At 45.5% G+C, this 72,089-nt stretch overlaps 3 protein-coding genes across 3 annotated transcripts; all 3 read left to right on the top strand.

The window, feature by feature from the left end:
• The first annotated feature begins 18,039 nt into the window (after positions 1–18,039).
• LOC132210411 (mucin-2-like) lies at positions 18,040–32,048 on the top strand. The gene is made up of 3 exons (XM_059649989.1): positions 18,040–18,118; positions 31,098–31,931; positions 31,969–32,048. The coding sequence occupies exons 1-3, from the start codon at positions 18,070–18,072 to the stop codon at positions 32,046–32,048; spliced, it is 963 nt and encodes a 320-aa protein (XP_059505972.1). The 5' UTR covers positions 18,040–18,069.
• Positions 32,049–32,091: 43 nt separating this feature from the next.
• LOC125457006 (mucin-2-like) lies at positions 32,092–41,026 on the top strand. The gene is made up of 7 exons (XM_059649988.1): positions 32,092–32,934; positions 34,039–34,572; positions 35,596–36,111; positions 36,613–37,209; positions 37,873–39,629; positions 40,322–40,767; positions 41,009–41,026. Exons 1-7 carry the CDS (start codon positions 32,177–32,179, stop codon positions 41,024–41,026), a joined length of 4,626 nt encoding a protein of 1,541 aa, XP_059505971.1. The 5' UTR covers positions 32,092–32,176.
• A 184-nt stretch (positions 41,027–41,210) lies between these two features.
• Positions 41,211–71,443, top strand: umodl1 (uromodulin-like 1). The gene is made up of 12 exons (XM_048540149.2): positions 41,211–41,284; positions 43,538–43,801; positions 46,418–46,530; positions 51,080–51,299; positions 52,747–52,884; positions 52,977–53,114; positions 54,848–54,985; positions 55,490–55,627; positions 57,130–57,201; positions 59,862–59,974; positions 66,617–66,812; positions 69,195–71,443. The coding sequence occupies exons 2-12, from the start codon at positions 43,681–43,683 to the stop codon at positions 69,431–69,433; spliced, it is 1,626 nt and encodes a 541-aa protein (XP_048396106.1). The 5' UTR covers positions 41,211–41,284; positions 43,538–43,680; the 3' UTR covers positions 69,434–71,443.
• The last annotated feature ends 646 nt before the right edge of the window (positions 71,444–72,089 follow it).

Below are 72,089 nucleotides of genomic sequence, written 5' to 3'. Positions count from 1 at the left end.
TAGGCCGAAGGGCCTGTTTCCACACTGTAGGGATTCAATTCTTCTTCATCGATGTAACTATAGGCCAGTTAGAGTAACATCCATCATTGGAAAAATGTGAGACAAATAATGTAACAGCAGAACACTTATAAATGCATAAAACGATCAAGAAGATTCAGCATGGCATCATGAAGAGAAAATTATGTCTGAGCAATTTATCACAGTTCTTTCTGGGGTACAGCCTTAGAGTAAAGCCAAGACCTTTTAGAACGGAGATAAGGAGAAACTTCTTCAGCCAGAGGATGGTGACTGTATAAAATTCACTGCCACAGAAGGCTGTGGAGGCCAGGTCATTGAGTATGTTTAAGATGGAGATAGACAGGTTCTTGATTATCAAGGGGATCAAAGGTTACATGGACAAAGCGGGAGAATGGGATTGAGGAACTTATCAGCCATGATTGAATGGCGGTGCAGACTCGATGGGCCGAATGGCCTAATTTTTGCTCCTATGTCTTATGGCCTAATACTAAACAGGATTAGGCATTTTGAAATTTATCTTTCCAGTTCTCCAACTCATCTCTATGCTGCAGGCTCCATGTGGGATGGTCGAGAGAAAAATGAAATGCGTGTTTCTTCTATGCAGATTGTGCCAACTGTACAGAAATTATGGAATGATAACAATTTTCATATCATCATCATTGGATTTCCAAATGGTAGCGTTGTTGTAAACCTGCTAGCTCCCCTGAGCAAGAGCACAACTGTTTTTCTAGTTTCTGTGCAAAATGCAATCAAAACAGTTGATGAATAATTTTGTTCATCGCTGGTGCTGTTTCATTTCATCAAATTGCAGATTTTAGTGTAGTGCTAAAACCAGGTGAGGTGACAGTGATAGGATTTATGTTCTTTTCAGTATATTGTTGCTCCTCTCTCTGGTTAAAAGGTAGCTAAATGATTTCTAATGTGGCAGTAAGGAGCCAAGGTTTCCTTGAGTGAACAAAAGAGTAATTTTATTATTTGCTGAGATAAATAATTAAGATGCAAAATCAAGCCTAGACATAGCTACAAATTCAAGAAAGTGCTCAGTTACAAAAAGGAAGATAAAAGAAATATACCATGTATAGTTCTTAGAGTACCCCTGAGACATAAGGTTTTAACTTGAGACTACAGTTAATTACATGTTGTCCTGCATCATCAACAGCAAGGGATATCACAGTTATCTTTTGAGTTCTTAGTATTCTGATTTTTTGCTTTGTAATTCACATTGTCACCAGGTGCAGCACCTTCTTGGCAGTGAGAGAATTATTTCTAGCTGGGCCAATTCTGCAGTCAAAAATCCACCCTTTTTTTTGCGATAGCAGCAGTTTGAAACTTAAGATCATTGTCTTTAAATTTGACAATTACAAGGTGATGTTTTCTGCTGCAACATGTGAGAATTCTCATACAGGTGTGAAAAAAGCATGTTTTTGCATCTATGTAGAATTGACAATGAACTTGCTAGCTATTTTCAATTCCTTTGGATAAACTGTGAATTTCAGCTTGTTTCTCTGTGCTGTAACCTAAATTGAAACTTGACCATTTTAAATTCACATTCCTGGTCCCTCTTTAAAACCATTTCAGTCAATGAGCATCCGAGTTATCACAAATATCCAAAATATCAGTTGATAGAGTTCCAAAAAGGAAATCCTATGCTTGGTATCATCATGATAATGCATTCTTCAATCTTTCAAACAATAAGATCAGACTTCCAGCTTTCGTTAAAAAAATGTTCATTGACAGTACGTAATCATTGTAAGGTGAGAGAGCAACATACTCGTGGTATAATTTGCAACCATCTAATGTCCCTACCTCTAAGTTAGGAGACCCGGATTCAATCTCACCTGCTCCAGAGGTATGTAAATTTGTGCAGCTTTTGAAACATGAATTTACAAGATTTGGAGTCTCCAAAATGCTTGAAAACTAGGTGTCTGTTTGTATAGTTTACCAAACGCTTCATACATTTCTCAATGCTTAGTGTCAGAAGGCATTTCTACAAGTGAGGAGATGACCAGAGTTTTGCTTGATTCTGGGCCCAAGTATTTTTGGGGACCAGTGTCAATATAGTGTGGAGCTAGAGGAACATAGCAGGTCAGGCAACATCAGAAGAGCAGGAGACTCAACGTTTTAGGTTAGGACAAATCATTAGGACTGGGGAGGGGGAAGGGAGCTAGGAAGTAAATAGAGGGAGGAAGGGTGAGGTTGGGGGAAGATAGGTGGGTCCTGGGAACAGGAGTTGACCACAAATTTTATTTTGGATGGTTTTCCACTTGCCTCATGCACCATCAATCATAAAATTAAAAAAAATCACAGGGATTTGAAAATTTCCTCTTGCCTGCGGATTAACAATTTCATAATTATAGCTGCTGTCAGAGTCAAGCCATACTATTAACTTGTTTTACTTTCATAGTGTACTGGAAATATTGAAATTGTGTGCATCGGGGTTGACTTTAATATTCTCGACCTGACAAGAGTTGGTGATAGTAAATCAGCTACTGGGAATAAGTCCATGAGGGTATAAAATGGGTGATTCATCCATGATTGCCAATTATTTAATTAGACATTAAAATTATCTCTAGGGCTTTTTCTCATGATTAAGCTCAGCTAACATGCAGCAGATCACAAAACCTTCTGTTTAGCGCAAGTAATCTATGCATATTGTTGAAACTGAAACAAAACACTGCGTGTGATAATCGAACTATAATGAGAAGCATCCTTTATGTAGAAAGGTGTTTGCGCATCTTTATTAGTCAATGGGTTTAGCAGATAGATCATGATGTTCCATTTCCTGTGTTGGATTTCTTTACACTGTCACATGTTGAGCAGTGGAAAAATTCTGGATAAGGGTTAAAAACCGAAAGAACTGCAGAAGCTGTAAATGCAAGACAAAACCAGAAATTGGTCAAAAAAGGAATGGTGACCAGACCCAAAATGTTAATTCTGATTTCTCTCTAAAAATACTGCCAGCCCTGCTGAGCTTTTCTAGCAATTTCTGTTTTAATTTCTGGATATGAGTTAGTTTTCTGTACAAATCATGACAACATTCTGCTTGATAAATGTATGTTAATTATTACATACTGTGTACAGCACAGTTCAGGCCCTTCGGCCCACGATGTTGTGCCGTGGAATAATCCTAATCCAAAAATAAAATAACCCAACCTACATTCCCCTCAATTCACTGCTGTCCATGTGCATGTCCAGCAGTCGCTTAAATGTCACTAATGACTCCACTTCCACGACTACCACTGGCAAACTATTCCATGCGCTCACAACTCTCTGGGTGAAGAACCGCCCTCTGACATCTCCTCTATACCTTCCGCCTAACACCTTAAAACTATGACCCCTCGTGGCAGTCAATCCTGCCCTGGGGAAAAGTCTCTGGCTTTCGACTCTATCCATGCCTCTCATTACCTTGTACACCTCGATCAGGTCACCTCTCTTCCTCCTTCTCTCCAGAGAGAACAGTCCGAGCTCAGTTAACCTCTCCTCATATAAGACAAGCCCTGCAGTCCAGGCAGCATCCTGGTAAACCCCCTTTGCACCATCTCCAAAGCCTCCACATCTTTCCTATAATAGGGTGACCAGAACTGGACATAATATTCCAAGTGTGGTCTCAACAGGGTTTTGTAGAGCTGCAGCATAACCTTGCGGCTCTTAAACTCAATCCCCCTGTTAATGAAAGCCAAAACACCATATGCTTTCTTAACAACCTTATCCACCTGGTTGGCAACTTTGAGGGAGCCATGCACTTGAACACCAAGATCCCGCTGTCCCTCCACACTGTCGAGAATCCTGCCTTTAATCCTATATTCAGCATTTAAGTTTGACCTTCCAAAATGCATCACTTCGCATTTATCCAGGTTGAACTCCATCTGCCATTTCTCAGCCCAGCTCTGCATTCTGTCAATGTCTCGCTGAAGCCTGCAATAGCCCTCGATACTATTAACGGCACCTCCAACCTTTGTGTCATCAGCAATCATACTAACCCAGCCCTCAACCTCCTCATCCAAGTCATTTATAAAAACTACAAAGAGCAGAGGCCCAAGAACAGAGCCCTGCGGGACACCACTCAGCACTGACCTCTAGGCAGAATATTTACCATCTACAACCACTCTCTGCCTCCTGTCAGCCAACCAATTCTGAATCCAGACAGCCAAATCACCCTGTATCCCATATCTCCTGACTTTATGAATGATGTTTTATGTTAAGCTTTGCGGAATTGATATTCAGTCTATTTATTATTTTCCATATACACGAGGAGCTTCTGTGAGATGGTGCTAAATAATGCACACTAGAAGTTTGTGAGAGGCAGCAACTCACAGGACAAGAACCAGATTTTGGTAATCGGTGCGCCAACTGTTACAACTCACTGGGGTAGCATATTGGAAATCAAGCCCCACTGTAGCTCGAGTCATTACAGAAATTACAGATTATTTTTAAAAGTATGCATAATTCCACAATTTATCTGACTATTAGATTCTTTTAGACAACTTTTAGGTTGACAAAAAACGATCACCAAAGTTTCTGTACTTAATTAGTATTGTTATCTACCACAAGTAAATAGACAGTAAATACAGGTAGTTAATTATGAACAGCTACCACATAACTCTTCTAGTTAAAACTCTAATCCCCATGTGCCCTACCCCTTACACACAGATTCATAGAGACAAAAGAAAAGCAAAATGTTTTCCACTGGGCAATAAAATTTTCCAGGGAGGCCATGGCCTAGTGTTATTGTCACTGGACTCTTAATCCAGAGACCCAGATAACATCCTGGGGATAACATGGTGTGAAGCCAGATGAACACAGCAGGCCAAGCAGCATCAGAGGAGTAGGAAAGTTTGACATTTCGGGTCGAGACCCTTCTTCAGAATACATCAGAATGCATTCACATAACATCCTGAGGACCTGGGTTTGAATCCTGCCATGGCAGATGGTGGAATTTGAATTCAATAAAATACCTGGAATTAAGAATCTAATGATGACCATGAACCCATTGTCGTAAAACCCATCTGGTTCACTAATGACCTTTAGGAAAGGAAACTACTGTCCTTACCCAGTCTGGGTTAGATGTGACTCCAGTCCCACAGCAATGTGGTTGACTCTGAACTGCTGTCTGTGTAATTAGGGTTGGGCAATGAATGTTGCCAAGCCAGCGATGTCCTCATCCTGTTAAGAAATAAAGGATCTCCAGGATAGTGGACAGAAGCTGAATGTCTTTGACTGCTCAAGTAGGAGGGAACACTCCTGCGTGGGGATTGTTACACAATGTACATTCATCCATTGTCATGGGGTCTGCATGGTCTCACGAATGTACTATGTGTCAGGGCATGTTTGCTGCAGCGAATGAAGCAGAAAACCATTGGCAGAGTTACACAAGTACCTACTGTGTACACGGTGGGTGGTGTTCCCCTGTGTGACAGTAATGTCCATGTCTTGCAGAGGTTGCCATGACAGGGTTGCGTGGTGTCGTGGCTGATGTTGTCCTGAAGACTGGATAGTTTACTGCAAATGATGGTCTGTTTGAGGTCTGGTGGTTGTTTGAAGGCGAGAAGTGGAGGCATAGGGCTAGCCCTGGCAAGATGTTCGTCATCATTGCTGATATGTTGAAGCATACAAAGAACATGGCATAGTTTCTGCACTCTGGGGAAGTACTGGATAATGAAGGGTACTCTATCTGTCATGTCGCGTGTCTGTCTTCTGAGGTCATTGCAGTTTTTCACTGTCGCATGTTAGAACTGTTGATCAACGAGTTGAGCATTGTATCCCATTCTTATGAGGGCATCCTTCAGGTGCTTGTCAAGTTCCTCCTCATCTGAGCAGATCCTGTGTATGTGCAGGGCTTATCTGTAGGGTATCCCGTCTTTATTACGTTTAGGGTGCAAACTAGGTAAGTGCAACATTGAGAGACCATAGACAATAGACAATAGACAATAGGTGCTAGAGTAGGCCATTGGAGGAGGCTACCTGTGGGCTTGCTGTAGAGTGAGCTATTTGGGTGTCCATCCTTGATGGAGATGTATGTGTGCGTGTCCACGAATGAGACTGATTCTGAAGAGTAGGCCACGGTATGTCTGATGGTGGGATGGAACTTATTGATATTGTCATCGAGTCATTTCAGTGATTCCTTGCCATAAGTCCAAGAGAAGAAAATGTCTTTGGTATATCTGGTGTATAGCACTTGTTGAACACCCTACACAGCAAAAATGTTTTGCTTGAACTTGTGTAAGAAAATGTTGGCATATTGGGGAGCAAATCTGGTCCCCATGGCTGTTTGGTGCGTCTGGATGAAGAGTTGTCAAAGGTGATGATGTAGTGGTTGGGGATGAAGCAGATGAGTTGTAGGATGGCTTCTGGAAATTGGCAATGGGTGGGATTGAGTACTGAGGCCATTGCTGCAATGCTGTTATCGTGGGGGATGCTGGTGTATAGTGCTGAAACATCCATGGTGACAAGGAATGTTCCTGGTTTGACTGTCCATGGGTGCTGTGTTTCTGTAAGAAATCTGTAGGATCACAGCAGAAGCTGGGGGCTCCCTCTAGGTTTCAAGATGCCCTCAACGCAGCCAGAGAGGTTCTTACACAGGGTCCCATTGCTTGACACAATGGGATGACCGGGTGTGTTGTCTTTGTGTATCTTCGGAAGACATTGGGAGTCTCCTAAGCGAGAGATATGTGGGATGAGAGTGCATAGGAAGGTCTGGATCAAAGACCTTGATCACTCTGTTAAGTTGATGGGTATGTTCTTTCATTGGATCATCAGGTAGCTGTCTGTAGGGTTCTTGGCTGTTCAGTTGTTGGTATGCTTCTTTGCAGTAGTCTGTTCTATTCTATATGATGATGCTCCTCCTTGTTGGTTTGATGATGATGTTGTGGTTGGCCTTGAAAGTATGGATGGCATCGCGCTGTGCCTGGTTGACATTCTGCACTATCTTGTGAGTATGGCCAATGATCTGGCATTACCCCATCGCCTGATAGTCTGAGCACGTGTCAAGCCCAGGACCGCAGCCTTCAGAAGGGACCTTTCTTCTTTAGTCACTGCGCTGTGGATCTCTCTGTTGACTGTTTCGGTTTGTTGGTTGTCTCATTGGGCTCGCTGCTGACATCTTGTGGTTTGTGGAAGAATTTCCGGAGCCTCTTTTGCCTGAGGAATTGCCCTGTGTCTGCCGCCAGACCTGCAGGATAAAAACTAATAGAACCACAGATGCTGTAAATCATCAGTTCTGAGGAAAGGTCTCTGGACCTGAAATGTTAACTCTGATATTTTCTTCGCAGATGCTGTCAGACCTGCTGAACTTTTCCAGCAACTTCTGTTTTTGTGTGAGACCTATGGGGTCCATTTTGGTAGTGGGGCAGAAATTGAGCCCTTGGTTGAGAATTTCCATTTAACCTGGTTGAAGGGTGTAGTCAGGCAAGTTGATGGTGGATTTCCCTGTGGTAGTACCGGTTTCAGTCGTGGTTACTGTTGGTGGTGATGCTAAGTTTCTCCAGTTTCTAGTTCTTGGTGCCCATACAGGTGGTGTAGTGCCATTGCCTTGTCACCTTGGCAGTGTCTTATATCTGGTCAGCTGTGTCCTGAGCGCAAGCTGAGAATATGGATTCTATCCTGATTTCAAGGTTGCAGTGTTTGCTATAGAGTTGGTGTAGCGGATGGTTGAGGGGTGTGCGAGAGGTGTGACGGCAGAACCTCTCAGTGTAGTCTGTGTTATGCATTGTCTCGAGTGGGTTTGTCATCTGTAGTCCTTTAGGGATCTTCTCTGCTTTCTTGCATCTGTGCAGTATTGTGATGTCAGCGTTGATATGCATGATCAACTTGGAGATCGTCTCGACTTGAAGCCAGTGTTTAGTAGTGTCGATTGTAGCCATGTTGTGGAAGACTGGATTAGACAAAGTCAGAAATCACACTCTGCCAGGTTGTAGTCCAAAAAGTTTATTTAAAATCACAAGCTTTCGAAACAATGCTCCTTAGACTTAGAGATGTACAGTAGGCAAACAGACCCATTAGTCCAAATTGTCCATGCCAACCAGGCATTTGACATTAACCTGGTCTTATTTACAGCATTTGGCCTAGGATGATCAGCCATGATCATGTTGAATGGTAAAGCAATTTTGAAGGGCCGAATGACCCACTCCTGTTCATATTTCTATGTTTCTGAGTCTGATATGACTCTCCTTCAGACCTTCTTCACAGCATTTTGTGTGTTGTTTTAAAAACCTCCCTAAACTTCCTCTGCTTGAATTAGAACAATCATGACTCCTCTACCAAAAATCAAGATGAAGCTGAGGGATCATGGAGGATACTTTCCAAAGTACTGCCTGCGGCTGCAACTGTGATCCTCATGGAAATTACAGAAAATTTACAACACTGAAGGAGGCCATTTGGCCCACCGTGTCCATGATGCCTGGAGCAGATGAGGCTCTCAATGATGGGGAAATGAAGGTGAAGTGAGGTAAGGAATAAAGGAGGCCCTGCCATACCCCGTCTTCCAGGCAGAGACAGCCTCCAGGAATCTGTTGGGATTTGCCTGCAGTGCAGAGGCCATCCAAAACGGGTAAAATCAGCCTTAATGTGAGTATCAGAGATAATGGGAACTGCAGATGCTGGAGATTCCAAGATAATAAAATGTGAGGCTGGATGAACACAGCAGGCCAAGCAGCATCTCAGGAGCACAAAAGCTGACGTTTCGGGCCTAGACCCTTCATCAGAGAGGGGGATGGGGGGAGGGAACTGGAATAAATAGGGAGAGAGGGGGAGGCGGACCGAAGATGGAGAGCAAAGAAGATAGGTGGAGAGGGTGTAGGTGGGGAGGTAGGGAGGGGATAGGTCAGTACAAGAGAGTTGCAATGGGAGAGAGATTCCCTGAGGTTGGTCCGGAGGGAGGAGGGTAACTTCTTCAGGTTAGGCATCCCTGGCAGAGGCTTCGCAGTGAGGTTAAAATAGTATCAGAGATAATGGGAACTGCAGATGCTGGAGATTCCAAGATAATAAATGTGAGGCTGGATGAACACAGCAGGCCAAGCAGCATCTCAGGAGCACAAAAGCTGACGTTTCGGGCCTAGACCCTTCATCAGAGAGGGGGATGGGGGGAGGGAACTGGAATAAATAGGGAGAGAGGGGGAGGCGGACCGAAGATGGAGAGCAAAGAAGATAGGTGGAGAGGGTGTAGGTGGGGAGGTAGGGAGGGGATAGGTCAGTACAAGAGAGTTGCAATGGGAGAGAGATTCCCTGAGGTTGGTCCGGAGGGAGGAGGGTAACTTCTTCAGGTTAGGCATCCCTGGCAGAGGCTTCGCAGTGAGGTTAAAATAGTATCAGAGATAATGGGAACTGCAGATGCTGGAGATTCCAAGATAATAAAATGTGAGGCTGGATGAACACAGCAGGCCAAGCAGCATCTCAGGAGCACAAAAGCTGACGTTTCGGGCCTAGACCCTTCATCAGAGAGGGGGATGGGGGGAGGGAACTGGAATAAATAGGGAGAGAGGGGGAGGCGGACCGAAGATGGAGAGCAAAGAAGATAGGTGGAGAGGGTGTAGGTGGGGAGGTAGGGAGGGGATAGGTCAGTACAAGAGAGTTGCAATGGGAGAGAGATTCCCTGAGGTTGGTCCGGAGGGAGGAGGGTAACTTCTTCAGGTTAGGCATCCCTGGCAGAGGCTTCGCAGTGAGGTTAAAATAGTATCAGAGATAATGGGAACTGCAGGTGCTGGAGATTTCCATTTCCACTCCCCCTCCCATTCTCTTGATGACATGTCCATCATGGGCCTCCTGCACTGCCACAATGATGCCACCCGAAGGTTGCAGGAACAGCAACTCATATTCCGCCTGGGAACCCTGCAGCCATATGGTATCAATGTGGACTTCACCAGTTTCAAAATCTCCCCTTCCCCCACTGCATCCCTAAACCAGCCCAGTTCATCCCCTCCCCCCACTGCACCACACAACCAGCCCAGCTCTTCCCCCCCACCCACTGCATCCCAAAACCAGTCCAACCTGTCTCTGCCTCCCTAACCGGTTCTTCCTCTCACCCATCCCTTCCTCCCACCCCCAGCCGCACCCCCAGCTACCTACTAACCTCATCCCACCTCCTTGACCTGTCCGTCTTCCCTGGAATCTCTTCGGCCTTGAAACTGCTCGACCATGTCCTGAAGCAAACCAGGTACCACAGCCACATCACCTTTCTCAGCACCTGCCTACGGAACCAGATCATCCCCAAGGGACTACAGTCCACATTTCAGCCTTCCCAATTTGGCCCCAACCGTGGCCACCTCTACACCCAGAATATTCAGACCCTTCAGAAGCGGTTCTCCCTGCGAGTCCTGAAACAGACACTCGCAGCCATGCGCCGGCACCTCCAGGCACTGCAATCCAGCCTGCCCCAGCTCAGAGCCTCCCTCTCCCAGACCTGCAAAGGACCCCTGCTGTTTTTCATCCTCCGCAGGATCCACAGACTGAACACCCAGTTCCACTCAGCTTTACTGGACACCAAAAATCATAAGTACAACCAACTCACTGGCCCCTGCCACCCACAAGAGGATTCCTGCGCCTCCCAAATCCCGACTCTGTCCCTGCCCCTCCCCCACCATGCACCCGCCGCCATTGACCATGAGGACACGGCCGGAGACCCCACCGATGACGTCACATCGGCCTCCGCCGGCCACAGAACTTCCGGAACCGCTGCTGCAGTCACCACCTCCACGTCCAGGTACTACAGCCCACACACCACCCTCACCTCAGCTGCTGCCGCCCACCCCGATCCTCCCACCGCCGACGGAACCCCGCCCACGGCCGACGCCGACGGAACCCCGCCCACGGCCGACGCCGACGGAACCCCGCCCACGGCCGACGCCGACGGAACCCCGCCCACGGCCGACGCCGACGGAACCCCGCCCACGGCCGACGGAACCCCGCCCACGGCCGACGACATCATCGCTCCGCCCACAACCTCCACAGCCTGCAACCCCAGAGGAGACAGCCACCCTGAGCCCTGCCGAATCTTCACCATCCCCCCAGACCTCCCACTGACTGAGGACGAACGGTCAGTCCTGAGCAAGGGGCTCACCTTTGTCCCCCTACAACCACACATCAACGAATACCAGTCACGGTCGGACACAGAGCAGTTTTTCCGCCGTCTTCGCCTGCATGCCTACTTCTTCCACCGGGAACCCAACCCTCCTTCCACTGACCCCTTCACCCGCTTCCAACACAAGTCCTCCTCCTGGACACCACCCCCAGGCCTCCTACCCTCCCTCGACCTCTTCATCTCCAACTGCCGTCGAGACATTAACCGCCTCAACCTCTCCACCCCTCTCACCCACTCCAACCTCTCCCCCGCAGAACGGGCAGCCCTCCGCTCCCTCCGCTCCAACCCCAACCTCACCATCAAACCTGCAGACAAGGGTGGCGCAGTGGTAGTATGGCGCACTGACCTCTACATCGCCGAGGCCAGACGCCAACTCTCCGACACCACCTCCTACCGCCTCCTCGATCATGACCCCACACCCGAGCACCAAACCATCATCTCCAACACCATTCATGACCTCATCACCTCAGGGGACCTCCCACCCACAGCCTCCAACCTCATTGTTCCCCAACCCCGCACAGCCCGTTTCTATCTCCTTCCCAAAATCCACAAACCTGCCTGCCCTGGTCGACCCATCGTCTCAGCCTGCTCCTGCCCCACCGAACTCATCTCCACCTATCTGGACTCCATTTTCTCCCCTTTGGTCCAGGAACTCCCCACCTATGTCCGTGACACCACCCACGCCCTCCACCTCCTCCAGGACTTCCAATTCCCTGGCCCCCAACACCTCATATTCACCATGGACGTCCAGTCCCTGTACACCTGCATTCCGCATGGAGATGGCCTCAAGGCCCTCCGCTTCTTCCTGTCCCGCAGGCCCGACCAGGCCCCCTCCACCGACACTCTCATCCGCCTAGCGGAACTCGTCCTCACACTCAACAACTTCTCTTTTGACTCCTCCCACTTCCTACAGACTAAGGGGGTGGCCATGGGCACCCGCATGGGCCCCAGCTATGCCTGCCTCTTTGTAGGTTACGTGGAACAGTCCATCTTCCGCACCTACACAGGCCCCAAACCCCACCTCTTCCTCCGGTACATTGATGACTGTATCGGCGCCGCCTCTTGCTCCCCAGAGGAGCTCGAACAGTTCATCCACTTCACCAACACCTTCCACCCCAACCTTCAGTTCACCTGGGCCATCTCCAGCACATCCCTCACCTTCCTGGACCTCTCAGTCTCCATCTCAGGCAACCAGCTTGTAACTGATGTCCATTTCAAGCCCACCGACTCCCACAGCTACCTAGAATACACCTCCTCCCACCCACCCTCCTGCAAAAACTCCATCCCCTATTCCCAATTCCTCCGCCTCCGCCGCATCTGCTCCCACGATAAGACATTCCACTCCCGCACATCCCAGATGTCCAAGTTCTTTAAGGACCGCAACTTCCCCCCCACGGTGATTGAGAACGCCCTTGACCGCGTCTCCCGCATTTCCCGCGACACATCCCTCACACCCCGCCCCCGCCACAACCGCCCCAAGAGGATCCCCCTCGTTCTCACACACCACCCTACCAACCTCCGGATACAACGCATTATCCTCCGACACTTCCGCCATTTACAATCCGACCCCACCACCCAAGACATTTTTCCATCCCCACCCCTGTCTGCTTTCCGGAGAGACCACTCTCTCCGTGACTCCCTTGTTCGCTCCACACTGCCCTCCAACCCCACCACACCCGGCACCTTCCCCTGCAACCGCAGGAAATGCTACACTTGTCCCCACACCTCCTCCCTCACCCCCATCCCAGGCCCCAAGATGACATTCCACATTAAGCAGAGGTTCACCTGCACATCTGCCAATGTGGTATACTGCATCCACTGTACCCGGTGCGGCTTTCTCTACATTGGGGAAACCAAGCGGAGGCTTGGGGACCGCTTTGCAGAACACCTCCGCTCAGTTCGCAACAAACAACTGCACCTCCCAGTCGCAAACCATTTCCACTCCCCCTCCCATTCTCTTGATGACATGTCCATCATGGGCCTCCTGCACTGCCACAATGATGCCACCCGAAGGTTGCAGGAACAGCAACTCATATTCCGCCTGGGAACCCTGCAGCCATATGGTATCAATGTGGACTTCACCAGTTTCAAAATCTCCCCTTCCCCCACTGCATCCCTAAACCAGCCCAGTTCATCCCCTCCCCCCACTGCACCACACAACCAGCCCAGCTCTTCCCCCCCACCCACTGCATCCCAAAACCAGTCCAACCTGTCTCTGCCTCCCTAACCGGTTCTTCCTCTCACCCATCCCTTCCTCCCACCCCCAGCCGCACCCCCAGCTACCTACTAACCTCATCCCACCTCCTTGACCTGTCCGTCTTCCCTGGACTGACCTATCCCCTCCCTACCTCCCCACCTACACCCTCTCCACCTATCTTCTTTGCTCTCCATCTTCGGTCCGCCTCCCCCTCTCTCCCTATTTATTCCAGTTCCCTCCCCCCATCCCCCTCTCTGATGAAGGGTCTAGGCCCGAAACGTCAGCTTTTGTGCTCCTGAGATGCTGCTTGGCCTGTTGTGTTCATCCAGCCTCACATTTTATTATCTTAATGTGAGTATGTTGTCTCGCGACTAGACTGCTTCCATTTCTTGCCAGGATCTTTGGGCAAAGAATGGCTGGAAGTGGCAACACGTCAGGGTGACTGACCCAATGTGCCATCTACACCACCAGCCTTGCCTGGAACAAGAAATGCCTCTGTATAGCCATTCGTTGATAGCTGAAGTAAAGAGGTTATACAAACACTAAAACACTAGAGGGCAGATCAAGTAAATTTTAACATGCCTGCTGTGTTCATCCAGCTTCACACTTTATTGTTTTAACATGCTGTTAGAAATTCCACACCTTGAACAGTGAAACGCTCTTTCAGTACCATACAGAAGTGTAGCATGAGATAGTGCTCCAGTTCCTGGAGTGGAATTTCAACAAATAACTTCCTAACTTACAGGTGCTTTTACTATTAACCTCTCACCTTTATCTTATGGCTCCCACTGAAGTGAGTCCTTGTTTCCTCGACCTTCCACATTTGCATCCTACCTTTCAATCATTCATTTCCATCTACATTTCCTGCACTCTTGTCACTCTGCTCATGGACTATGCCCCCCCCCAAACCCCTAATGCATAAACCCTCTCCTACTGCCCCAGCATATGCCCCAATGAGGGTATTAGACCCAGTATTGCTGGGCTCCAATCTGTCCAGCTTGTGCAGGTCTTATCTTCCCGAAAATTAGTCCCAATGCCTCAAGATTCTAAATCCTTTCCTTCTATAACAGCTGTGCGGCCATGCATTTATCTAGTAAAGGGGTTATGTACGTACCTATTCCTGAGATAGCTAACATGGAGATCCTCCTTTGTAACTTATTTCCTAATACCCAATATCCTGCTTGCAGGACCCTATCCTCTTTTCACAAAGGAGATTGGTGTGGACATGCATCGCGACTTCTGACTGTTCTCATTCCCCATTCCAAATGTCCTGCAACCTCTCAGCGACATCCGTGACCCTGACACATGACACCCTGGTGTTGCATCTGCATCCACAGGATCGTCGAATAAAAGCAGAATATTTTGGTTGCTGGTAGTCTGAAGAGAATGCTGGAGACGCTCAGCAGGTCTGGACAAGAAATGTGGAGGCTGAAACAGAGTTAATATTTCGAGTCCAGTGCAAAGCTTCTTCAGAATATCTGCCTTTTTTTTTATGATAAAAATCACCTGTCACTATTGCTCTCACATTCCTTTTCTCTCTCTCTCTCTCACTCCTCTCTCTCCCTCTGTGCCGCTGAGCTACTCTTGGTACAGCTGACTTGACTTTTGCTGCATTTAAATAGGATAGAATAGTCATTTATTGTCACTAGTATTCTGTACAAAAAGAAATATTGTGATAAGTGTTTAAGTTGCCATACCATGACATCTATATTAATAACAGAAGGTATAGACAAGGAAGTAAATTTTAAATATTAAGACAAAGTTCATCTTTGTTCAGTTAATGGCTCCTGGCATCAGTTAAAGACAATATCACTGCAAGGCCATCATGCTGAGTCTGAAGAATCCACAAAATCCTGAAGCCGGCCCGAAAACACCCCTCATCATTCATCCCGGGAAGGAAGATGTCTCAAAACTCGTTGTAAAAGCTGCCCAAAAGGAATCCTGGGCTGCCAAATGCCAGGCCGAAACTTCCTCAACGCTGAAGTCACCACTGACTCATCGCGGCAGAATCCAGGGCCGTCACATCCGCAATGGTCAGGAGAAACTGCAGCATCCACCCAAAATGTCTCTATTTCACCTCTGCCGATGTCACAGCCGAAACCAGGTTCCTGCGTTCGCCCCTCTGCCAGCCGCCTCATTGCCACCATCACCCGGAATCCCTCTCCAGGCTCGCTGTAACTCCATCCCTAACCAGCCACCGCCATACTCCGGACCCCGACAATGCCACCTGCCTACCACCTTCTGCCAGAAACAAACAAGAAAAGAAGAAAAAAAATGAAGAAGAAAAAATAGAAAAGAACAAAAAAGAAAGGTGGATGGAGTAGACAAGCCTTGGGCACAGGAGCACAGACACCGCCTTGCTATTTTTGCTTCAGCTTCACTGTGGCTTCAAGAGCAGGTCAAAGGTAGAATGTTCTGCAGTGAGTAACTGACCTTCACAAAACCTATCCACCATCTACAAGTCAGGGATGTGATGAAATTCTCCCCACTTGACTGAATGAAGACAGTTTCATGTCCTTTAGAGAAAGAAATTGCCATCCTTACCTGGCCTGGCCTGCATGTGACTCCAGACCCACAGCAATGTGGTTGACCCTGAACTGACCTCTGGGCAATCAGGGAGGAATAATAAATACCCCTTAGCCAGTGATGTCCTTATTCTGTTCCTGAATAGAGGGTCAACATCATCCAGGAAAAGGCTGCCCGCTTGATTGGAGCTATATCAACAAACATGCAGACCCTCTACCATTACCGCTCTGTGTGTGCAAACTACAAGATTCATTGCATAAACTTGCCAAGGCTCCTTAGACAGCACCTTCCCAGTCCATGACCACTCCCATCGAGAAGGACACAGGCAATTGATACACCATCACTTATAAGGTCCCCTCCAAGACACTCACCAAGTTAAATTGGAAACATATCATCATTCCTTCGCTGTCATTGAGTCAAAGTCCTGTAATTTCCTCCCCAGCATACTTGCATTGAATGGACCTCAGTGGTTCAAGAGGGCAGCTGACCACCAGCTTTTTCAGGGCAGTTAGGGTTGGGCAATAAATGCTGGGCCAGCCACTGATGCCTACTTCCCATTAAAGCGATAATGAAAAAAAGCTCCTGAAAAGACTCTATGACATGAGAATGCTTTCCAGAGCCTTGAAATAAATAGCCATAGAGAGTATTTACCTCGATCAATATGCCGCAGCCAAAATGTCACTGCATTTCTTTTCTTGCTACTGACTTGTTGCAATTACCTTTTAAGGAGATCACATTAACTTACGATCTGGAACCTCAGGATGACCAAAATCCAATCAGGTTGCATGGGCAGATGGTAAAATGTTTATAGAGGGAGGAATTCCATGCCATTTCACTTACTTGCCTGCACCCTCTTCCCCCAAAATTCCTATGTGTAAATGCAACTATTATCTGTCTTGCCCAAAAATGTCCATATGTATACATCGTGTCTTATTTAATAAACTTGTCCATAATTTAGTGTTGATGACAGTTAACAAGTCTTCAGTTAGAGCATAACTCTGAAATTTTCTGACAAGTAATAATTAATAATAATAATTACTAAAGCTATATATTGAATTATATTCTCTATGCTAGTGCTACAATATAGGAGACGGAACCTACAATTGGTATCAGTGACATCATCAGCCTGCATTGATGGGGCTGTGGGACCAATCTCAACTCATGCTGAGCAGAAACTAAGGGCTTCCCCAACGGTAGGTTGGTTTCAATGGATGAGGCAGTTACATTGATCCTTACCGTGGAGGCTACTTAAGACAAGTGTTGCTAAGAGCAAGGGAATACATTGTGGTTACATTATCAGTTTTCTTTGATGAATGTTTTCCAAAAAAGGACTTAAAAACCTCCTGAATAACCATAAACGCATCAGTTTTATTGTGTCATTGCCTGTTATTGTTCATCTGTTTGCATTTTGTCTGTAAACTTTGTGCAGTTCTGGGGATCTTATTTAAGGAAGGATGTTAAAGCCCTGAAGAGAGTGCAAAGGAGATTTACCAGAATGATACCAGGAGCGGGGGCTTTTAAATACAAGGCAAAGTTAGAGAGCTTGGGCGAATTCTCCCTGGATTAGAGCAGATTAAGAGGTAACCTTATCGAGGTGTTCAAAATCATGAACAATTTTGACAGGGTCAAGAAGGTTATTCTGTTTTGACTAATTGGTAAGTCAGTAACTAGGGGTCATAATTTCAAGATTGCCAGCAACAAAGCTAGGAATGAAATGAGGAGAAGTGTACTCAGAGAGTTATTAGGATTTGGAATGCCCTCACTGCCTGGCACAGTGATGGAGGCAAATTCCATAGTAGGTCTCAAAAGAGAGCTGGATATATGTTTGAAAGTGGCAAATGTAAAAGGCTATGGAGATAGGGCTGGAGAATGGGAGTAGCTGGGCCACGCTTTCTGGAACCTGTACGGACACAATTGATTATATGCACTGTGCTGTAGTCTGTACTGTAAAATTCTAAATGGGACAAAAGTGTGCAAAATCAGACCTGCCGATACAAGGAAAATACAGGGCTCAAGCGAGTATTTAAATTATTCCAGTGTCACATGCCTCCGAGGTGCTCACCACTCCCTTAACCTTTCTTGTTTACAATGAAACAGATTCTCTTTCTTGCATCACCATGGATCATTGCAATTCTTTACCCTTTTACGTAGAAATGAATATCTGTACAACATCTCTGACAAATTTAAAAAGGACTTTGAGCCCAAAGCAGTCACTTCGGGTGTAGAAGTCAATTAGAGACTAGATTGCACCATAAACATGGAGCCAGGAAAAGTATTCTATGTAATTTTACTAGCAACAATTTTAGGTAAGTCTGCCAAATAATATTTCATCTTGTCATTCTTATATGGAGCTCTAAATTAGCAATTATATCCTATTCATATTTATTCTGGTAATATTCAGGAACGAGATGTCAGCCCGTAAAGCAACAAGGAGATCGTAAATGAAACACTTTATGGAGATGAATAAAATGAGAGGAAAGGGAGCTGGCAGCAGTCATGGGAAACCTTTCCTGAGTTTAATAATCTGCCAACAGGTTTTTAGAAAACAAAATTGTTAGAATGTGAAGAAGTGCTAGAAAACCTCCAATTATTAAAATACCTTTTATTTTAAAGTTGCCTGTGAATAGGAAAATCCTGGCATTAAAAATATCCTGGAATGATGGAGAAAATCAAATGCAACTTTAAGTGAGTTATAGAAGTGATGACTCTTTTCACAAGAAATGAACAGATTCAGCTATCACCTGTTTAACATTTACAGGGTTAGGAAGGATTGTGATCAAATGGATTATGGTTCTGGAGCAGGGTTACGGGACCCAGGGGAATAGTAAGCTGAAAGATGGCAATTGAAAGTATAATTTTAAGATTATTCATGAAAAGTTATAGGAGAGGGTAGAAAAGAATTCTTAGCCAAATGTTTATGTTTTTTGCAACAGATTCTGGTGGAAGCAGAGCCCATTATTTATTTTAGAAAAATATTCATTGAATGCAGTACTTGTAAAGAGAAATAGTGAACAGTAGACAAAGCAGAGCATGTTTAGATAGAAGGTTCAAGTGGAGAAATTCACTGGTACATTTTGAGGGGCTTGCTAGTGCAGCATGACATTTTATTATTCTGTTTGTCAACATTGGAAAGGAATTTAAAGAAAAACAAACCAAGAGGAAAGTGGAGTAAACTGGAAGTTGAAAAAGTAAAAGAGGAAGGTAACAGGCAAGAACAGAAATAATTATATACAATGAAAATTAGAAATGTTGTTTATTGGTAAGACCCTTTAAATGCAGTGTTATTTGTAATATAAACGTTGATATACAATTTATACTTGGCTAGTTGGTTCTACTGCTTTTAATGGCTTTTGGTTGTTAAGGAACCTTACTACAGTTAAAATAAAGATAACTGCGTATAGCTGACATTATAAAACGGTTTCAAAACTTTGCACTGCTTTTATATTTTCTTTTCTTTATAAGTTTTCTCATAATTTCTCTCTTGTTCATAAGAAACAGCTCTGACATTGCAAAATCAGTTCTGAGGGACTCTTGTGTCTAGCAATGATACATTGGAAGAGTGATTGAGTAATCACATAGAGGAAATAAATTTATGATATGAACTTAATCTGAAAAATGCATTGTTTTTATAACAGAGATAATGGGAACTGCAGATGCTGGAGAATCCAAGATAACAAAGTGTGGAGCTGGATGAACACAGCAGGCCAAGCAGCATCTTAGGAGCACAAAAGCTGCCGTTTCGGGCCTAGACCCTTCATCAGAGAGGGGGATGGGACAGGGTTCTGGAATAAATAGGGAGAGAGGGGAGGCGGACCAAAGATGGAGAGAAAAGAAGATAGGTGGAGAGGAGAGTATAGGTGGGGAGGTAGGGAGGGGATAGGTCAGTCCAGGGAAGACTGACAGGTCAAGGAGGTGGGATGAGGTTAGTAGGTAGGAAATGGAGGTGCGGCTTCGGGTGGGAGGAAGGGATGGGTGAGAGGAAGAACAGGTTAGGGAGGCAGAGACAGGCTGGGCTGGTTTTGGGATGCAGTGGGGGGAGGGGAAGAACTGGGCTGGTTGTGTGATGCAGTGGGGGGGAGGGGACGAACTGGGCTTGTTTTGGGATGCGGTGGGGGAAGGGGAGATTTTGAAGCTGGTGAAGTCCACATTGATACCATTGGGCTGCAGGGTTCCCAAGCGGAATATGAGTTGCTGTTCCTGCAACCTTCGGGTGGCATCATTGTGGCACTGCAGGAGGCCGATGATGGACATGTCATCTAAAGAATGGGAGGGGGAGTTGAAATGGTTCACGACTGGGAGGTGCAGTTGTTTACTGTGAACCGAGCGGGGGTGTACTGCAAAGCAGTCCCCAAGCCTTCGCTTGGTTTCCCCAATGTAGAGGAAGCCACACCGGGTACAGTGGGATGCAGTATACCACATTGGCAGATGTGCAGGTGAACCTCTGCTTAATATGGAAAGTCATCTTGGGGCCTGGGATAGGGGTGAGGGAGGAGGTGTGGGGGCAAGTGTAGCATTTCCTGCGGTTACAGGGGAAGGTGCTGGGTGTGGTGGGGTTGGAGGGCAGTGTGGAGCGAACAAGGGAGTCATGGAGAGAGTGGTCTCTCCGGAAAGCAGACAAGGGCGGAGATGGAAAAATGTCTTGGGTGGTGGGGTCGGATTGTAGATGGCGGAAGTGTCGGAGGATGATGTGTTGTATCCGGAGGTTGGTGGGCTGGTGTGTGAGAACGAGTGGGATCCTTTTTGGGCGGTTGTGGCGTTGGCGGGGTGTGAGGGATGTGTTGCTTGAAATGCGGGAGACGCGGTCAAGGACGTTCTCGTCCACTGTGAAGGGACAGTTGCGGCCCTTGAAGAACTTGGACATCTGGGATGTGCGGGAGTGGAATGCCTCATCGTGGGAGCAGATGCAGTGGAGGCGGAGGAATTGGGAATAGGGGATGGAATTTTTGCAGGAGGGTGGGTGGGAGGAGGTGTATTATAGGTAGCTGTGGGAGCCGGTGGGCTTGAAATGGACATCAGTTACAAGCTGGTTGCCTGAGATGGAGACTGAGAGGTCCAGGAAGGTGAGGGATGTGCTGAAGATGGCCCAGGTGAACTGAAGGTTGGGGTGGAAGGTGTTGGTGAAGTGGATGAACTGTTCGAGCTCCTCTGGAGAGCAAGAGACCACGCCGATACAGTCATCAATGTAACGGAGGAAGAGGTGGGGTTTGGGGCCTGTGTAGGTACGGAAGAGGGACTGTTCCACGTAACCTACAAAGAGGCAGGCATAGCTGGGGCCCATGCGGGTGCCCATGGCCACCCCCTTAGTCTGTAGGAAGTGGGAGGAATCGAAAGAGAATTTGTTGAGGATGAGGACGAGTTCGGCTAGGCGGATGAGGGTGTTGGTGGAGGGGGACTGGTTGGGCCTGCGGGACAGGAAGAAGCGGAGGGCCTTGAGGCCATCTGCATGCGGAATGCAGGTGTATAGGGACTGGACGCTCTCTGATGAAGGGTCTAGGCCCGAAATGTCAAGCTTTTGTGCTCCTGAGATGCTGCCTGGCCTGCTGTGTTCATCCAGCCTCACACTTTATTATCTTGTTTTTATAACACATTACTGAAGGGTACGATATTGTAATTAACTTGGTTTTGTTTCGACTTTTATTACTTGACAAGTTGTTTTTATTTCTTATGAATTGACTTATCCTATTTGTCGTGGCTTTTCCTAAAGTTCATAAAGCAATTAGCTGGCAATAAAGAATGAAAATAGTGTTTTTTTTGCAACTTGAATAACAGTGAATGAAGAAAGGCAAATTCTATCTATTAACTTGCTAAGTGTCTTTCTTTTTACGTCTCCCTCCCTCCATCTCTCTCTCTCTCTCAGTGGTCTGTTGGTAGATTCATTCGAGTTTCAAAAACTGAAAGGTGATTGCACTGAAAAACAAAAAAATAGTCTTGAGGTATTTGCCTTGTAAATGTTGGGACTGGGGAATCTCAAATTAAGAAGTGACAGGTGCAGAACAAAGGGTTGACAGTTAAGGATTGCGATGAGGAGGAATTTCGTTATTCAAAGCATTGCTAACCTGTAGAATTGTTTATCGCTGAAAATTGTGGATGCTCATGTCTAAGGTTATTCAATTTAGAAGATGTCAGATTTTTGGATAAGAAAGGAACGTAGATGTATACGATTAGTGTGGCAAACTGGAACTGAGGTAACTGACATTACTGAACTGTGGAATAGCCCTAAGGGGGTTCAATGACCTGCGCTTGATCACATTTCTTCTACTGCTAGGTTCTCTGTTTAGTTTGCTAATCTGTGTTCTTTAGTGACTGAATCTTTCACCAATAGAAACAGGCTAACCTCATCAATCTATTCCTGATTCAACATGTATTCTATCATTTCCTGATCAGTGACAGTTAAAGGACAGTTATATCTTTCCTTATGGCTTGAAGGGAAAACTGCAGCGCATGGTGTTCCCAAGCATTTGCTGTCCTTGCTCTCTGAGGTGTTTGAGGTTGTGAGTTTGCGAGGTTTACGGAAAGAATCGTCCTGAGTTGCTGCTATCCGTCTTCTGGATTGTATTCACTGCTGACATAATGAATCTGTGATGGAAACAGTGAACGTTTAAGAATGTGAATGGCGGTGTTTATTAAGTGGTTTGGATGATATCATGTTTCTTGAGTATTTGTTGAAGCTGCACCCATCCAGGCAATTGGAGAGTATACCATCATACTGATCTGTGGCTTGTAGATGGTGGACAAATTTTGGGAAATCAGGCTGTGAGTTACTCACCAAAGAATTCTAAGCAGTCTGACATAAGCTTGTAGCCAGAGAAGTTATGTGGTGGGGAGAGAGATAATGGGAACTGCAGATGCTGGAGATTCTGAGATAACAAGATGTGGAACTGGATGAACACAGCAGGCCAAGCAGCATCTTAGGAGCACAAAAGCTGATGTTTTGGGCCTAAACCCTTCAAAGTTATGTGATGGGTCCAGTTATGTTTGTCATCAATGGTAAGCCCAGGATGTAGATGACTGGCGATTCAGCAATGCTAATAGTTGAACCTCAAGGGAATGTGATTAGATTTTCTCTCATTGGAAATAATCTTTGGTACTTCTATAGAGCAACGCTGCTGCTATTTAACAACCCAAGAGTGACTGTTGTCCAGGGTCTTGCTGTGTAGGGAAATGGACAGTTTCAACATCTGGCAAGTCTCGAAAGATGCTGAACCTTTTTGTGATCTTCAGCAAACATGCCCACCTCTGAGCTTACGATGGAAGGAAGATCATTGCTGACCTTGTTGAAGATTATTTGAGCTGAGGACATTCCCCTGAGGAACTCCTGCAGAAACGTTTGGAGTCTCCAGACCACAGCCATTTTTCTTTGTGCCAGGTATGATTCCAGCCAGCGGAGACCTTTTCCTCTTACTCTTAGGACGTTCAGTTTTGCTGGGGATCCTTGATGATACAGTCAAAGCACCCTTGTTGTCAAGGATTGGCACTGATGCTGTCATTTCAGTTTTGTTTTGTTCATGTCTGAATCAAGACTGTAATGAGTTCAGGAGCTGCGTGGCCCCAGCAGAACACAAAATGTACATCAGTGATCAGATTCTTGCTGTGTGAGTGCCACTTATGAGCACTGTCATTGACATCTTCCATAATTCTGTTGTTCAACGGTAGTCTGATGAGCTGGTAATTGACAAAGTTGGATTTGTCTTGTTTGTTTTGTGTGCAAGCCAAACCTAAGCAATTTTCCACATTATTTTGTCGATGCCAGGGTGGTAGAACAGACTCGTTATGCTTGTGGTTGGTCCTGTAGCATTAGTGTTCAGTACCACTGGTGAGATGTTAACAGGGGCTATAGCTTTTGTAGTACTGTATCTTCAAATGTGCCTTGATATCACAGGCTGTGAATTGAATTGGCTAAAGGCTGGCATTTATGATGCTGGTAGTCTCAGGAGCAGGTGAGATGTATTTTCCACTCGGCACTTCTGGCTGAAAGTGTTTGTAAATGCCTCCATCTTGTTCTTGCACCAACGTGCTGGGCTCACCCTGCCCCCCCCCCCCCCCCCACCGGCACCCCGTAACCCTCACGCCTGCCATCATTAAAGAGAGAGATGTTTTGTGGTGCTTCCTCTTTAGTCATTACTTTTCCACTATGATTCACAAATATCTGTGATAACATTACGGAGCTTTGATTCAGTCTATTGGCTTTGAGGTCATTTATCCCTGTCTATCTCATGCTGCTTCCTCTGATCAGTGTGCTCTAGTTCAGTACTGTAGCCATGAGTTTGTTAACTGTGGATCAATACAACTTTGCTGATAGCCTAAGGTGCCTCATCAAATCTCAGCTTTGAGCTACTAAATCTGTTCTGAGTATATTCTGTTTATCTCAATGGTCATGCTACAAAGTCTGTACAATTGTCATTCCTGCCAGTGCAGTTTTTTTTTATTCACTAATGGGATGAGGGCATCGCTGGCTAGGCAGCATTTATTGCCCATCCATCGTTCATAGTCAACCTCATTGTTATGGGTCTGGAGTCGCATGCAGTCTAGACCAGGTAAGGATGGCAGTTCCCTTCCCTAAAGGACATTAATGAACCTGACAGGTTTTTCCGACAATTGACAGTGGGTTCATGGTTATCATTAGATCCTTAATTCCAGAATTATTTTTATTGTCCTTGAATTCCACCATGAACCATGGCAGGATTTGAACCCAGGTCCCCAGAACGTTATCTGTGTCTCTGGATTAACAGTCCAGTGATACTACCACGAGACCATTGCCTCCCCTGACAGATACAATCATGACTTGTAAATTGGAGAAGATGAGGTGACGTAAATTTTAACTCCTGTTGGTCCTCTCGTTGCCTTGTTCACGTCCTCGAGAACTTGCATATTTTCTTCAATCCAGGTGCTACTGAGCCACTCTGGGCTTTACAGTGCCCTATCCAGAGTACCTTCTGGACACTTGAATAAAAAGGTGTAGAGCTGGATGAACACAGCAGGCCAAGCAGCATCAGAGGAGCAAAAAGGCTGACATTTTTTCTGAAGAAGAGTCTAGGCCCAAAACGTTAGCTTTCCTGATCCTCTGATGCTGCTGTGTTCATCCGGCTCTGCATCTTGTTATCTCAGATTCTCCAGCATTAGCAGTTCCTGCTACCTTCTGGACCCTTGTTGTCCTCTGTGGCTTTTCCTAGTGGTGTTCAATCTGAAGGAGCACTGCTTTCTCATTGGAGGGAGGGCTGATAGTACTAATTCTTGCCCTGATGCTGTGAGACTTGCTTGGCTCTAAAGTCACTACTGAGGACACCCCTGGCCAGTTGAACAAAAAACTGAAAAAAAACTGCAGACACTAGAAATCAGAAACAAGTTTCTGGAAACTCTCAGGTAGTTCTGAAGAAGGGGACTTGAAAGGTTAACTCTGATTTCCAGTAGGTTTGAAAGTATCTGTGGAGAGAAATCAGGGTTAATGTTCTGAGTCCAATGACATCTTGTTTAATGGTCTATCTCTAGAGGAGGTGTGGCAGGAATTTGGGCCTTCTGGCTCAGAGGTAAAGTCACCATAATTACCCCAAAAGAACCCTTGCTTTTGTATTACATATAAAGCCAAGAATCCCATTTGCCTTGTTTTACAAGCTTATTCTGACATTGTGAAAATTTTGTGCACACACCTTACAGTTTCTCTTTCATTCTCTGCATGCCCTTTAATCTTGTATCATTTAGTGTCATAGAGTCATACAGCATGGAAACAGACCCTTCGGCCCAACTCATCCATGCAGATCTAGAATTCCTACAGTGTAGAAACAGGTCATTCGGCCCAACAAGTCCACGCCACCCCTCTGAAGAGCATCCCACCCAGACCCATTCACCTATATTTCCCAGGTCTAACCCACCTAACCTGAACTTTCCTGGGCACTACGGGCAATTTAGCAAGGCCAGTCCACCTACCCTGCACATCTTTGGTCTGTGGGAGGAAATATGGGGACAATGTGCAAACTCCACACAGATAGTTACCTGAGGCTGGAATCAAATCCAGGTCCCTGGTGCTGTGAGGCAGCAGTGCTGACCACTGAAACACCGTGCTGCCCCGGTCTGATCAGTTTTCCAAAATTGAGCTAGACCTATTTGCCCACCTTTGGCTCAAATCCCTCTACAACTTTTCACCCTCTACCTGTCCAAATGTCTTTTAAATGTTGTAATTATACCTGCCTCCACTACTTTCTCCGGCAGCTCATTCCATATGCACACTACCCTCTGTGTGTAAAAGTTGTGCCTCAGGTCCCTTATAAATCTTTCCCCTCTCACCTTAAACCCACATCGTCTAGGGTCGGACTCTTCTACCCTAGAGAAAAGACCTCGGCTAGTCACCTCATCTCTGCCTCTCATGATTTTATAAACCACTATAAATTTGCCCTTCAGTCTCTGAGGCTCAATAGAAGAAAGCTCCAGCCTATCCAGCCTCTCTTTTTAACTCAAACTCTCCAATCTCAGTAACAACCTTGTAAATCCTTTTTTGTACCCTTTCCAGTTTGATGATATGCTACTACAGCAGGGCAACCAGATTGTGTGCAATACTCCAAATGTGGCCTTACCAATGTCCTATAGAGCTGTAACATGACTTTCTAGCTCCTGAACTCAATGCTCTGATTGATGAAGGCAAGCATGCCAAACATTTTCTTCACTACTCTGTCTACCTGTGATGCCACAAGAAATTATGCACCTGCACCCCTGGGTCTCTCTGTTTGACGACTCTCCCCAGGGTTTACCACTAATTCCATAAGACCTGCCCTGATTTGTCTTAGCAAAATGTAACAGCTCACCTTAATCTGAATCAAATTCCATCTGTCATTCCTTTTTCACTGGCACAGTTGATCAAGATCTTTTTGTATTCTTAGATAACCTTCTTCCCTGTTCACTGTACCACCAATTTCGGTAGCATGCAGAAGCCTGCACAACCATTCCTCCTATATTCTCACCCAAATCTTTTATTAACACTGATCCTTGTGGCACACTCTTGGTCACGGGCCTCCAGTCTGAAAAGCAACCCTCTATCACCACGTTCTGTCTCCTACCGTCAAGTCAATTTTGTATCCAGTTGGCTGGCTGTCCCTGCATCCCATGCAATCTAACTTTCTAACCAGTCTACCAAGACGTACCTTGTTAAAGCCCATGAAGACAACATCTGCTTCATCTATCTTCTAGGTTACCTCTTCAAAAAACTCATTCAAATGACTTCCCAAGTACAAAACCATGCTAACTATCTCTAATCAGTCCTTGTCTTTCCGAGTGCAATTAGGTTTTGTCCCTCAGAATTCCCTCCAACAATTTACCCACCACTGACATCGGGCTCACTGGTCAGTAGTGCCCTGGCTTTTTCTTGTAGTCTTTCTTAAATATTGGCAGAACATTAGCCACTCTCCAGTCTTCCAGCACCTCACCTTTGGCTATCGATGGTATAAAAATCTGAGTTCCCTGTCTTCCATCTCTCTCTCCATGGTAAATACTGATGATAAATATTTGTTTAGGATCTCACCCATCTCGTGGTGCCACACATAGATGGCCTCATTGATCTTTAAGGGGCCCTATTCTCTCTGTTTTTTTGCCCTTAATATATTTATAGAATCTCTTGGGATTCTCCTTTATCCTATCTGCCAAAGCCGTCTCATGTCCCACTTTTGTCCTCCTGATTTCTCTCTTAATTGTACTCCTACATCCCCTACACCGTTGAAAGGATTCACTTGGTCCCAGTTGTCTTTAACTGACGTATCTTTTTCTTGACCAGAGCCTTAATATCTCTAGTTATCTAATGTTCCCCATTCTTGCCAGCCTTGCCCTGTATACAAACAGGAATATGCTGGACCTGAACTCTCATTATCTTGCTTTTGAAAGCTTCTCACGTGCTGGATGTCTCTTTACCTGTGAATAGCCCCGAGCAACTTTTGAAAGTACTTGCCTAATACCATTAAAATTGGCCTTGCCCCAATTTCGAACTTAAACTTGCGGACCAGACCTATTTTTTCCCGAGCTATTTTAAAACTAATAAACTTACGGTCACTGGTCTCAAAGTGCTCCCCACTAAAACCTCAGTCACTTGCCCTACCTCATTTCCCACTTCACAACAATAAATCTGGGTAGGAATATATAATCAAAATGCCGACATGATTTTTATCTATTATTCATTGGTCATTCATTGCATCACACAAGAAAGAATTTGCCTCAACAGCCTGTGTTCTTTCCTTGTGCGACTTTTGCTTCTATCAATCCCATATTAAAACAATAGATGTGAGTTAAAGCAAGGTGCCTGGCCATAACCCCACCCACAATCCCATGACTAATTTGTGGCTCTGAGCAGCCAATTTTTTTGTCTTCAACCATGCTCAATAACACTAAATGTAACTATATCAGTTCATGTTATCAGATCACTGCTAATAGCAGTGGCCCAAACCTTCCTCCTCCTGATTTGGAACCATATACATTCTTCTTCAGGACCGATAGCTCAAAGTCTCTTGTCCAATGCACAGCTGGGAAAGGTTTGCAGATTTTAAAATTCTTTCCAGAGACGTAACCAACATTGGAAAGGCCAACACTTATTGTAAATACGTTACTACAAACAGCAAAGATGGTAAAGCAACACCTTGAACTGCTGCAAGCTGAGCTGTGTCGCAACGTTCATAGTTTTGTTCAGCATGTAACACTTGGAATTGCATGATTCAATATTCTAGTTTTTGCCTCGCATCAGAAGTAACTATTCGAAATCAAACAGCTGTAGAATTAATGAATTCTCGTCCATAATGTTGGTGTACTATGAGTAAACTTCTAACAGCTTCAAACTGGCGGCAAATCAAGAACTGAGAATATATTTGGTTTCAACTCAAAAACAATGTTTCAGTGGACAGCATTTTTTAGTAGAAATCATTGCAATCACTATTTGCCTGAAACAGATGGCAACTTCCGGAGTTCACATGCGCACAGTTCACCTTGGAAATCCAAAGGTTGTTCTGTAGGCTGTGTTGTTGGATTGCAGACAAGTGGAAACCATGGTAAAAAAAATCCTTGAAACGTTTGCACCTTTTTGAATGAGTTGAACTGGGTTTTTACAAATGATACACCTGGATCAGGTGTCTTCACTGTGTACGAAGGACACTTTCCACCCATCTCCAATGTAGCAGAGTGGCCATTTTGAGAGGGGCTACTTTGTGATTAAATTGCTGCTCATAGATCTAAGAGCCGGCCTAGGTGGATACTGGGCTTTGTTGAGCAGGATGAGCAGCAACAAGGTAACGGCAAGACAACACCTTTTTGTTGTCAAAGTCTGCTAATTATTAAAGGGGCAGAGATGGTAGTCAGTGGTATGCTATGTTCCTCCTGTAAGATATGGGAGATCAGGGACACAGTTGTCTAGACTTGAAACATCAGCTTTCCTGCTCCTCTGATGCTGCCTGGCCTACTCTGTTCATCCAGCTCTACACCTTGTTATTTCAGTTAACAGTGGTTTTAAAGGCGACCTTACAGGCAAAATTAAAGTTTAATAAAAGTCAACAAATGCAGCAATTTATTTAGGTCTTCTAACTGCGTTTTCAGTTGATGTGTACAAAATGAATGTCATGTGCAATTTATGAATTCTAGCAGAGGCACTTGGGCATTTGCCATAGATTTGATTTAGAACTGCAGAATTTTTGATTTGTGGCTTTGAGTAGCTTCTACTTCTTTGCTCAAAAGTTTTCATTTTGGTTAAAAATGTTTATCAGTCACTGGTATAGACTATTTGTTCAGTTGAATGAGGGAACTTGATCAGCAGAGTCATTTTTTGCTTTCCCATATCTTATGTACTAGATACGTTACTTCACTGTGCAGCTTGATCTTGTTGGTAAATTGCAAAATTCACTCACCTAATTGTGTACGCTTACGGTATTTGTATAAAGCGCTGGCATGTGGACCAAAGCCATCAGGTCTCATGTATCATTGAAGGATTCTGAGTAATCCAGATGGAGGATGGGCAAAAAAATGTGGCACTAAGAGGTGCTCCTTTTGAGGGTATTTTCAGTGTTGGTGCTAGTTTCCTCATTCTTGGAGCAGTAATTATTGTTTTATAAGCTTATGTGAATAGGAAGGGTTTCTCGGGATATGGGCCAAATACCGGCAATGGGACTGGATTAGTTTAGGATATCTGGTCAGCATGGACAAGTTGGACCAGAGGGTCTGTTTCCATGCTGTACAGCTCTATGACTCTATGATTGATAAAGACAAATGGCCCGTAGGCCTTCATAACTAACTTATTAACATATCCTGTCACCTTCAGGCATGTGTGGACAAGCACCCTAAGATCACTGTGTTCGTCTCAGTTTCCTAGTGTCTGGCAATTCATTGAGTAGTCCTCTGGTATTATGACAACTTTACCTTTGCCTTACATTATCTATTACACATTTGTCTTCAAACACTGACATTATGCCCTGCCTAGCCAAGGTCAGATACTATGTATGTATGTATGAAGTTACAAGTCACATAACAGCAAGTTATAGTCCAACAAGCTTATAGTCCAACATGAAGTCCAACATAGTCAAATAATGAAGGACCAGCGATCAGACAGCTTGTGATTTCAAACAGACTTGTTGGTCTACAACCTGGTGTCATGCGATTTCTTACTTTGTCTACTCCAGTCCAATACTGGCACATCCACGTCTGTATGTGTGAGCATTGGTCATTCTGTTAATCCTGAGGGAACACAGCACTTCATTTCGACGCAGTCTTAAAAATAGCCATTGATTTCTGCTCCAGGATTCCTGATGCCAACAAATACTGTAAACACAATGCCATTGTCACTTGAATTCAACAGGCTTTTTTATCAGGAGAATGTTTTGCTTATTTATCATCAATGGTTTATAGATTTCAATGAACAGTGATCCCAACATATATAATGTTTCAAGTTGACAGCAACTATAATTATCATGTGTAATGTAGTATTGCCCTTGCTACTGAAATATTTTATTGAAACGCGAGCTAGATTCTGCAACACTAACAAAATGCACTTTTTATGTTCATTTTACATTACGTTAACAATTCAGGAAACACAAAATGCTAATTAATTGCAGAAAAAAAAGGCACGAACAGTTCGTTCTGTGTGTTGATAGTGTAAATAACAGGGATGATTATCGATCGACAATATATTTCATGAAGAAAGTGAAAGTTAAATATTAAACAAATGATTCTTGGGACTTGAAAGAAGCAACATTAAGTGGGGTTTTAGGACCATCACATACCTTTCTTCATTCAATAATGAGAAAGGTTTGTTTCATTTAACGTTATGTTTTCCAGTTCCAGGTTACATGAACGAGACATCAAATTGGACAACAACAGCACAGGCAGACAATGAAACAACAAGTGAAACAACAAAGTCTTCAAGTACAACAACAGTTCTCTCATCATCTAATCATGGAGAAAACAGTTCTTCAGCGTATTTGTCCACAACGGTACCCAGCACATTGGATACAACAACACAAACTACTTTGAGCATGCCCAGTACATTGAGCCTGCCCAGTACATCGAGCATGCCCGGTACATCGAGCGGGCCCAGTACATTGAGCCCCCCGAGTACATCGAGCCCTCCCAGTACATTGAGCCCCCCGAGTACATCGAGCCCTCCCATTACATCGAGCACGACCAGTACATCGAGCCCTCCCAGTACATCGAGCCCCCCGAGTACATCGAGCCCTCCCATTACATCGAGCACGACCAGTACATCGAGCCCTCCCAGTACATCGAGCCCCCCGAGTACATCGAGCCCTCCCAGTACATCGAGCCCGCCCAGTACCTCGAGCGAGCCCAGTACATCGAGCGTGCCCAGTACATCGAGCCCCCCCACTACATTGAGCGTGCCCAGTACATCAAACCCACCCAGTACATCGAGCGTGCCCAGTACATCGAGCCCCCCCAGTACATTGAGCCTGCCCAGTACATCGAGCGTGCCCAGTACATCGAGCCCCCCCAGTACATTGAGCCTGCCCAGTACATCGAGCGTGCCCAGTACATTGAGCCTGCCCAGTACATCGAACATGCCCAGTACATCGAGCGGGCCCAGTACATCGAGCCCCCCGAGTACATCGAGCACGCCCAGTACATTGAGCCCTCCCAGTACATCGAGCACGCCCAGTACATTGAGCCCTCCCAGTGCATCTAGCCCGCCCAGTACATCGAGCCCGCCCAGTACCTCGAGCGAGCCCAGTACATCGAGCATGCCCAGTACATCGAGCCCCCCCACTACATTGAGCGTGCCCAGTACATCAAGCCCACCCAGTACATCGAGCGTGCCCAGTACATCGAGCCCCCCCAGTACATTGAGCCTGCCCAGTACATCGAGCGTGCCCAGTACATTGAGCCTGCCCAGTACATCGAACATGCCCAGTACATCGAGCGGGCCCAGTAAATCGAGCCCCCCGAGTACATCAAGCACGCCCAGTACATCGAGCCCTCCCAGTACATCGAGCACGCCCAGTACATTGAGCCCTCCCAGTACATCTAGCCCGCCCAGTACATCGAGCCCGCCCAGTACCTCGAGCGAGCCCAGTACATCGAGCGTGCCCAGTACATCGAGCCCCCCCACTACATTGAGCGTGCCCAGTACATTGAGCCCTCCCAGTACATCGAGCACGCCCAGTACATCGAGCCCTCCCAGTACATCGAGCCCCCCGAGTACATCGAGCACGCCCAGTACATCGAGCCCTCCCAGTACATCTAGCCTGCCCAGTACATTGAGCCCTCCCAGTACATCGAGCACGCCCAGTACATCGAGCCCTCCCAGTACATTGAGTGCGCCCATTACATCGAGCATTCCAAGTACATCGAGCCCTCCCAGTACATCGAGCCCGCCCAGTACATCGAGCCCGCCCAGTACCTCGAGCGACACCAGTACATCGAGCATGCCCAGTACATCGAGCGTGCCCAGTACATCGAGCCCCCCCACTACATTGAGCGTGCCCAGTACATCGAGCCTGCCCAGTACATCGAGTGTGCCCAGTACCTCGAGCATTCCCAGTACATCGAACGCGCCCAGTACATCGAGCATTCCCAGTACAACGAGCGCACCCAGTACATCGAGCGTTCCCAGTACAACGAGTGCGCCCAGTACATCGAGTCCCCCCAATACATCGAGTGTGTCCAGTACATTGAGCGTTCCCAGAACATCGAGCCCGCCGAGTACATCGAGCGTGCCCAGTACATCGAGCCCGCCCAGTACATCGAGCCCGCCCAGTACATTGAGCGTGCCCAGTACATCAAGCCCACCGAGTACATCGAGCGTGCCCAGTACATCGAGCCCGCCCAGTACATTGAGCGTGCCCAGTACATCGAGCATTCCCAGTACATCGAGCGTTCTCAGTACAACGAGCGTGCCCAGTACATCGAGCGTTCCCAGTACATCGAGCGTTCCCAGTACATCGAGCGTGCCCAGTACATCGAGCCTGCCCAGTACATCAAGCGTTCCCAGTACATCGAGCGTGCCCAGTACATTGAGTGTGTCCAGTACATCGAGCGTTCGCAGTACATTGAACCCGCCGAGTACATCGAGCGTTCCCAGTACATCGAGCATTCCCAGTACATCGAGCGTTCCCAGTACATCGAGCGCACCCAGTACATCGAGCGCACCCAGTACATCGAGCCTGCCCAGTATATCGAGCCTGCCCAGTACATCGAGCGTTCCCAGTACATCGAGCGTGCCCAGTACATCGAGCGTTCCCAGTACATCGAGCGTGCCCAGTACATCGAGCCTGCCCAGTACATCAAGCGTTCCCAGTACATCGAGCGTGCCCAGTACATTGAGTGTGTCCAGTACATCGAGCGTTCGCAGTACATCGAACCCGCCGAGTACATCGAGCGTTCCCAGTACATCGAGCATTCCCAGTACATTGAGCGTTCCCAGTACATCGAGCGCACCCAGTACATCGAGCGCACCCAGTACATCGAGCCTGCCCAGTATATCGAGCCTGCCCAGTACATCGAGCCTACCCAGTACATCGAGCGAGCCCAGTACATCGAGCCCCCCCACTACATTGAGCGTGCCCAGTACATCAAGCCCGCCCAGTACATCGAGCGTTCCCAGTACCTCGAGCCTGACCAGTACATCGAGCCTGCCCAGTACATCGAGTGTGCCCAGTACACCGAGCGTTCCCAAAACATCGAGCATGCCCAGTACATCGAGCGCGCCCAGTACATCGAGCGTGCCCAGTACATTGAGCCTGCCCAGTATATCGAGCATGCCCAGTACATCGAGCGCGCCCAGTACATCGAGCGCGCCCAGTACATTGAGCGCGCCCAGTACATCGAGCCCCCCGAGTACGTCGAGCATGCCCAGTACATCGAGCGTTCCCAGTACATCGAGCGCACCCAGTACATCGAGTGCACCCAGTACATCAAGCGTTCCCAGTACATCGAGCATTCCCAGTACATCGAGCGTTCCCAGTACATCGAGCGCACCCAGTACATCGAGCGCACCCAGTACATCGAGCCTGCCCAGTATATCGAGCCTGCCCAGTACATCGAGCGTTCCCAGTACATCGAGCGTGCCCAGTACATCGAGCGTTCCCAGTACATCGAGCCCGCCCAGTACATCGAGCCCCCCCACTACATTGAGCGTGCCCAGTACATCAAGCCCGCCCAGTACATCGAGCGTTCCCAGTACCTCGAGCCTGACCAGTACATCGAGCCTGACCAGTACATCGAGTGTGCCCAGTACATCGAGCGTTCCCAAAACATCGAGCATGCCCAGTACATCGAGCGCGCCCAGTACTTCGAGCGTGCCCAGTACATTGAGCCTGCCCAGTATATCGAGCATGCCCAGTACATCGAGCGCGCCCAGTACATCGAGCCCTTCCAGTACATCTAGCCTGCCCAGTACATTGAGCCCTCCCAGTACATCGAGCACGCCCAGTACATCGAGCCCTCCCAGTATATCGAGCCCCCGGAGTACATCGAGAACGCCCAGTACCGTGAGCCCTCCCATTACATCTAGCCTGACCAGTACATCGAGCCCTCCCAGTACATCGAGTGCGCCCAGTACATCGAGCATTCCCAGTACATCGAGTCCGCCCAGTACATCGAGTCCGCCCAGTACATCAAGCCCGCCCAGTACCTCGAGCGAGCCCAGTACATCGAGCGTGCCCAGTACATCGAGCCTGCCCAGTACATCGAGCGTGCCCAGTACATCAAGCCCGCCCAGTACATCGAGCATTCCCAGTACCTCGAGCCTGCCCAGGACATCGAGCCTGCCCAATACATCGAGCATTCCCAGTACATCGAGACTGCCCAATACCTCGAGCGTTCCCAGTACATCGAACGCACCCAGTACATTGAGCACTCCCAGTACATCGAGCCTGCCCAGTACCTCGAGCGTTCCCAGTACATCGAACGCGCCCAGTACATCGAGCATTCCCAGTACAACGAGCGCACCCAGTACATCGAACGTTCCCAGTACAACGAGTGCGCCCAGTACATCGAGTCCCCCCAACACATCGAGTGTGCCCAGTACATCAAGCCCACCGAGTACATTGAGCGTGCCCAGTACATCGAGCCCGCCCAGTACATTGAGCGTGCCCAGTACATTGAGCCCGCCCAGTACATCGAGCCTGCCCAGTACATCGAGCGTTCCCAGTACATCGAGCATTCCCAGTACAACGAGCGTTCCCAAAACATCGAGCATGCCCAGTACCTCGAGCCACCCCAGTACATCGAGCGTTCCCAGTACATCGAACCTGCCCAGTACATTGAGTGTGTCCAGTACATTGAGCGTTCCCAGTACATCGAACCCGCTGAGTACATCGAGCGTTCCCAGTACATCGAGCGCACCCAGTACATCGAGCATTCCCAGTACATCGAGCGTTCCCAGTACATCGAGCGCACCCAGTACATCGAGCCTGCCCAGCACATCAAGCCTGCCCAGTACATCGAGTGTTCCCAGTACATCGAGCGTGCCCAGTACATCGAGCGTTCCCAGTACATCGAGCGCACCCAGTACATCGAGCGTTCCCAGTACATCGAGCATTTCCAGTACATCGAGCCTGCCCAGTACATCGAGTGTACCCAGTACATCGAGCGTTCCCAGTACATCGAGCCCGCCGAGTACATCGAGCGTTCCAAGTACTTCGAGCGCACCCAGTACATCAAGCGTTCCCAGTACATCAAGCCCACCCAGTACATTAAGTGTTCCCAGTACCTCGAGCCTGACCAGTACATCGAGTGTGTCCGGTACGTCGAGCATTCCCAGTACATCAAACATTCCCAGTACTTCGAGCCTGCCCAGTACCTCGAGCGTTCCCAGTACATCGAACGCGCCCAGTACGTCAAGCGTGCCCAGTACATCAAGCCCGCCTAGTACATCGAGCATGCCCAGTACATTGAGCATTCCCAGTACATTGAGCGTTCCCAGTTCATCGAGCGTTCCCAGTACATCGAGCGTTCCCAGTACATCGAACCTGCCCAGTACCTCAAGCATTCCCAGTACACCGAGCGTTCCCAGTACATTGAGCGTGCCCAGTACATTGAGCGTGCCCGGTACCTTGAGCCTGCTCAGTACATCAAGCATTCCCAGCACATCGAGTACCCCCAGAACATCGAGTGTGTCCGGTACATCGAGCGCTCCCAGTATGTCGAGCCCGCCCAGTACATCGAGCGTGCCCAGTACATCGATCCTTCCCAGTACATTGACCCCGCCCAGTACGTCGAGCCTGTCCAGTACATTGAGCATTCCCAGTACATCAAACACGCCCATTACGTCGAGCGTGCCCAGTACGTCGAGCGTGCCCATAACCTCGAGCATTCCCAGTACATCGAGCATTCCCAGTACTTCGAGCCTGCCCAGTACCTCGAGCGTTCCCAGTACATCGAACGCACCCAGTACGTCGAGCGTGCCCAGTACATCAAGCCCGCCCAGTACATTGAGCACGCCCAGTACATCGAGCATTCCCAGTACATTGAGTTCGCCCAGTACATCGAGCGCACCCAGTACGTCGAGCATGCCCAGTACATCGAGTGTGCACAGTACCTCGAGCATTCCCAGTACATCGAGCATTCCCAGTACATCGAGCCTGCCCAGTACCTCGAGCGTTCCCAGTACATCGAGCGTGCCCAGTACATCGAGCGTGCCCAGTACATCGAGCGTTCCCAGTACATCGAGCCTGCCCAGTACCTCGAGCATTCCCAGTACATCGAGCGCACCCAGTACATCGAGTGCGCCCAGTACATCGAGTCCCCCCAGTACATCGAGCACGCCCAGTACATCGAGTCCCCCCAGTACATTGAGTTCGCCCAGTACATCGAGTTCGCCCAGTACATCGAGCCCTCCCAGTACCTCGAGTGTTCCCAGTACATCAAGCGTGCCCAGTACATCGAGCCTGCCCAGTACCTCGAGCATTCCCAGTACATCGAGCGCGCCCAGTACGTTGAGCGCGCCCAGTTTATCGAGCGCGCCCAGTACATTGAGCGTGCCTAGTACCTCGAGCATTCCCAGTATATCGAGGGTGCCCAGTACATCGAGCATTCCCAGTACATCGAGCATTCCCAGTACATCGAGCCTGCCCAGTACCTTGAGCATTTCCAGTACATCAAACATGCCGAGTACCTCGAGCGTTCCCAATACATCGAGCGCGCCCAGTACATCGAGTCCCCCCAGTACATTTAGTGTGTCCAGTACAACGAGCCTGCCCAGTACACCAAGCCCACCCAGTACATCGAGCGTTCCCAGTACATTGAGCGTTCCTAGTACATCGAGCCCGCCGAGTATATCAAGCGTGCCCAGCACATCGAGCCCGCCCAGTACATCGAGTGTGCCCAGCACATCAAGCGTTCCCAGTATGTCGAACCCGCCCAGCACATCGAGCGTTCCCAGTACATCGACCATGCCCAGTACATCGAGTCCCCCCAGTACATTGAGTGTGTCCAGTACATCGAGCGTTCCCAGTACATCGAGTCCCCCAGGTACATTGACCGTGCCCAGTACATCGAGCATGCCCAGTACCTCGAGTGTGCCCAGTACATCGAGTGTGCCCAGTACATCGAGCGTTCCCAGTACATCGAGAGTGCCTAGTACTTCAATCCAGCCCAGCACATCGAGCGCGCCCAGTACATCGAGCCCCCCCAGTACATCGATCGTACCCAATACATCGAGCCCCCCCAGTACATCGAGCCCACCCAGTACATCGAGTGTGCCCAGTACATCGAGTGTGCCCAGTACATCAAGCTCCCCCAGTTCATTGAGCATGCCCAGTACTTCAATCCAGCCCAGCACATCAACCCTGCCCAGTACATCGAGCCCACCCAGTACATCGAGCGTGCCCAGTACATCGAGTGTTCCCAGTACATCGAACCCGCCCAGCACATCTAGCGCGCTCAGTACATCGAGCGTTCCCAGTACATCGAGTGTTCCCAGTACATCAAGCATTCCCAGTACATCGAGCCCGCCCAATACATCAAGTGCACCCAGCACATCGAGCGCGCCCAGTACACCCAGCGTGCCCACAACATCGAGTGTGCCGAGTCCATCGAGTGTGCCCAATCCATCCAGTGTTCCCAGTACACCCAGTGTTCCCACTACATCGAGTGTGCCCACTACATTGAGTCCATCCAGTACATCGAATGTGCCCAGTACCTCGAGCGTTCCCAGAACATCCAATGTGCCCAGTACATCGAGTGTTCCCAGTACATCCAGTGTTCCCACTACATCGAGTCCGCCCAGTACATCGAATGTGCCCAGTACCTCGAGCCTGCCCAGTACATCGAATGTGCCCAGTACATCGAGTGTTCCCAGTACATCCAGTGGTCCCAGTACATCCAGTGTTCCCAGTACATCCAGTGTGCCCAGTACATCGAGTGTGTCCAGTACATCGATCGCGCCAAGTACATCGAGCGTGACCAGCACCTCGAATGCGCCCAGTACCTCAAGCGTGTCCAGTACATCAAGTGTGCCCAGTGTAATGAGTATGCCAAGTACATCGCGCGTGCCCAGTACATTGAGTGTTCCCAGTACATCCAACCTGGCCAGTACTTTGAGCGCACCCAGTACATCGAGCGCCTCCAGTACATTGAGCACTCCCAGTATATTGAGCGCGCCCAGTACATCCAGCGCGCCCAGTACATCCAGCGCGCCCAGTACATCGAGCATCCCCAGTACATCGAGCACTCCCAGTATATCCAGCGCGCCCAGTACATCGAGCGAGCCCAATCCTTCGACAATACCCACTGCATCCAGTGTGCCCAGTATATCGATTGTGCCCAGTACATCAAACGTGCCCAGTGCTTCCAGTGTGCCCAGTCCCTCGAGCATGCCCAGTGCATCGAGGGTACCCAGAACCTCAAGTGTGCCCAGTACACCGAGTGTACCCATTACAACATCTCCTGCACCAACTCCCAGTTCATTGAGTGTGTCTGTTACAACATCAGCTGCGCACACACTCAATACGTCAATTGTGTCCGCTGCTTCATCAGCTGCAGCTACATCACGTGTGACCAATGGTAGTTCTGCTCCAGCCCCAGACAGTGCATCGAGTTTATCGCCTTTTGCATCAACTGCACCAACCTTTGCTTCATCAGCTGTATCAAAGACTACATCATCCACAACTCCAGCTGGAACTTCACAGCTGTCAACCACCCAGTTCCGGCCATTCACGTCTAGCCCATCAAATGTTTCAGCCCCCTCATCTTCATTTGTAACTTCCTCCCGTAATATTAATGTACCGTCCACTGAAACACCAACTGCTTCGTCTAGTGGGTCAAACCTGTCGATGTCTACGTTGGTTGGAGCCACTTCTGAAACACCAAGTGCAGCAGGTTCTACTCCAGCTCCAGTTACATCTGGTGTATCAGGTATGTTAACCGCATTGTCAGATAAGCTCTATAATGTAAGACAAATGAATCATTTTAATCATTTCCATGGCCAACAGATGCCTTTCCCTGTGATAATGGGAACTGCAGATGCTGGAGAATCCAAGATAATAAAATGTGAGGCTGGATGAACACAGCAGGTCCAGCAGCATCTCAGGAGCGCAAAAGCTGACGTTTCGGGCCTAGACCCTTCATCAGAGAGGGGAAGGCGTGAGGGTTCTGGAATAAATCGGGAGAGAGGGGGAGGCGGACCGAAGATGGAGAGAAAAGAAGATAGGTGAGAGGAGAGTATAGGTGGGGAGGTAGGGAGGGGATAGGTCAGTCCAGGGAAGACGGACAGGTCAAGGAGGCGGGATGAGGTTAGTAGGTAGGAAATGGAGATGCGGCTAGAGGTGGGAGGAAGGGATTGGTGAGAGGAAGAACGGGTTAGGGAGGCAGAGATAGGTTGGACTGGTTTTGGGATGCAGTGGGTGGAAGGGAAGAGCTGGGCTGGTTGTGTGGTGCAGTGGGGGGAGGCTGTTTCTTCTGCTTTCCTGGTTGTTTGGATCAGATTGTGACATGTCTATTCAGTGTGTTGCACATTCATGTGGAAACTGGGCTATGGGTGGGCAATAAACATTGTGTTAAACTCTTCTAAAAATGATTGAAAATGTTGTTTTCTCCTGCTGTTGTAGATTCCACTGCGTCCCCTGAAAGTGTGTCAACAGGAGTAATGTTCAGCACCACATCCTCAACAACGAACATATCTTCAGCAATTGTTCCTCAAGCACCTGGCAATACCACCACCTCTTTCAATCTGATCACCAGCATTGGCACAACACCAAACCCAGCCAGCAGTGGCACCTCAACCAACCTTACTTCCTCCATAACAAGCCTCCCTTCTGCCAGCACTTTACTGGTGATCACCAGTTCTAATGGCCCAACAGCGGCAAGCTCAACTTCCAAGTCCAGTGCCCCCAGTCTCACAGGAAACACCACCACAACCAGCTCTCCCACCACAACCCCAACTACATCTACCACCGTTACCACCACGACCCCCACCACCGTCACCATGACCCCCATCACCCTCACCACGACCCCCACCACCCTCACCACGACCCCCACCACCCTCACCACGACAGCCACCACCCTCACCATGACCCCCACCACCCTCACCACCCTCACCACGACCCCCACTACTCACACCACGACACTCACCACCCTCACCACGACCCCCACTACCCTCACTACGACCCCCACCACCCTCACCACGACCCCCACCAGCCTCACCACGACCCCCACCACCCTCATCACGACCCCCACTACCCTCACCACGACCCCCACCACCCTCACCACGACCCCCACCACCCTCACCATGACAGCCACCACCCTCACCATGACCCCCACCACCCTCACCACCCTCACCACGACCCCCACTACTCACACCACGACACTCACCACCCTCACCACGACCCCCACTACCCTCACTACGACCCCCACCACCCTCACCACGACCCCCACCAGCCTCACCACGACCCCCACCACCCTCACCACGACCCCCACCACCCTCATCACGACCCCCACTACCCTCACCACGACCCCCACCACCCTCACCACAACAACTGTTCCAACCATTGCTGTGACCACTGCGCCCTGTGGTAAGTTGCCTGAGTAATATTTATTGTGACAATATATGCTGGCTCCCCGTAATTATCGGTAAAATGATTGAGCATTGAACAAAATGTATTTGCATCATAATATTTTGCAGATTACTGCAACTAAATCACAGAAGTAAAGCATCACATGGCTCATACTGTGGGTTGGGTGACCAGGTGATGAACAGAACATGCCTACACATATTTGTGATTGGCGGGGCGGATGCTTTTAATACTGAAGGCCTTTTGATGTGCATCAATTCATACTCTTCAAAAAAGCCAACTGACTGAAAGATTGAGATCAGTAGATAAGAAGTGTAACCTTACTGTTTCATCAGCAGAACTGTTTAGAATTTTCCAGAAAGAAAAGTGATTTATCATCAGTTATTACAGACAGCAAGATTGGATGGTGCACTGAGATTTTACTTGCAAACACTTTCCCTTTGCATTTAAGCAGGATTGTGTGGTGTCTATCATAATGCAGAATGAACATGTAGGATTGACCAGTTTGGGATGCCAAGATCATAAGATGTAGGAGCAGAAGTAGGCCATTCAGCCCATTAACCCTGTACCTCCATTCAATGAGATTGTGGCTGATCTGATAATCCTCAACTTCACCTTCCTACCTTTACCCCATAACCCTTGATTCCCTTGAAGATTAAACATCGGTCATCTCAGCCTTGAATATAGTTAATAAACCAATCCCAAAAGATTCAGTACCCTCTGGCAGAAGAAATTCCCTCATGTCTGTCTTAAATGGTGGATCACATCTTCCTGTGCCTGTATTTTTAACCATAATGATAAGAAGATTAATTGCAGTCTACACTTTAAATTATTAAATTAAACTTATTTACTGAGAAGGATCATATTTTAAGTTGATCACAGAATGACAGTGGTGCAGAAGGTGGCCAGAACTGGAATCAATTGGAATCAAGGGGCAAACTCTCCACTGGTTGGAATCATACTTGACGCATAGAAAGATGGTCATTGTTGGTGGAGGTCAGTCAATATTTCTGCAAGAGTCCCTCAGGGTAGTGTCCTACATGCAACTGTCTCCAGCTGCTTCATCAATGACCTTCCCTCCATCATAAGGACAGAAGTGAGGATGCTTGCCAATGATTGCACAGTGTTCAGCACTATTCATGGCCCCTCAGGTACTGAAGCAGTCCGTGTTCAAATACAGCAAGATCTGGATAATATACAGACTTTGGCTGATGAATAGCAAGAAACATTTGTACCCATAAAAAATCCAACAGGACACAATCTAATCATTGGCCCTTGACATTCAATGGTTTTACCATGACTGAATCCCTCATTATTGACATTCTGGGGATAATCATTGACCAGAAACCCAACTGGACTCACCAAATAAGCAGAATGTCCATAAAAGCAGCTGAGAGGCTAGGAATACTGTGGCAAGTAACTAACTTCCTGACTCCTCAAAGCCTGTCCCGCTTCTACAAGGCACAAGTTAGGAGTGTGATGGAATACTCCCCACTTGCCTGGATGGGTGCAGCCCCAACAACACTCAAGAAGCTTGGTACCATCCAGGACAAAGCAGTCAACTTGATTGGCACCACATCCACAAGCAGCTACTTCCTCCACCATCGATGCTCAGTAGCAGCAGTGTGTACTATCTATAAGATGCACTGTAGAAATTTACCAAAGATCCTCAGACAGCATCTTCCAAAGCAAAGATCATTTCCATCTGGAAGGACAAGGACAACAGACACATAGGATACCACTGCCTTCAAGTCCACTTTCAAGTCCCTTATCATCCTGACTTCCCCATTCTTTCAGTGTCACAGGGTCAAAATCCTGGAATCCCCTCCCTAAAGGTATTGTTGGTCGACCTACAGGACGTGGCCTGCAGCAGTTCAAGAAGGCAATTCAGCACCACCTTCTCAAGGGCAGTACATTCTGGCCCTCCCAGTGATGCCCATATCCCATGAGTGAAGTTAAAAACACCCGCCCACGGCTCTATTGTTAATTCCAATTCTCTGCCCTTTTCCCATATCTGTGCTGGCTTTTTATATCCAAAAATCCATCCAATACTAGACCCTAACTACTCAGCCTAACTACTCATTGTGTGAAAAAGACTTTTATTTTAACATCACCTTTGTTCTGTTTACACATTGGTTTCAATCTAAGGTCTATGAGGCGACAGTGAATTTAAGAAAAACGGATTGTTTTGCCTGATGAAGATTAAATGCCGATGTTTCCTTTCAGACAATCTTGTGTGTTTTTTTTGTACAGAGCCACTGAACTTCATTCGTATTAATTTGATATCTGTTCAAAGTGAAGTCATTTCCATTACCTGGGTTGCAAGCAATGTAGTCGAGCAGGTGATTTTTATTGTCACAATTATTGACGTACAGTTGAATGCTCAAGTGGAGCGTATGGAAACTCGGGGAAGAGCAGCTGAATTGAGAAATCTCAGGCCTGACATTGAATATCGCATCATTATTCAAACAACAACATGTGGTCAGATGCAGACTCTCACACGTACAGTCAGGACAGGTGGGTTTCTCAACGCTTGATGTTGCACTATCTTACAACGGATAATGATTACCCTTTATAATGGGGTTCCTACAGCTGGGTACAGAGTACTAGCTCTGGATTTCATTGTTTTAAATTGGGATCAATATTGCTAACAATTAGATGAACAACTCATTCCATTGCAGACAGAGTTTGCTTGAAGTGGAGCAAAGGAATTTTTGATGTTTGTATTTTTTTCCTCAGTATTGTTACATGTGAGAATGTTGTAAATTAGAGCGGAAAGTGAAAAGGGTGGCAGTCCTCATTAAAACAATGATGGGTGGGTCTTGGATGATTAACTTTCCTTGTTTTGAATGTTTTTCAGTTCTTTCACCGCAATGAAATCAAGAATATGGAACATTCACCCATCATTTATTTAGCTTCAATTGCAAAACTGTGTTTACTCCTTAGACCAGGCCTAGAGATCTTAATATGAGTTAAAGCTGCAGTGTTTCCTTAATTGCAGCACCCAGCCAAGGCTAGCCTTGGTTCTGTTGTGGGGCTGGGGGCAAGTCTGGAGGGGTACTAGTAAGGCAGGGTGTGGAGGTGGCGGAGCAGAATATTGATGTTTTGTAGAACTTTCTCTCGTCCTGTACAGTCGGGCCACGTGTGGTGTCAGATTGCATTCCTTTGAGGAAGCAACACCCTCATCAGCTTTCAAAATGTAAAACTGATTTGTGAAGCAGGACTCCATGGGTCTTGTGCACGAGGGCAGTTGCACAGCAGGTGGAGTAGGGATTGGCGGCACTTTGCAAGTCTGAGCTTGGAGCGACAGAAGAGTGGTCCACTGTTGGAAGAAATGACTGAAAAAGTCATCATTCAGCATTGTTCAGGTCTTCTCGGTGAATTAGATCCTCACAGTGATCTGCTAGCCATTGCCCCTTTTGGAATTGGCAGCTGCTATCACTGTATATAGAACATAGAACAGTCAAGTACAGGGACCAGCCCTTTGGTCTACGGTGTCTATGCCAGCCATGATGCTATTCTAACCTTACCCCATCTGCCTGCTTCGATGGTTGTAACCCTCTATTCTCTCCCTGTTCAAATGTCTGCCTCAGTACCTCTTAAACATTGATATTGTATCTGCTTCTACCACCTCCCTGGGACTGCATTCCAGGCACCTACCAAATTCTGTGTAAAAGACTTGCCTCTCTAATCTCCTTTAAACTTTTGCCTTCTCACCTTGAACCTGTGGCCCCCTGAGTATTTGACACTTCAACCCTGGCAAAAAGACTCCAACAACCTATCGATGATTTTATACTTTAATCGGGTCATCCCCTCAGCCTCTGGTGCTGAAGTGAAAACAGTCCAAGTTTGTTCAATGTCTCTTTATTGGTGGAGAGGATATAAGTGGGACAAGTGGCCAGTTTTCAAACAGTTTAGTTGGCTGGATGGCTGGTTTGTGAACAGAGTGATGCTAACAGTGTGGGCTCAATTCCTTCAATAGCTGAGGTTATGGTGAAGGACTCTCCTTCTCAGCCTCGTACCTCGACTGAGGTGCAGTGACTCTTAGGTTAAAAGACGTCATCTCTCTCTGTTAAAAGAGACAGACCAACCCTACAGTCTGTCAGGACTATAGCACATTTACTTAATAAGGAGTCAACCTTTGGGATATTAACATATAGATGGATCTGGACGTGCAGGTCCACAGTTCCCTAAAAGTCACAACAGAAATGGTCAAGGTGATGAAGAAGGCATATGGCATGCTTCCCTTCAACAGTTGGGGCATGGAGTACAAGAATTAGTAAACAATGTTGCAGCGATATAAAACCCCTGTCAGGCCGCATTTAGAGTATTGTGCAGTTTGTTTTTTAGTTTAGTCAGGGCATGATGATCAGCACAGGCTTGGAGGGCTTAAGGGCCTGTTCCTGTGCCGTACTTCTCTTTTGTTCTTTTGAATTAAGACAAAAGAGTGTCACAATATGGTAACAATATTGTGAGCATATTGTGAGGGGAATTCAATACAATGGTGGCGATTCAAATAAAAGCAAAACTCTTGTTTTCCTCCTGAGAGCTAGATGTTGTGGCTGGCATGGTGTCTCCCAATGCCAGGGATCTAGGTTTGATGCCAGCCTTGGATGACAGTGTTGAGTTTGCACATTTGTCTGCGCCTGTGTTTGCTCTCACAGTCCAAAGACATGGTGGTTAGGTGGATTGGCCGTGGGAAATGCAGGGTTATGGGGATGGGGTAAGTCTGGGTGGGATGCACTTTAGAGAGTCGGTGTAGACTTGATGGGCTGAATGGTCTGCTTCCACAGGGTTTCTATGATTCATGTGGGGTGTATCTTTCCTGTTGTAGAAGAATCTAGAACTAGTGTTACCATTTAAAATCAAGGAGCTGGCCATTTGAAATTGAGGTAGAGTAATTTTTTTCTTGCACAAGAGTTTCATGAGGCAATGAATGAAACATTTTTAAGGAACAGAGGAATAAACAAGGGAGTAAAAGGCTATCAGATGGAGGCAAAAATGTGGATGCTATTAAATGGCAGAGCTGACCTGAGGGGCTGAGTGGTCTTCTCCAACTCCAAAGTCTTAAGTTTATATGTTCATATGGATCAAATTTATAAGTATGCAAATAGCTTATCTTTCTTTTCAAAGTTGCCATTGTGCTGGAAGTATCAACAAGAATTACAAATGTACAATTTGACAGAGATCTTGAAGACAAGCAAAGCCAGGCATTCAAAGACTTTGAAAGGAATTTCATTGCTGACGTAAGTGATTTCTTCTGTTAGGAGGGAAGAAAACACTTTGGGCCCCACCTATTATTCATGATAAGTTGTTAGCCCATGATTCCATCATCACACAGGGTCATGAACTCTCCCCTTAAAACAGTGGAAGCAGGGTCTGTGTATGTTAAAGGAAGTAGTTGATAGATTCTTTGTAAGCAAGGTCATTGGGATAGGCAAGAATGTGGATTTGTGCTCACAATCAGATAAAATTTCATCTCATAAATATCAGAGCAGACCAGTGGGATCAAACGGCCTTAACCTGCTCCTCGTTCACATGTTTGTATTCTTATATGATTTTAATATTACCTGTGCAATATTTAGCCACACTATAATTATCGCCCGTGTACTGAGAGGCCTTGCTCTGTGTTTCAGAATCTGTCCTTGAAAACCTGAAAGAAAACCTTCATTTGGAAATCAGCTTGAGATATTTACCATTTCCAATCCTGTTCCAAACTTCTTGGTATATAAGGAAAATTGTTACCAGCACTCCAATTCTGCTTTATGACCAAAAAACAGCACCATCGATAATATTGCATACCCATAGCACTGCACCAAAAGATCCATCCAGATTAATTGTTGACAAGATAAGGGTGTCGCCGGCTAGGCCAGCATTTATTGCCCAGAGGGTAAAAGGGACTGGGGGCATTCTGGCGAAGTTTGCCGATGATACAAAGATAGGTGGACAGGCAAGTAGTACTGAGGAGGTAGGGAAGCTGCAGAAAGATTTAGACAGTTTAGGAGAGTGGTTCAGGAAATGGCTGATGAAACTCAACGTGAGCAAATGCGAGGTTTTGCACTTTGGAAAAAAGAATACAGGCATGGACTATTTTCTAAACAATGAGAAAATTCGTAAAGCAGAAGTACAAAGGGATCTGGGAGTATTGGTCCAGGATTCTCTAAAAGTTAACTTGCAGATAGAGTCCATGATTAAGAAAGCGATTGTAATGTTGTCGTTTATCTCAAGAGGGTTGAAATATAAAAGCAATGATGTGCTTCTGAGACTTTATAAAGCTCTAGTTAGGCCCCGTTTAGAATACTGTGTCCTCTTTTGGGCTCCATTCCTCAGGAAGGACATACTGGCCCTGGAGCGTGTCCAGCGGAGATTCACACGGATGATCCCTGGATGGTAGAATTAACGTATGATGAACGGCTAAGGATCCTGGGGTTGTATTTATTAGAGTTTAGAAGGTTGAGGAGAGATCTAATCGAAACTTACAAGATAATGTATGCCTTAAAAAGGGCGGACACTGGGAAGTTGTTTCCGTTAGGCGGGGAGACGAGAACCCGTAGGCACAGCCTTAGAATTAGAGGGGGTAAATTTAAAACGGAAATGAGGAGACATTTCTTCAGCCAGAGAGTGGTGGGCTTGTGGAATTCATTGCCACGGAGTGCAGTGGAGGCCGGGACGTCAGATGCCTTCAAGGCAGAGATCGACAAATTCTTGATCTCACGAGGAACCAAGGCTCTGGGGAGAGTGCAGGAAAGTGGAGTTGAAATGCCCATCAGCCATGATTTAACTGGTGGAGTGGACTTGATGGGCTGATGGCCTTACTTCCACTCCTGTGTCTTATGACCTTATGGGTAGTTCAGAGTCAACTACATTGCCGTGGGTCTGCATATGTAGGCCAGATCAGCCCAGAGTGGCAGTTTCCTTCCCTGAAGGACATTAGTGAGACTACTCTCCAAACAGTTGGCAATGGATTCATGGGTCATCATTAGACACTTAATTCCAGAATTTTTTTAATTGAATTTGAGCTCCACCTTCTGCTGTGGCATCTTTCAAACCCAGGTACCCCAGAATGTTAAAATAGTATCAGAGATAATGGGAACTGCAGATGCTGGAGAATCCAAAATAATAAAATGTGAGGCTGGATGAACACAGCAGGCCAAGCAGCATCTCAGGAGCCCTCTGATGAAGGGTCTAGGCCCGAAACGTCAGCTTTTGTGCTCCTGAGATGCTGCTTGGCCTGCTGTGTTCATCCAGCCTCACATTTTATTATCTTGCCCCAGAATGTTACCTGGGTCACTGGATTAACAGCCCAGCAAAGACCACTAGGCCATCACCTCCCCACTTAAACCCGCAATAATCTCTTCAGATTCAAGAATGTTTCCCACTTGGCCAGCACCAATTTGATCAGTGTCTGCGATGAGAACAGATGGCTAAGCATTTCAGTCTCCTATGGATATCAAAGACAGTTTATAATTAAAGAAAACAAAATATTGTGCAAATTCCACAATAGGTGAGATATCTGCTGCACCCTACTTATCCTTCTATATCCCCATGTCTCTCCCAGCTGGTAAGCCTGACAAAATAGCCTCACAGCACAGTTATTCTGAAGAGTGCTGTTCCCACAAAGTAAAATGCTTTTTAACCAATGTTTACAGATTGAGGTCCAGCAAGGAGTCATACCCACAAAACAACGGTCATAAAATAATAAAAATATTAGTACGGTAATTCCTCGCTTGAAATCAAATAGCATAATGATACTTTTCAGATTTTTTTCATTCATGGGATGTGGGCATTGTTAGCTAGGCCAGCATTTAAACTCCGAATCTTGTTATCTTCAGAAGTTGTTACCTTCTTGAACCAATCACCTGGACCATCTCCAACACATCCCTGACCTTCCTGGACTTTTCTGTCTCCATCTCAGGCAACCACCAACAAACCGATGACTATTTCAAGCCCACCGGCTCCCACAGATACCTGGAATACACCTCCTCCCACCCACCTTCCTGCAAAAATTCCATCCCCTATTACCAATTCCTTCGCTTCCACTGCATCTGCTCCCAGGATGAGGTATTTCACTCCTGCACATCCAAGATGTCCTCGTTCTTCAAGAGCCGCAACTTCCCCCTGCTGTGGTCGAGAACGCCCTCGACCGTGTCTCCCGCATTTCCTGCACCTCATCGCTCAAACCCCGCCACCGTAATAACCGCCAAAAGAGTATCCCCCTCATCATCACATACCACCCCACCAACCTCCAGATATAACGCATCATCCTCCAACACTTCTGCCATCTACAATCCAATCCCACCACCAAAGACATTTTTCCATCCCCACCCTTGTCTGCTTTCCGGAGAGATCACTCTCTCCGTGACTCCCTTGTCCGCTCCACACTCCCCTCCAACCCCACCACACTCAGCACCATCCCCTGCAACCGCAGGAAGGGCTACAGCTGCCCCCACACCTCCTCCCTCACCCCCATCCCAGGCCCCAAGAGGACTTTCCGCATCAAGCAGATGTTCACCTGCACATCTGCCAATGTGGTATACTGCATCCGCTGTACACGGTGTGGCTTCCTCTACATTGGGGAAACCAAGCAGAGGCTTGGGGACCGCTTTGCTGAACACCTACGCTCAGTTCGCAGTAAACAACTGCACCTCCCAGTTGCGAACCATTTCAACTCCCCCTCCCATTCCTTAGATGACATGTCCATCCTGGGCCTCCTGCAGTGCCACAATGATGCCACCTGTAGGTTGCAGGAACAGCAACTCATATTCCGCTTGGGAACCCTGCAGCCCAATGGTATCAATGTGGATTTCACCAGCTTCAAAATCTCCCCCTCTCCCACCGCATCCCAAAACCAGCCCAGCTCGTCCTCTCCTGCCTAAACTGTTCTTCCACTCACCTATCCCCTCCTCCCATCTCAAGCCGCACCTCCAATTCCTACCTACTAACCTCATCCCACACCCTTGACCTGTCTGTCCACCCCGGACCTACCTATCCCCTGCCTACCTCCCCATCCATAGGCTTCTCTGAACCTATATTCTCCTCTATCTATCTTCTGTCCGCCTCCCCCTCTCTCCCGATTTATTCAGAACCCTCTCCCCATCCCCCTTTTCCGATGAAGGATCTCGGCCCGAAACGTCAGCTTTTGTGCTCCTGAGATGCTGCCTGGCCTGCTGTGTGCATCCAGCTTCACGCTTTGTTACCTCCTTGAACCATAGTCATTTTGGTATAGGCACACCCACAATGGTAAGGGGAGGGAATTCCAGAACTTTGACCCAGCAGCACTGACGGAATGGTGGTATATGTCCATATGAAGATCATGAGTGGCTTGGAGCGGCAATTACAGCCGGCATTCCTCCTGTATCTGCTGGCTTTGTCCTTCTAAAAGAGAAAGTTGGTGCATTTGGAAGATGCTGTCAAAGGAAGCTTGGCGAAGTTGTGCATTTCATTCATTGCACTTAAATCATTGTCGTCCATGCAGACACTGATAAATTGCAACTAACTCTCTCTCAGGATTTTCTGTTATTTCACACCCTATTATTAATATACTGAAGTTTTGGCATTAGATGTATGCCCACAACTAGCTTTGCTTTTGAACCAGCAACTTTGCAACTCTCAGGCAAACATGCAATCATTTGAAACAGAGCTAAGATGTCCTCCAATTTCCTGCATTAGAATTAAACTGACTGTGGGAAGTGTTGTCTGTGAATCTTCCAACATTAGAAGGCTTTTTGTGATGCTTATATGCTATGGGGATAAAAGAAACATTTACTGGAAATAGATATTTGTCTTCTCTTTCAGCTGGTGCGTGGATTCAATGAAAATTTCAGGGAATTACAAAGAAGAGGAAGGCTTAGAATTGAAATTAATTCCATTAGACGTGGAAGCATACTTGTAAATTTTACAGTTGCAGTGTCAACAAATGTGACTGCCCCTACAACCACAGTTTCAGATGAGCTCACTACATCCTTAAACACCAGCGAAAGGTTCAACGTGGATCTTCAAAAAACAAGTATCGTAGGTAAGGAATGCAAGTACTAGCCTTTCAACCATTGACTTGATAAAACTTGACAAAATATCAATCACCGTGTCCTCATTAAGTTGCAAAAGCCACATGAGAGGGAACCATCTTTCAACCAATCTAAAAATGGAGTGAAAAGTGGCAAGGTGGAGCCATAATGGATGGAAGAGATCTTAAAGCCATCAATTGAAATGAAGCTAAAACCAAAACTCTTCAGTTTTGACAAAGAATGAATTTGAATAGCAGATAGCTCAATTAGACATGATCATAACAAAGTAAATTTGTAGATGGGAGGAGGAAATAAATAGGGCCTGATATGTTTAGTTTGTTGCCAAAGTTGACATAATTTATTTGAAAGAAATCTCATTCAATATGGTGAATAAATGTTGGTTAAAACAATCGCCAGAACATCACAGATAACAAAGTGTGGAGCTGGATGAACGCAGCAGGCCAAGCAGCATCTTAGCACAAAAGCTGACGTTTCAGGCCTAGACCCTTTTCTGATGAAGAATCTAGGCCCGAAATATCAGCTTTTGTGCTCCTAAGATGCTGCTTGGCCTACTGCGTTCATCCAGCTCCACACTTTGTTATCTCAGATTCTCCAGCATCTGCAGTTCCTATTATCTCTGCCAGAATGTCACAACTCAGTTATAGTATATTGGCCAGCTCTTAGGCTTGCCATCGGCTAGAACACATGGTCAATGGCTTAGACTTTAAGTCAGAAGTGTTTTCAAAATATAGGATTTAGGAAACTCTAGTCCATCGAGAATGCGCTGGTACTTAATAGGGTTATGCTTGACCTGGTTGTGATCTCAACTCCACTTTTGTGTCTCACCCCTCCTCCCCATCACTCTTGTTTCTTGGAATTATCACAGCACAGACAGTCCTCTGTGATCGCACCATTTCTTTAATTCTGGACATGAGCACATCTCCAGTTTTGATTGCTTGCTCATTGGCTGACATTGCTTCAATTGCCTACTTCTTAAATGCTGGCATTCCTTCTCAGACCTTTCTCGTCTCCCTACCATTCTTTCTTTCCATAAGTGTTCCTTCAAACCTAGCTATACACCTACCTTTGATCTCTTGGCGTGATATTTCTTCATGTGGCTCAGCATCAAATTTTGTTTGATAATGCAACTGGAAATTAATTTGTCATTTTCCAATATACCATAGATATTATGTTGAAAATTGTTGAATCTCTGAAATTTTCAATTTAATGACAGTGCATTTGACCTTATGTAGATATTTTTCAAACTGTGCTTCCTTTTGTTGGAAAACTAAACTGAAACTTCCCAAATTCATCTTCTAGTGAATTAAGCAGCCTCAAGTGAGTGCTGGGAACATGTCAAAGCTGGATGAAAAGCCAACACTGAAAGTTATCAAGCAATGGTCAGATATTTCAGCACTAAGAAAGTTTGAATTCTCATCTGTGTATGTCTTGTTATAGAGAGAGACAGCTGCCAAACAGGGCTGAATGACTGTTCAGGCAATGGGACATGTATAAGACTGAACGCAACTTACACTTGTCAATGTAATCCTGGGTTCAATGACACAAGCCCCAGTACACCAGGAAGGATCTGTGAAGGTACATTATTTCCTGAATTTAACACGATTTCAAACTATTGGTTGAAGTAAATTTTGCTCCTTCAGATAGTTTTGATCAATTTCTTGTTTCAGACATTGACGAGTGTCAGAGTGGGAGCAGCACATGCTCTGCATTAGCTTCCTGTACAAATACTCCAGGAAATTTCACGTGTAGCTGTTTAGCGGGCACAATGGATACCAATCCAGCAAACCCAGGAACACAGTGTGAAGGTAAAGATCTGAATTATGATTGGTGTGATTGTAAGGAATCTGAATGTTTCTAAATGAATCCCTATGATATCAATGTTTATCATGATATCACATCATTGCTATTTAAAACTCCTGTACAATATAAAATAAATGAGTGAATGACTTCTTAAACCAACAGAGTGTTGACAGGAAGTATGTCATAAAGCAAACATTTCACAGTAGCCCAAACTAACATAATGGGCTATGGTTGTGGCTAAATCATGTGACAATTTCAGTGAGGCCCATCTCAATATCAGGAGCAAATCAATGCATCTTTTATGCATTTGCCAAGTTTCTCTCTAGGTAGCAGCAAATAGCCAATTGATGGGAATTATTGCTCGGCATTTGCTTTCTTACAACACAACTTAAACCATTTTAACTCCCCCTCCCATTCCTTAGATGACATGTCCATCCTGGGCCTCCTGCAGTGCCACAATGATGCCACCCGAAGTTTGCAGGAACAGCAACTCATATTCCACTTGGGAACCCTGCAGCCCAATGGTATCAATGTGGATTTCACCAGCTTCAAAATCTCCCTCCCCTCGCTGCATCCCAAAACCAGCCCAGCTCGTCCCTGCCTCCCTAACCTGTTCTTCCTCTCACCTATCCCCTCCTCCCACCTCAAGCTGCACCTCAATTTCCTACCTACTAACCTCATCCCACCCCCTTGACCAGTCCATCCTTCCCAGACTGACCTATCCCCTCCCTACCTCCCCACCTATACTCTCCTCTCCACCTATCTTCTTTTCTCTCCATCTTCAGTCCGCCTCCCCCTCTCTCCCTATTTATTCCAGAACCCTCACCCCATCCCCCTCTCTGATGAAGGGTCTAGGCCCGAAATGTCAGCTTTTGTGCTCTTAAGATGCTGCTGGGCCTGCTGTGTATGTCCAGCCCCACACTTTGTTATCTTGCCTTAATGATATTTAGCTTCCCAGTAAGATGGGGATAAAATCAAGCAAGAGATTCATCACAAGAAAGGAGTAGGCTACAAGTCAGGCAAGTTTGTTCAGAAGCAGCAAGGAAACGTTCTTCACTTCACGCAAAAAAAACCTCCAATAACTTGAGGCAATAGACACTTAGCCAAGAAGGTATAACATTTAACCCTTTGTCATAGATAGAAAGCATGTGCTTTTGAATGGTTGGAATTAGGATATTTTGCAAAAAAGAGGATGTGAATTGTCTTTCTATTCTAGGGGTATATATTCAACCTTAATATATTGGCAGCAAGCTTTTGTGAGCTTAAAATTGCAAAGTTACTCATTCTCACACTTGCACTGAACTTAGCAACATTACATTCAGCCTCATAAACTGAACACAGATTGGTCACAAATAATGTTAGCGCACTTCTGATCTCCTGTGTGACAGTCCGATGGTTCCTTGAGTGAATTTGATGATTTAAAATTGAAGTGAGGGTTGTACAAAGTGAGGGAATCTCAGCAGTGTCTGTGACACTCTTACAGTCTTTTGCAAAAGCACTTATTGAAAGTTCATCATATGACATGCCTGTATTGGCACTGGTAATAGAACATAGTCACGGAACTTGTATTAGACAGAGTGCAACTCACATCAGTTTGTGCAGTGCTAGATTCGTGGATAGAAGACTCTTAAAGACATCTGTCAGGTTAGAAAATTGCTTGAGGTGAATCCCACTCAAAATCATCAGTTTAAAGCAGCAATTGCTCACAATGATAGTGTTGATGTGTTTCTTGTTTCAGACATTGATGAGTGTCAGACTGGGAACGACACATGCTCTGCATTAGCTACCTGTACAAATACTCCAGGGAATTTCACGTGTAGCTGTTTAGCAGGAACAATGGATACCGATCCGGCAAACCCAGGAGCACAGTGCAAAGGTAAATAAATGAACAGTTTAAACCAGTAGCATTGAGAAAATGAGGTATGCGAAATGTTTCCCATTTAGCCTTGGTGATATTAATGTGCAAGTGAATCGTCTTTGTTTTTAACTTACTGTCATTTCATTGCTACCTTAAACCATAAGACTATTAGATGTAAGAGTATAGGTAGGTCATTTGGCCCATGAACCAATCAAGCCTGCTCTGCCATTCAATGCTATCATGGCTGACTGATAGCCTTCAATACCTTTTTCCCGCCTTATCCCCATAATGCTCAAGCCCCTTACTAATTAAAAATCTATCTGTCTCATTCTTAAATATATTTAATGATTCAGACTCTACAGCCTTCCAAAGTCTACCCTTGAGAAGTAAACTCCTTTACCATTTTAAAATAAATGGATTAATGACTTGATTAATCCTACAGAGGAAAGTCGAGAAGAGTGTTATGGGATCGTGAAGTAACTTTTACTCTGCCTCACTGTTTTGATCTGTTTCTTGTTTCAGACATTGATGAGTGCCGGACTGGGAACAACACGTGCTCTGATTTAGCTGTCTGTACGAACACACCAGGGAACTTCTCATGTAGCTGTTTCCAGGGCATTTTAGATTCTAAACCATCAAGCCCAGGCACACAGTGCAATGGTAAATATTTGGGCTGTTTAAAGCAGGAGCGATTAGAATGAGTGTGGAATATGAAAAGGGAAATCTGTAAATAATGTTGGGTTCTATTACTGGGCAAAGGTTTAAGTTGTTTCTGGGGAAATGGTGGTGTAGTTGCATTGTAGTTTAATGAAGAATGCATGAGAATTTGCCAGAAGCCGCACCTGATATAACTAAAAATATGTTGTCAGCCCGTGGAAGCTATGGATTGCCTACCAAGTAGCATAAGTATCAAACAACTGGCAGATCTAAGCAATTCTTCAGCCAACATATCTGATTTAAGGCCTGAAGTCCTGCCACATTCAGTTGTGAATTAATTATCTCATAATTATCCCTATCCTCAACAATTTGAGATCCTAGCGCGTGGGTGCAAAAGACAAGGTTAAAAGCATTTGCAGAAAACTTCAGCCAGAAAACCTCAGTTGAAAATATATCCTCGTCTCCTGCTGAGATCCCCAGGATCACAGATAGCAGTCCTTATCCAATGTGATTCACTCCACATGCAAACAATGGAAGCAGTCATTGATTACTGCTATGAAATAGCACTTACTTCACAGTAACCAGCTCATTGATACTCACTTTGGATTTTGCCAGACCCATGCCATTCCTCACTTCATTAAAGCTTTGATCCAAACAATCACTAATATTGCATTTCATGTGATACCAGTTCTTTGGTTACTAATGATGCCAAAAAGGTTTTGACATGAGATTGTCCCTCACAAATTGTAATTTTTTTCTCTATTCAGATGAAAACACATCCCACAGAGGATCACACTGGCAGAGATTTTGTTTGATAATCAACCAAGATGATATAGGTGGCCTCATGACTAAAATATTGCCAGGCAAGCCTTTTTGCCAATGTGCATATCAGAAAAAAATCAGCCACGTAACTTCCATTGACCAGAATTGCTACATTCTGGAGAATCAGTGAGAGACACCGTTGCAGTATCGATCTGTGGGAGACGAATAGGGTTCTCATCAGCCTCAAAGCACTGATAATCCTCTTTGAACATGAAGTGTTATAAATTAGAGCAAGTGACCATATCGTTAATTCTATTTGAACAGCTGTTGCAAATAATCTTGCAACAAACGTTTGGCCTGAACACAAAGCAATTGATAGATAATGGTAGAGCACTGAATGAGGTCATTTTTCCCTCTCTGATTGTATTGGTTCTGTTCTCTTGTTCTTTCAACCTCACCCTGAATTTTATTTTAATTTTCAAATCCTGGTATCCTGTCCCCCTACAGACAATGCATTCCAGATCATAAGAGCTCATCTTTAAACCAAAATTGACTTTGTTGCTTTCATTTTCTCATCTGTTTTGACTCCACCTGATTTTCTTTAGCAATAACTTACCACCATTGAAGCCCAAAATAGAAACTGCAACTGTCTTTTCAATGCAGAGGCGTTGAGATTGTTGCAACCTTTCAAAGGATCTTATATTCAATGTTGACTGACTTGTCCCTTTGTTTTGTGTTTGCAGATCCAAATGACTGTTTCACCAATGAAGATCCTTGTGCTCTGTTTAAATGCTTGACAAATAATGACTGTCCCAGTAAGTAACTTCGCATTGCCTAATCTTCCAGTAGAGATTCTTGCTTACTTTGGAGTATAGCATTCTTGTATCAGTTGTGGAAAATGCTGGACAGAAAGCTTCAATAACACGTCTCTTTCGGCAGCAATGCAAATATATGTTGTTGTTATACTTTTTTAAAATTGCAGGGTTGAGAGTTACCTTGGCAAGATTCCATTGCTGATCACCCTTCTGCTTGATCACCCCAATCCTTGTGATGAGTGTCTTCAAACAGTCTTAATTCTGGAAACTCTTTTGTGCTCTCAATCATCTTGTGTAAAAGCTTGGAAACATTTAAAATGTGAAGATTTCTGTTTGAAGGAGTTAATTTCTTGTGCATGACAAATATTCAACTTAGCACTCCAGCCTTGTCAATGCCTACAAATTAGTTTTTGTTTGAAGGAATTTTTTTTAACACATCAACCTGTTTGTGCATGTCGTCAAGCACCTTTTACATCCAAAGGTGGAACCTGAGCCTGGCCCTTCTGTCCCAACGGTAGGGATATTATCACAGCACCACAAGAACCCATTAGATTTATAACTTTACCCTCCAGACTAGCTCAACCCTGCTTCTTTAACTGTAGATGCCTGTGCTGTATCCCTGTCACACCCACCCCATGGTTGACACCTGTACCTTCCCTGCTAAGGACCTAGCCTCTGGACTTCCCTCGCTGAGACTCTACCTCTCTCCATATCGCTCTCCCACTTTAAAACCCTCCACTATGAATAAGCTTCTGATTACATAATGTTTATTTGCCTTCTTTTCCCAATGGCTTTCACTTCTTAGGAACTGCGAAGCACACTGGAATTTGTTCTTCTAAAAGTGCCATACAAATGCAAATTGTAGAGCTAAGTGTGGTTAACGAAGTCCAAGACACCTTAATGTTTACAAAAGTAAAAAAACTGCGGATGCTAGAGATCTAAAACAAACACAGGAAGTACTGGGAAACTCAATAGGTCTGGCAGCATTTGTGAAGACACAACCAGAGTTATCAGTCTGAGTCCAATATTTTTGCTCTTATTCAGAACTGTAATTTACGCAGTTAATTCTCAGGCTGTCAACCCCAAAAAAATAAAGTGTAGACAGTTGAACATGCCCTTACTTCTGAATTGGCAGCTCGCAGAATCTAACCCCATCCCAGGAGTTAGCCACAAATTCATAGAATCACACAGCATGGAAACAGAACCTTCAGTCCAACCAGTTCATGCTGACCATAATCCCAAACTAAACTAGTCCCAGCTGCCTGCGTTTGGCCCATATCCCTCCAAACATTTCTTATTCATGTACTAATCTAAATGTCAAGTGAATGTTGTAACTGTACCCACTTCCACCACTTCCTCTGAAAGTTCACTCCACACACAAACCACTCTCTAAGAAAAAAAAATTCCCCCATGCCCTTTTTAAATCTTTCTCCTCTTGACTTTAAAATATCGGAGCTCGGATTTTTCTCTCTGGAGAGAAGGAGGAAGAGAGGTGACCTGATCGAAGTGTACAGGGTAATGAGAGGCATGGATAGAGTCGATAGCCAGAGACTTTTCCCCAGGGCAGGACTGACTGCCACGAGGGGTCATAGTTTTAAGGTGTTAGGAGGAAGGTATAGAGGAGATGTTAGAGGGAAGTTCTTCACCCAGAGAGTTGTGAGCGCATGGCATAGTTTGCCAGTGGTAGTCGTGGAAACGCAGTCATTAGTGACATTTAAGCGACTGCTGGACATGCACATGGACAGCAGTGAGTTGAGGGGAATGTAGGTTAGGTTATTTTAGTTTTGAATTAGGATTATTCCACGGAACAACATTGTGGGCTGAAGGGGCTGTACTGTGCTGTTTCTATGTGCTATGTTCTATGTTCTATCTCCCCTCGTCTCGAAATTCCCTAGCCTTAGAAACAAAAAACACCCGCCATTCGCCTTATCTATACTCCTTGTTATTTTATAAATCTCTGAAAGGTCACCTCCCAACCTCCTACGCTCCAGTGGAAAAAGTCCCAGCTTATCTAGCCTCGCCTCATAACTCAAACCATCCATTCCTGGCAACATTTGGTAAATCTCTTCTGAGACCTCTCCAGCTTAATAATATGCATCCTATAACAGGGAGACTGAAACTGGACACAGTACTCCAGAAGAGCCCTCTTAATCCAATTGTGGGGGAAGGTTTCACGAATTAAATGCAGTATGTTCAATTATGTGACATTTCTTTGGCATGTTCACCAGTGCCTGTTCAGTTTAAATAATTGATGTTACATGTAAGATGATACTATTTGACAACAGTTTGATTTCCATTCACTAACCATGAACCTTGCCAACAATAAAAGCAATAAGAGGTGGAAGTGGGTCAAGCTGCTGTTATGGACAGAAACTGAATCAAGATGATCAGCTCTTGTGAAAGATCACTCAATCTGAAACATTAACTCAGTTTTTCTCTCTACAGTTGCTCTGGGGCCTGCAGAGTATTTCTACCAATTTTTGTTTCTGTTTGGTGTTTCAAGCAGTATTTTATCTTTGCAACAGAACAATGCGTTAGGGCTGGTAATAAATTGCAATTATACCAGAAAATTCCTCATTTCAATCTCTTAGCGCTTTGTTCCAACAGACATTGAGCAATAGCTGGGTGATGAATGATTGTTTGATGATTGTTTTTTCTAGCCAGGAGAATATTCAAAACAATCATTACATTAAAGTCCAAAACTTTCACCAATGATCTAAGAAATCCAGCGAGCGATGCATTCCTCACTTTATCATCTGAAATTAGAAATGCAGTAAGTGAAACAATTCCTTGCTTTGTTCCTGCTATTACAATAAGAAACTTGTTTCACACTGCAAATTGCAGAGTTATTCAGATAGGATTCAGCCAGAAAAGGGTGGCCAGGATGGGGAAATTTGGGGAAATTTGGAAAGCAGGTTGGGGAAGGAAGATGGAAGAAGGAATGTAGTAAACTTGCTTTCACATTTTGTACAGCCTTACAAGATGTTGGCGAGGCTACATTTGGAGTACTGCGTGCAGTTCTGGTTGCCCTACTGCAGAAAGGCTATTATTAAACTAGAAAGAGTGCTGAAAAGATTTAATAGGATACTACCTGGACTCGAAGGTTTGAGTTATAAGGAGAGGTTGGATAGGCTGGGACTCTTTTCCCTGAAGCACGGGAGACTGAGGGGTGACCTTATAGATGTATATAAAATCGTGACGGGCACAGATTAGGTCAATATTGGACAATGTTTCCCGATGATAGGGAAGCCTAAAAGCACATAGGTTTAAGGTGAGATGGGATAGTTACAAAGGGTCCAGAGGGGCAATTTTTTCACACAGTGGGTGGTGAGTGCCTGGAATGGGCTGTCAGATGTAGTAATGGAAGTGAGTACAATATTGTCATTTGAAAAACATTTATACATGTACATAGATCAGGCAAGTATGGAGGGATATGGACCAAATGCAGGCAAACAGAGTATAGTTTAAGTTGTGAAAACTGGACAGCCTGGGCAAATTGGACCAAAGGGCCTGTTTTTCATGCTGTTGACCTCCATGACTTTATGATTCCATAAAATTGACTTCCTTCAGTATGAATGTTTGGTATATGTCCTCTTGGATGTTCTAACTTTTGGTTCATTTAGATGTGTTTTATCATCTAAAGGGCATCATTGATAAACTAATGAGATAGGGAAGATAGGTGGATAATATGGAGTAAAGGGCTAACGTAAGTCAGTCAGTGATATAGCTGACAACATAATTACGATATAGAGTGACACTCAGAAAGAAGAGTCTCTGAAATAGAAACTGAGAAAGAAGCAACATTCCATGGTAGACTATGATAATGGATACAGGGTGAACAAAGAGCTGGAATTCGTTAATTATGCCCACACCCAGACAAGTATTACCAACTGAATCAACACTATGTAGACTGGGACAAACCAAATCTAAGATAAAAGGCAGATTGTACCACGCTGCAGAATTTCCTTCTATGGCCAATGCCAACCTAAACCTGTTAATGCCAGCAATAATCTGAAACTTGCCGAGCCATTCAATCAGTAAGCAAAGACAAATGGAATCTTGATCTATTTCATAAGAGTCGATATGTAAAGGAGTTCCTTTTTGCTTCCTAGTCCGGGGTGGGGGAGTAAAAAATAGAGTTCGAGTTTACGTGTCACATATGCTGATTCCTTGTAAAAATTTGACTTCATAAAATATGAAGCAATCCAACGGCTGAAATTCAATTTGTTGTCACTGTATTGTTTACATGGCAATGAATATAATGGGGAGAAAGCCGGAATGGTCATTTAAGTAGATGAATTCATCCTAAATATAGTGTTCAAACCATTTAAAATTGAGCTTGCAAGATACATTAATGCATCTAGTAGTTTTTTTTTATTTACATCAATTCATTCAACAATGTTTTCAGATCAGAAACAAGTCCTTGTCAAATTTTTGATCGTCTCCAAGGTGAGGCTCTACATGATGAGCTGCAAACTGACTCAAGCTAAGAATGTGTTAGCAATCAGGGAGCATAGAGAAAGCTTTTGTGCTTAGATACTGTTTGTGCAAAATCATTCCAATCTTTATTTTGTGTCACTAGCTATGCTTGAAAATGTTGGATGCCGTGTCATAGAACATAGAACATAGAACAGTACAGCACAGAACAGGCCCTTCAGCCCACAATGTTGTGCCGACCATTGATCCTCATGTATGCACCCTCAAATTTCTGTGACCATATGCATGTCCAGCAGTCTCTTAAATGACTCCAATGACCTTGCTTCCACAACTGCTGCTGGCAACGCATTCCATGCTCTCACAACTCTCTGCGTAAAGAACCCGCCTCTGACATCCCCTCTATATTTTCCTCCAACCAGCTTAAAACTATGACCCCTCGTGTTAGCCATTTCTGCCCTGGGAAATAGTCTCTGGCTATCAACTCTATCTATGCCTCTCATTATCTTGTATACCTCAATTAGGTCCCCTCTCCTCCTCCTTTTCTCCAATGAAAAGAGACCGAGCTCAGTCAACCTCTCTTCATAAGATAAGCCCTCCAGTCCAGGCAGCATCCTAGTAAACTTCCTCTGAACCCTCTCCAAAGCATCCACATCTTTCCTATAATAGGGCAACCATAACTGGACGCAGTATTCCAAGTGCGGTCTAACCAAAGTTTTATAGAGCTGCAACAAGATCTCACGACTCTTAAACTCAATCCCCCTGCTAATGAAAGCCAAAACACCATATGCTTTCTTAACAACCCTGTCCACTTGGGTGGCCATTTTAAGGGATCTATGTATCTGCACACCAAGATCCCTCCGTTCCTCCACACTGCCAAGAATCCTATCCTTAATCCTGTACTCAGCTTTCAAATTCGACCTTCCAAAATGCATCACCTCACATTTATCCAGGTTGAACTCCATCTGCCACCTCTCAGCCCATCTCTGCATCCTGTCAATGTCCCGCTGCAGCCTACAACAACCCTCTATACTGTCAACGACACCTCTGACCTTTGTGTCGTCTGCAAACTTGCTGACCCAGCCTTCAATCCCCTCATCCAAGTCATTAATAAAAATTACAAACAGTAGAGGCCCAAGGACAGAGCCCTGTGGAACCCCACTCACCACTGACTTCCAGGCAGAATATTTTCCTTCTACTACCACTCGCTGTCTTCTGTTGGCCAGCCAATTCTGTATCCAGGCAGCTAAGTTCCCCTGTATCCCATTCCTCCTGACCTTCTGAATGAGCCTACCATGAGGAACCTTATCAAATGCCTTACTGAAGTCCATATACACCACGTCCACAGCTCGACCCTCATCAACTTTTCTAGTCACATCCTCAAAGAACTCGATAAGGTTTGTGAGGCATGACCTGCCCCTCACAAAGCCATGTTGACTGCGTTTGATCAAGCCATGCTCTTCCAGATGGTCATAAATCCTATCCCTCAGAATCCTTTCTAACACCTTGCAGACAACAGACGTGAGACTTACTGGTCTGTAATTGCCGGGAATTTCCCTATTTCCTTTCTTGAAGAGAGGAATTACATTTGCCTCTCTCCAGTCCTCAGGTACGACTCCAGTGGAGAGCGAGGATGCAAAGATCTTCGCAAGTGGCAAAGCAATTGCATTTCTCGCTTCCCAAAGCAGCCGAGGACAAATCTGGTCCGGGCCTGGCGACTTGTCAATCTTAATGTTTGACAAAATTTTCAGCACATCAGCTTCCTCTATGTCTATCCATTCCAGCATGCACACCTGCTCTTCAAAGGTTTCATTCCCTACAAAGTTCGTTTCTTTCATAAAGACAGAAACAAAAAACTCATTTAGGGCTTCCCCTACCTCCTCAGACTCCACACACAATTTCCCTATGCTATCCCTGATCGGCCTTACTCTTTCTTTGACCATTCTCTTATTCCTCACATAAGTGTAAAATGCCTTTGTGTTTTCCCTAATTCCTTCTGCCAAGCCTTTCTCGTGCCCCCTCCTGGCTCTCCTCAGACCATTTTTGAGCTCTTTCCTCGCCTGCCTGTAATCTTCTAGAGCTGAGCTTGACCCTAGCTTCCTCCACCTTATGTAAGCTACCTTCTTCCTTTTGACGAGAAGCTCCAACGCTCTCGTCATCCAAGGTTCCTTTATCTTACCCTTTCTTGCCTGTCTCAGAGGGACATATTTATTCATCACTGGCAACAACTGTTCCTTAAACAGTCTCCACATGTCTATAGTGCCTTTACCATGGAACAATTGCTCCCAGTCCATGCTTCCTAACTCATGTCTAATCGCATCATAGTTTCCTCTTCCCCGATAAAATATCCTCCCATTTTGCCTAATCCTCTCCTTCTCCATAGCTATGTAGAATGTGAGGCAGTTATGGTCACTATCACCAAAATGCTCTGCCACCACAAGATCTGATATCTGCCCCGGCTCGTTTCCGAGCACCAAGTCTAGAATGGCCTCTCCCCTCGTCGGCCTGTCAACGTACTGCGTTAGGAAACTCTCCTGAACACACCTTACAAAAACAGCTCCATTCAAATCTTCTGCTCGAAGGAGGTTCCAATCAATATTAGGAAAGTTAAAGTCACCCATTACAATAACCCTACTACGTCCGCACTTTTCCAAAATCTGCCGACCTATGCTTTCTTCAATCTCCCTGCTGCTATTGGGGGGCCTGTAGTAAACCCCTAACGAGGTGACTACTCCCTTACTGTTCCAAATTTCCACCCATACTGACTCAGTAGGCAGATCTGTCACTCGCTTTCTAAGCTAGAAGGTCTGGAGAAAGTTAATTGTTTGATAAATTCGTTAGAATAAAGAGGCTTTCTTCAAGACTACCTCTGAAAACAGGCCCTTGAACAGATTAAAGAAAGGTTGACCACCTACTGAATGATCCTTCTCAAGTACCTGAGCCACCCTAAGTTGAGCAGACCTCAGATAACTAAAAGGATAGGCAAAATCTACTTTCAGAGCGGAGACTGGATAAATAGGAATGTTTCTCCTATCTCTGCTGTGCTGCTGATGTCCAGCCCCTGCTTCAGTGCAATCTCCCATGCCCACACCCTTCAATCCCCACCTCTTCAGCTACCTTCCCTCCACCTCGAGGTATTAACTTGATGTGAGTTTGCTCGCTGAGCTGGAAGGTTAGTTTTCAGATGTTTCATCACCATTCTAGGTAACATCATCAGTGAGCCTCCGACGAAGTGCTGGAGTTATGTCCCGCTTTCTAGTTATCTGCTTAGGTTTCCTTGGGTTGGTGATGTCATTTCCTGTGTTGGTGATGCCATGTCCTGTTCTTTTTCTCAGAGGATGGTAGATTGGCTCCACATCAATGTGTTTGTTGATGGAGTTCAGTTTGGAATGCCATGCTTCTAGGAATTCTCGTGCGTGTCTCTGTTTGGCTTGTCCTAGGATGGATGTGTTGTCCCAATCAAAGTGGTGTCCTTCCTCATCTGTATGTAAGGATACTAGTGATAGTGGGTCATGTCGTTTTGTGGCTAGTTGATGTTCATGTATCCTGGTGGCTAGCTTTCTGCCTGTTTGTCCAATGTAGTGTTTGTCACAGTTCTTGCTTGTTGTCTGTATAGGGTCTTTGCAACAAGCAAAACGAACGTCATCTACAAAATACCTTGTAAGAACTGTGACAAACACTACATTGGACAAACAGGCAGAAAGCTAGCCACCAGGATACATTAACATCAACTAGCCACAAAACGACATGACCCACTATCACTCGTGTCCTTACATACAGATGAGGAAGGACACCACTTTGATTAGGACAACACATCCATCCTAGGACAAGCCAAACAGAGACACGCACGCGAAGTCCTAGAAGCATGGCATTCCAACCGGAACTCCATCAACAAACACATTGATTTGGAGCCAATCTACCATCCTCTGAGAAAAAGAACAGGACATGGCATCACCAACACAGGAAATGACATCACCAACCCAAGGCAACCTAAGCAGATAAATAGAAAGCGGGACATAACACCAGCGCTTTGTCGGAGGCTCACTGATGATGTTACCTAGAATGGTGACGAAACGTCTGAAAACTAACCCTCCAGCTCAGCGAGCAAACTCACATCCAGAACCTCAAACTGAGCTACAAATCTTCTCAAAACTCGTATTAACTTGAGGATAGCCACTGGTGAAAAGACCAGCTTCCTAAAGTGATTGTGGTGGGATAGCTGCCTTGCGCTTCTCACTTCACACAGAGGGCAGAAGCAGTTTCAATTCTTCCCTGCAAACTTTTCAAAACAGAGATCACTGACTGCTTTGTTCTTGCCATATCAAATGCCATAGTATCACCAAAGTGAAAACTTAACGCATCAAAATCACTCAAACATTGTAGCTTCGTCTGAATAATCGTCTTCATTGGAAAGAGTTAGATAAACCCAACGCCTGGCAGCATTTCTGAGGGGAAAAAAATTAGACTTCATATCTATTTAGCAATTAAAAGTAATTGGATTCATAATGAGGTCTGGCCTATGTGAAACAGCAGAGAACAAACTCATGGGATTCTGTCCTGTAGTGTATTGTTTATGGATATAGAAAAGATGTTGGAGATAAAACTGGAGTCATGATATTGGCTCAAGCTCCTGTCACTGTCCCAAAATACTCCACAATGTCAGTGAGGGCTCTAGATGTGTTATGCGTGTATGGGACGAGCGTTCAGAGGAAGTGGTGGAGGCTGGTACAGTTACAGCATTTAAAAGGCATCTGGATAAGTACATGAACAGAAAGGGTTTAGAGGGATATGAGCCAAATGCTGGCAAATGGAAATAGATTGATTTAGGATATCTGTTCTATGATTTGGACTGAAGGGTCTCTTTCTGTGCTGTACAGATCTATGACTCTCTGACTCTAATTTGATGATATCCATTCTCATAACTATGTCAGTTGATGTTTGCTTACACAGGGAAAATAACACTTGTTTTTCTCCTTTGTAGGTTGTACAACCTGTACGAACTGCATTGCAGGATAACACGTTTAATATCACCATCTTTGGTTTTCAAAATGGTAGTATAGTGGCGAATATCCTGTCTTTCTTGAATAATGCTTCAAACATCACAAATGCTGTTCTACAAATGGCCATTGTAGATGCAGTCAGAACAGTTGATTCTCAAGCGACTGTCAATGTAACAGGTAGAGATAATGATCATAATGTCTGCCATTATCCTCTGTTTTTATTATTGTGCTCTTTTAATTGCTAGCCTAAATTGTACGTAACCAGTTGTGGAATGTTGTTCAACTGCCTGCAATATGGTTAGAGGGATTGTTGGCATCTCAGAGATCTTCTGAACTCCTTACGATCCACCCTGGAACAATTTCAGGGCTGATATTTAAAATAAGTTTGGAACTACTCACATTAAAAAAAGACTGGGCATTATTTAATCTGTTTCATTACGACAGGATGGATGGCAAAGGGGCAAGCTTAACTAGGGACAGGCTGTGCGTTAGTTTCCCCTTGATGGGAAATCCTCCTGCAGTTTAGTCAGAGGTGTGAAGAGGCAGATATGTCAAACCATCCTGATTGCAATGGGATTTCAATTAGACTCATTAGAGAATTGATTAACACCCATTATCCCCATCACATGGGGCAACATGCAGGCTCAGGGAGCTTCCCATGGCCTTCCTTGTCAGGTTTATCAAAGACCTACTGGGGGTCCCGCATCATCAGGTCTACTGCCCCAATGAGAGATCTAACATTGGAAAGGGGATAGTGTAGGCTGTTAATGTCCACTCCTCTCCGTTTGTCTCCAATCCGTCCTATGCACCCGGGTGGATAGTGTCTATGGAGCATGGGGAGTGGGTGGACAGTGTCTATGGAGCGTGGGCAGCGGTGGGCAGTGTCTATGGAGCATGGGGAGTGGGTGGACAGTGTCTATGGAGCGTGGGCAGCGGTGGACAGTGTCTATGGAGCATGGGGAGCCTTGAAAGGGCCACAGTGGTCGCACATGGAAATGAAATTTTCTTGCCTTTGTATTCCCCTGTTCTTACCACCTCTGGGATCCACTGCTGTCTGGCCCATTGATCCATGCTGTGGGGAATTTGGCAGGTTTTCAGTGTTCCAAAGCGAGCCACGTTGATGTTTGACTATGGAGCTTACCAACAAAGGCTCAATGACACGAGAATCTGAAGATACTTTCTGCACACAACTGTTACCAAAACATCAGCCTTCTTGTTCCTCTGATGCTGCTTGTTCTGCTGTTTTCATCCAGCTCTACACTTTGTTATCACAGCGAAGAGGGAGACCGTTTAGAATCTTGTCTGCACTGGCTTTCCATGAATTTCAGCCTATTTTTTCACCCCATTAGAAAAATTCCATTTCAGAAATATATGCTTACATAAAAAATGACCAAAGTTTCCTTTATTTATTGTTTTGTTGTCATTTGAGTTGAGGCTTTAGTTGAGTTCAACTTTGGATGGACTGTAATAGAGTTGCACATCAGAGGCATACAATATGATGGAATGTGATTTCTTTCTCGGAAAAGCAATAGGTGTTCTTCTGAGGAGGTCTGGAATTTAGGGCAAATGGGAATCAATGGGGCATATCCTCTGCACTTGCTAATATCAAGTTAAAATATAATCATCAAAGTCATGAAGCAAGCAACCAGCTTTCTCTGTAAGGTTTTATGTGTGATCATGAATAGGGTGATCTTCAGTGCACTACTACATGGTTGCCTGTTTTTAACCATTTACAAGTAGTCCTGTGTTTACCATTTCCACAGATATTTTGCATATTATGCTCTCTCTTTCATTTTACAATTAATTTCTTAGTCTAATTTGAGTAGGTTACAGGAGAAATTGTCCATATGGATTGGCTATGGCTTTTTGTTGACTGGGAAATGCTATGCTGTGGGTAAGCAGCTCTTAAATGGCTCCTAGTTTCCATAAGAAGAGTACATTACAATAGTGAACTTTACTGATCATAGCACACTGCAAGCGCCTACAAGCCCAACAGATGTAGGAGTAGAAGCAGGCCGTTCAGTCCAGTGATCTCACTTTGCCTTTCAGTGAGACCATTGCTGGTCTGATAATCCTCAAATCCATTTTCCTGCTTTACTCCCATAATCCTCAATTCCCTGACTTTAAAAATCTGTCCAACTCAGCCTTGAACATACTTCATGACTCAGCCTTGACAGCCTTCTGCAGTAAAAAAAAATCACTATCCTCTGAGAAAAGAAATTCATCCTCATCTTTGTCCTTGCAAATCTGGCTTAGTAGTTGATTCCCTCCAGTAGTAGAGCGTTTTAACATGACCTCTCTGTAACAGTCTGCACTCTATGCATTACCTAATAAGTAAAAACATTCTACAATCCATTAGTTTTTTGCTTTACAAAAATCATCTCACATGCTGTTGTCTATTAGCCTGTAGGGAACATGTCCTGACTATATATTATGTTATCTTATTTTTGAGCCAGTGCGGTCATTCTATCTTGTAATTTGGTTTGTCTTTATCACATTGACCGCCCAGTTGAATTGCTGCAGGACTTATACTCAATGTCACTGCTTATCCAATTTCAGGCAATACGCAAGTAACGACTCCGGCTCCCACTACATCTCAGACTGTGTCCACTTTGCAGGCTCCAGCAGACAATTCTGGGTTCCGAGTGGCTGTGATAGTGTTGGGAGTTATCCTCGGTGTGTCTCTGCTACTAATCCTGGCAGGAGTACTGGCAATGGTTTGCATGAAGAGAAAATCTGGACGATATCTCATAAGTAGTTCAGACATGCTGCAGAGGTACAACTATACAAACATGTAGTGCATCATATCAAACCTCTAATGGCCCCTCTTCTTAGAGGCTTACACCATTTTTGAAACAAACCTTCTGCAATACCAAAAATGCAGAGAGCAGAAATATTACTGGCAAGAAATACAGTATAATCATCCATGGAAAGAAATGACAGGTCCTTCTCTCTCATTCATTTTGATATATTTAGATATATAGACATTTTGATAGATCTGTGATTGGGAGAACATATCAGATTTTATTCATGCTATTAATTCATGAAATGGGGTGTGGAATCACAACTGACTTCACAGATTAGGAAATTAGACACTGACAAATCATAATGTTCTATCTGTTTAAATTTAAAGTAGCCCAGAGCCCTGTGCAACCTTTCCAAGAATCATATTTTCTTACTTAGTTCCTCTTTGTGCATCAGACATTCAGGCGCATTCAAAAAGTTTTTCCAGTTACAATTCTTAATGTTAACTGAAGGGAACTACAGATAGCTCAGTATAATAAGAAATGTTTTAGTATTTGACTCATAATATATCTTTGTATTATATTTCCAACTGTTCCGAAACGTTTGAAGGGAGATTTTAAACCTGATGTGAATGAAGGAACAGGTTGTGGAAATTGTTCTGGGTGGGTGTTCTCTTGCATTAGGCTTGTCATCTGTCATTCCTTTATTGTTGGAGCACTGATCATTTTCCAGAATTTGCCAACTCCAGGGGATGATGTGGTGCAGAAGGGTTAAGCAGGGTTATAGCTGTGCTAATTACAGGATATCTACCAAATTTACATAGCCGTGTGCACCACTGTAGCTCACACGCTGCTGAAAGTTAACATTGTCCCAAGATTCCAGGGTGAAGTACACAAAATGGACTGAAGCATCTCCAGTCTGCAGAATGCTTAAATTCTCATGTGGTCAGGGTTTGCCAAATGCTTTACAATGATATTTTTGTTGCTTGTGCCAGAAATGATTCTTGCAGGGAGAGTGATCAACTTCACGGTCTGTCCATTTTTATAATCGCATAAGTGCCAGTTGACTACAAGGTCACATTTGGTGTTTTGATCTGCATTTGTTGCACTGTTTCTGAAATGAAAATTCTGTCTATTTAAAAAAAACTAGTCAAAATGTATTGCACTTTAAAACGTGATAAATGTTTCCTCAGGTCACTATAGGTGGAAGTGTAACTGGCAAGGTTGTGGAGAATTAAAATTGACAAGGTTAGGAAGTTTTTAACATATGAGCCCACAGAGCTGCTTCCCTCCCGATGTGAAAGGTTTGTGTTCTGGAGCCTAACTGTCAGACTCTGCCTTCAATATTTTACAAGTGATTTCCTGTTCTTCGGAAATTACTTCACTGACTCATCTTGAACTGCAGCCTGCCAACACCCTTCACAGCAACACGGGAGCATCTTATGTAATTTGGGTTTGAGCCTTTGACAAAGAATAAGAGAAGCAGCATCAGCAATCCAGTCTGGGTTCCTTTCCCATTCAGGAGTGCGTGTTCTCACCACCCCTGTGTGCTGTGAATGTTCCAGAAATGAGGAAGTGGGGTGCTCATGTGCACCTCATTGCAAAGAAAGGTCTGCTCACCAAAGGGCTCCTGACCCACTCACAGCTTCCCTACTGCCAGGTTAAAAAAGGTCTTTGTGAACTTCAAAGCCAGATTATGTCAAATCCCAGTGTCTAACAATAACCTTATTACAGTGAGTGAGCATAGGAAATCTCAGTTATTCTCATCTGTCTCACAGTACAGAAAATAATGTTTAAATTGGGGAAGTATCATACACAGATTGCCTTATTTAATAAAATCTCTTGCAATAATCTTTCTGCTATAACAAAATAACAATGGATTACAATTTACATTACATAATCTAATAGGTAAGGTTACAATAAATCATGATTTTAAAATGTTGTCAGTGCCCACAAGGTTTAACATATAGGCTTACACAGGAGAATGAAGCAATGCTCTCTGTTAATGTATTATGCACTGTAATTATTTATTCAATTGTTGAAATAAGCTGAATATGTATTGCTTTTCCATGTCTTTGAAATTATTTTAATACATTCTTCTATAAATAAAAATATATTACTTATCAAACTGTGTGGAGTTTGTGTATATGATTCCATTCAAATGCATCATTAGAGCTCTTAGCTTTTTTTATTCACTCATGGAATGAAGGCATCATTGCCTAGGCCAGCATTTATTGCCCATTCCTAATTGCCCAAAAGCCAGACCACATTAGGGCAACAGATCACATTCATCATCAGTGAACCAGACGGGTTTTGTTAACAATTGGCGAAGTCTTCATGGTTATCATTAGACTCTCAATTCCAGATTCCTTGTTGAAATTAAATCCCAGCATCTGCCGTGGCGCAATTTGAACATAGATCCATAGCACGTCCGCTGAATTTCTGGATTAATAGCTGAGATCATCATAGAATCCCTACAGTGTGGAAACAGGCCCATCAGGCCAGCAAGTCCACACCAAGCCTCAGAGCATCCCACCCAGACCCAGCTGCCTATAACCCACCTAATCAATACATCCCTGAACAATTTAGCATGGCCAACCCACCTAGCCCGCACATCTTTGGACTGTGGGAGGAAACATGAGCATGGGGAGGAAACCCACATAGACCTGGGGAGAATGTGCAAACTCCATGCAGACAGTTGCCTAGGGGT

Source organism: Stegostoma tigrinum, chromosome 12 (assembly GCF_030684315.1).
Source record: "Stegostoma tigrinum isolate sSteTig4 chromosome 12, sSteTig4.hap1, whole genome shotgun sequence".
NCBI classification, from domain to species: domain Eukaryota; kingdom Metazoa; phylum Chordata; class Chondrichthyes; order Orectolobiformes; family Stegostomatidae; genus Stegostoma; species Stegostoma tigrinum.
Note: the sequence above shows the minus strand (reverse complement) of the source record. Positions and strands in the feature narration are given on the sequence as shown.

Excerpts from the sequence above, each read along its gene's own strand:
- umodl1 (XM_048540149.2), top strand. The coding sequence starts at position 43,681 with ATGGAAACTCGGGGAAGAGCAGCTGAATTGAGAAATCTCAGGCCTGAC. Across the intron at positions 52,885-52,976 it reads ACCAGGAAGGATCTGTGAAG|ACATTGACGAGTGTCAGAGT; the intron begins GTACATTATTTC and ends TTCTTGTTTCAG. Across the intron at positions 54,986-55,489 it reads CCCAGGAGCACAGTGCAAAG|ACATTGATGAGTGCCGGACT; the intron begins GTAAATAAATGA and ends TTCTTGTTTCAG.
- LOC132210411 (XM_059649989.1), top strand. The coding sequence starts at position 18,070 with ATGGAGCCAGGAAAAGTATTCTATGTAATTTTACTAGCAACAATTTTA. Across the intron at positions 18,119-31,097 it reads TTTACTAGCAACAATTTTAG|TTCCAGGTTACATGAACGAG; the intron begins GTAAGTCTGCCA and ends TATGTTTTCCAG. Across the intron at positions 31,932-31,968 it reads CAGTACATCGAGCACGCCCA|TACATCGAGCCCGCCCAGTA; the intron begins GTACATTGAGCC and ends TAGCCCGCCCAG.
- LOC125457006 (XM_059649988.1), top strand. The coding sequence starts at position 32,177 with ATGCCCAGTACATCGAGCGGGCCCAGTAAATCGAGCCCCCCGAGTACA. Across the intron at positions 32,935-34,038 it reads CCCCCCAATACATCGAGTGT|TACATCGAGCGCGCCCAGTA; the intron begins GTCCAGTACATT and ends GAGCATGCCCAG. Across the intron at positions 36,112-36,612 it reads ACATCGAACGCGCCCAGTAC|TACTTCGAGCCTGCCCAGTA; the intron begins GTCAAGCGTGCC and ends GAGCATTCCCAG.